At 37.2% G+C, this 60,948-nt stretch overlaps 1 protein-coding gene across 1 annotated transcript; it reads right to left on the bottom strand.

Moving 5' to 3' along the window:
- Positions 1-21,627: 21,627 nt before the first annotated feature.
- GMNC (geminin coiled-coil domain containing) lies at positions 21,628-31,935 on the bottom strand. The gene is made up of 5 exons (XM_012097050.5): positions 31,855-31,935; positions 30,114-30,288; positions 28,363-28,451; positions 27,366-27,482; positions 21,628-25,859 (listed from the first exon to the last, which is right to left on the bottom strand). Exons 1-5 carry the CDS (start codon positions 31,855-31,857, stop codon positions 25,242-25,244), a joined length of 1,002 nt encoding a protein of 333 aa, XP_011952440.2. The 5' UTR covers positions 31,858-31,935; the 3' UTR covers positions 21,628-25,241.
- Between the last annotated feature and the right edge of the window lie 29,013 nt (positions 31,936-60,948).

Here is a 60,948-nt window from a genome sequence, read left to right as displayed (position 1 = left end):
TTCCTTTTCTCCTTTGCCTTTAGCTTCTTTTCTTTTCTCAGCTATTTGTAAGGCCTCCTCAGACAATCATTTCGCCTTTTTGCATTTCTTTTTCTTTGGGATGGTCTTGATCACTGCCTCCTGTACAATGTCACTAACCTCTGTCCATAGTTCTTCAGGCACTCTGTTTATCAGATCTAATCCCTTGAATCTGTTTGTCACTTCCACTATGCGTTTATATACAAACACTATATATGTTTTTATAAGGAGTTCATAAGAATGATTAAAATGATGAATAACAGTATTGCTGTAAACCACATCTGGGAAACTGGATTTGCAGCTGTACTTTCATCAAGTAACAATTTCCAGAGTTGAAGTTTGTTCATCTCTAATTAGATGTTGTAACACTTAAATTGTTTTTATAGATCACTTTTTATTTTGCAACCTCTCAATTCTTGCAGCAACACTTTTTATACACGTTTTATCAATCCTATTTGCAGGTGTAGAAATTAAGATTCAGAGTGTTGCGTGCTCAAAGTTGTCTAAACAGAAAGAATTACACATCTTTATCCTCTCGTTCCAAATTGTATGTGCATTTCAGCACCTCGTACATCCTCTGAGTATCAAAATCATATTGTATATATTTGAAAGTGCTTGATAAATGGTAAGGTATTGCATACACATGAGGTACCATGTTGACCTCTAAAATAATTATTTCATTAATTAATGCATTTATTCTTTTGTTATTTTAACAAACCTTCTCTGAATTCCTTTTCAATGCTTCCCTCACTTCCCTAAGTACTATGGGAATATGAAGTGCTACTTTGCTATTTAGATTTAGAGATATATTTGGCATATATTTCTTCATTATATCATTTGCAAAACAATCTTTCCTTAACAATTACTTTTATAATTTTCTGCAGCACAGAAGGACATTAGCAATTCAAGAGACTGAGTTTTAGCCCGCAGAAGCCACTTAGTTATTGTCCTTGGATGTACCTCTGCATTTCACTGTTACATTTGATTGCACCTATTGGAATAAAAGTAGATCCCTGAATGCTGGTATATGCTGACCTAGTTAAGTATACATATAAAGGACAGCTTTTTCATTGGAATGGATTCAAGATAAGCAGGAAATATTTATGTTCCACTAAAGTATTGTTCCAAAAATGGCAGCAATGTCTCCCCAAAATAGAAAGAGTATCTGAGTTAGAGGCTTTGCTTTATTCCTCAGAACTGTAACTATAACTTTACCATCTAGCATATTTGAAATTTTAGAGTCTAATGAAGGTCTCCAGTGAAGATATACACCTTTGTATGGAAAAGAAAGCTTTTTCATCCAATAAAATCCAAGATAAAGTTAACTAACAAGCACATTGTTGATAAGTTGGCGTTTTGTAATGATTGTTACTGGTCTAACATTTGGACTAAACTCCAAAGTGTGTTTAATGGTTACAAATTATCTGAATTAGCTGTAAACTTTGAAATTAGAAAGCATTATTTTACTATCAAACAATTTCTCAGAAAAAATACATTAATTTCAATTATATGTGAAGTAGTTACTTCTAGGTTTTTGTTTATTTACTTTGTTTGCCAGTTTAATTTGTTAAGTACTTTCATAGATTATTTTTTCATTAAAGTACATTCTTGATACCTATTCAGGTAGACTAAATTATATGAAATGGCCAATATTAGACGATATCTGTCCTATAGAAATGGAAATTTCAAGTGAGCCAGCTTAATATATGACCCTGCTGATGGGAGTAAGCTTAATTGTGCCAGACTCCTCATATCCTTCAAGATTCTTTTTTCCCTTTAATGGAGCCATTTTAATGAAATTAATTAAGAGGTTTCAGAAACTCTCTTCCCTTTTCTTTATTTAATGAAATCAATGTCCTATTTTCAAGTGTCCTTATCAGACTTCTATAAGAATTAATCATGCAAAAACATTTTAGAGGGAGATTTATGCTGAGCAGACATTTTTTTTCCCTCAAAATGTAGAGATGAGGAAAGACAGAGAGAGAGAGGACTATACCCTAAATAATTAAACATGAAGATAAAATGCCAGGTTAGAAAAGAAAAAGACACATGTAAATACTTAAATTTCATTAAAATACAGTATTTTATCCACAGTGCTAACAGTAATGTGAAACCTACAAACTCTGATCATCATAAAGAGGCTTAGAGTCTGTCAGAAGAGGTTATCAGTTAGTAGCATTTCTTCTAGTATTTTTTTGTAAATGCCTAGTCACAATCAATTTTGCTTGTTTCATATCTAAAAGTTGTTTTGTCCATGTTTCTCGTCTCTGCAATAAGGCTTAGTTTTCTCTTGTGACTTCATGACTTCATGATCCTCTAACTTGGCCTTGGTAAATTACGTTCCAAAGAATTCCAATATTGAATTAGGAATTTCTCTGTTCTCCACCCACTGTATTTCTGGCAGCAAGGAGCTATTTGTTCATGAGCTAAAATAGAAGGTAATGAACCACTGTTGTAAAGGATGATCCATGACCAGACTGTTCTGATCTTTCATGATACTGTCTGCTGACCTACTTGGCAAGTTGGATTCAGTCTTCTTGTTCATGCATAACTGAGGTCACTTAAACATTAAAAGATATGAACTCCTCTTCCTCTCATCCTTTGACCTAGTTTCAGCCTCTTGTTTAAACTCGTGGGTCCAGAACTGTGGTGGATGTGTGAGTATTTGCATACGTGTAACTGTGTATGTGTGTGTACATGTGCTTACCCAAAGTGATGTGCATTTGAAGTGGTGATCTCTTGAAAAAATGAGGGCAAGTTGTATGTTTAGTATATCCATATTCAATAAGGGTAAGGACATATGTAAATGGGAAGCATCAAGTTAAAATAGAATTCAATTAAGTGTGCATTGATTCTTAATATGTAATTATCATTTATATACCTCCTTTCAATGCCTTGAATGCCTCACTTCTTTTCTTAAATAGGTATAAGAATGTATGGCAAAACCAATACAATATTAGCCTCCAGTTAAAATAAATAAATTTATATTAAAAATAAATAAATATGCATAAGAATACCTCAGGTACACATAGTTAAATGAATACTAAATGTGTTGGATCAAGGAGAGGCAGAATGTTTACAAGAATAAGTAGTACAGGACCCTGAAATATGGTATGAATACAATGTCAAAATGACTATTGGAAGTTAGAAGAAAATAATGTTCTGTGTGCTAAGTTGCTTCAGTTGTGTCCAACTGAGAAATCCTGTGGACTATCGCCCACCAGACTCCTCTGTCCATGGGATTTTCCAGGCAAGAATACGGGAGTGGATTGCCATGCCCCACTCCAGGTGATCTTCCCTACCCAGAGATCAAACCTGGGCTCCTTCCTTGCAGGCAGTTTCTTTACCAGCTGAGCCACCAGAGAAGTCCCAGAAGAAAATAACGGCCCCCCACCTAAGTGAAGTAGAAATAACAGAAATACTAAGACAGAAGATGAAAGAATGCTTAGACAAGTGGGCATGCTACGGTAAATTTATTAAATGAAGCCAGAAAGAACAATAGCTGATGACTCTGTTTACCAAAGTGATTAGCAGTGCTCCGATAAGAGATACCAGTATGTATAAAATAGATAACTAGTGAGAACCAGCTTTATAGCACAAGGAACTCTACCCAGTGCTCTGTGGTGACCTAACTAGGAAGGAAATTCCAAGAAGAGGGGTGTTATGTATGTGTATAGCTGATCCCTTTTGCAGTAGAGCAGAAACTAACCCCACATTGTAAAGCAACTATGCTCTAATAAAAATTAAACAAAAAAAGCAAAGCTCATTGATGGTTACCCTCTCCAGTCCAAAGTAGATGACAGGAGGTGATGCTAAGAATTGGGCTCACTGATAGTAATGGGAATAATGATTCTAAAATAAGAGATGCTGGATAACAGCAAGTTTGAAGTCGTTATGGTAATGACTATCAATGTCAGTGTGCAACCCCAAAACTATGGAAATGTTTCAAAGGACACAGTGTTCCTGTGGGAAAGATGGGTGATCAGCCAATAAGAGTACTAGCAGCCACTCCAATAAAATATTCCAATCCCTTGTTTAGTTTCCATATCTGAGCCAATTCTCAAATTCAATTAATTAATCCATTGATTAACGGAGAGACTGAGTCTCCATGAGGAATGACTTTGAACACCAAGGCATGTATAGAGTTATATTTCCTTAATCTTCCAGAGGACTTATGGCTTCTTAACCAGATAACCATAAATTCAGAGCATTCATGAAAATGTGAATACCCGGACATTTTGAACCCTGTGAAAGAATTTACACTTATATTAACACTTGAGGGTCTGAACCATTATTACAGTCCTATGGTTAAAGTTGGTGCATGTAAGGACCTGATAGGAAGTGGAATTCTAGCCCAAGTGCAGCTGGCATTGTGTTCACTGGGTCTGCAGACATTTCCTCTGGTTCTTGAACACATAATTGGAATGGACATATTTGGTTATGGAAGGAACCCCATGATGGTTTTTTAACCTTTGGGATCAGAGCTGTTGAAATGGGGAAAGTAAAGTGGAAACCCTTAAATCTATCTCCTAGCCTGGACAAGATGATACACCAAAAACTATGGGTGTGGGCATGAGGGTGAAGATCTTTCCATTTCAAGTTAATATTCACCAAAGAAAACCTAACTGTGGGAGAAGCCTAAAAGACACTGTAATGGAACACAGCGAGGTGACAAATGGAGCAGCCTTGATGGTGAAGATGAGGGCAGTGCATGCAGAGACCCACCAACATGGTCTTCAACAACCCACATCTGATCTAGCTCTAGCATAGTATCAATCTCCCATCAATGGAGACCAACACAGAGCTTCTGCCACATCTGTCAAGGAGATCAGCTAGTTATCTGGTTTCAAGATGAGCGTATTAGATCCCTTTCATCAGAAAAGGGTAGAAGTTCATTTTGACTGAGGTAGATACATGTTTAAGCTATAGGCCTGCATTCACTGCTCTCTTGGGCCAGTATCACTATCCAAAAACATATAGATTTTCTGATCTACCGCGTAGACTGGTTAGTTGGTTAGTGTTAGTTGCTCAGTTGTATCTGACTCTTTGTGACGCCATGGACTGTAGCCCACCAGGCACCTCTGTCTGTGGGATTCTCCAGGAAAGAATACTGGAGTAGGTTGCCATTTCCTTCTCCAGGGGATCTTCCTGACCCAGGAATCGAACCTGAGTCTCTTGCATTTCAGACAGATACTTTACCATCTGAGACATCTGAGAATACTGAAAATATAATTTCAGAGAGAGGAAACCAAACCAAAAGAGATATAGAAGTGAGCATATGACTCATGACATTCCTTCTCACCTGGAATCTGCCAACATAATTGAGTAATACAGATGAAGAACCAACCTGAAGATGGTAACCCACAAAGGTGATATGTTATCCTCTTGGATGTGGTTTACATCATAAATCAGTGATCTATTTTATGGTACTAGGCCTCCATTAAGTAAAATATGTAGTTCCCATATCAAGGAGGTAAGAATGGTCCATTTACCCTCACTCTCATTGATTCACTTGAAGAATTTGTGCTTTAATCTCCATTTTCTGGATGTCCTCTTCTTAGAGGAGGGACACCTCCATCAGAGAATACAGTAAGAGTCTCATAGAACCTTATGCTGTGGTTATTTAAAAGTCATTTGGGTTCTTTGTGCTAAGAGATTAACAGAAAAGAAAAAGAAACAATTGTTTGGGTAGTTTATCCTAGTTACCAGGAGGATACTTGGCTACCATTACAAAATGGTTATATGGAGGAAATGCTTGACATCTGTCTGACCGACTGGAATAACAGTACTCTCTTGCCCAATTTAATGGTAAATGGACAAAAGCATCAGCCAGAGCTATTTATGGCAGGAAGATCATGGTGACCAGCACATCAGATCACATATGAATGACAGTCTGAATCACTACAAGGTAAGTCACCTAGACAGGCAGAGGTGCTAGCAGAAGTTTAGGGTGCAGCAAGAATGGATAATAAGCCATAGAATGAGTATCGGTTGCAGTCCCAAGATGAACTTCTTTGTGAACACTAAATTTTTTAAATTCTTCTGAGTTTCAACAGGAAAAAAAAGATAAACCAGAATATTATAGGAGATATTTTCATATGAAATGAACTTATTGTTGATACAAGTGAATCTGAGCAGTGCAAGAGGTTCATCTTAAGGAACACTATAAGTGATCCAAAATCCCTTTCAGGGTTAAGGCACTCACTCCGCTAACTCTTCAAGGATGGACTTCAGCTGAAAGGAGCTGCCAAACCCAAGATTAATTCTGCTTTGAAGGTTGGGGTACAAAAACTAAGTTCCTTACTTCAATTTTGAAGGGCCAGCTCAGCTCCAGAGTTCCCCATGTGTTTGTCTGAGAGCTTTGTTTTAACTGAAACACTATTTATTTTTTTCTGTTTTCCCAAATGTGCATATAGTCCCTTACATGTTTGTTCCTCAGAATATACCTAAGAAATTCCCCTGCATGCAAATTTCTGTTTCGTAAAGAAAATGACTTATAATGCAAGGTCATAGAGACTATAAGTGACAAAGTGAATCAGAAGTCAGACTTCCAGACTGCCAATGCAGCGCTCATTCCTCTGCGTCTCATCGCTAGATCCTCTCAATAAGTTTTTTTTTAATTTATGCAAATCTTTAGTTATATATAAGTTATTTGTTTATACATCTGTGTCCCGACTAGGATAAAAGGTTTTGAGGACAAGAGAATGTATTATGTGTGCATTTATTTCCTAAATTGAGCAAATCTAGTGTCTCATTTTAACCACTCCATTAACTTTGTATTGGTTCAATGAATAACTTTTAAATAGTTACCTTGATAGATGAACATTTTCCAGTTTATTTGAAAATTATGTTTATAATAAATCATATTCAAATATCTTCTTTACAGGAATTTCAATATATTGAGTGGATTGTTAAAAATGCAATGTTGAATGGATCTCAGTCCAAGATGTGAGCATTCATGAGATAACAAAACAACACCAACAAAAACAAGAGCCTGATCACGTGTATGCTGCCTTTTCTGTAGGATTTTAAAATTTTATACACGTGACCAGGTTATGATTTATTAAGCACATAATGTCTATCAGCTTTTAGAAAATAGCTCCAGAATTCATTCTCTCCCTTCTGCCTTTCTTTCATCTGTGAAACTGAACAAGCTCATACCAATTAGGACAGTGGGAGGATGAGAGAGAGAGCAGTAAAGAATAAGAATTCATACCCAATTATAGATTTTCCCGCAGAATTAAATAAGATCAACAAAAACATTGCACATGATAAATACTTCAACTACAGGTTTTCACCAACACAGTATTCTTTTGATTGTCAAATAAAATCTTATTTTTGTTTCTCCTGGGGAAAAAATAATACAATATTGTCCTTTCTGGCTTTCCTTTCTATTGCTACTGCCAATGCTAGGATATCCACATAACCCCTTATTTCACTTCCTCCTTATTGCCTCCTATGTTTATTGATATCTTTATTTTCCTAAAATATAGTTATGAATGGATAATGCTTTTTCCCAAAAGCCTGCATGAACCCTTATTTTCTAAAAGATATTTCCTAAACCCCGTAAAATGTTTCTGGATAAACAGAAAGTTCTCTACGTATTTTTACCACCTAATTTCTCAGCTTTGTATACCATCACTCTACTTCATGCACCATAAATTCCTTCCTGAATGATTTTCTTCTCATTATTTCCTTTCCTGTCAAATGATCTTCCAGCTTCCATTAGTCAAATGCCACTTCATCAATCCTCAGTCCTTATTCATACTCTTGCAATAACTGTCTGTCTTAATACGGAATTAAACTCTTTCTATATTCAGTCTCCTCATCACTATTGTCTTAGGTAATGTACCATTTAAAAACATGTATATTATGCTTATTTGTTTTGTCTTATCTCTCATACTCATTGCTTTTGCTTTTCCCTCAAAGCATAGACTAGGATAGAGTGGCTAGTAAGTGATTTCTGCTAGGTGAATGAGATGCAGATGAATGCTGACAATATAATACCTGAATAACCAGCCATGGAACTAACTTGTCTCCCTTTAGACATAAGTGTCAAGTGTATTTAGTGACACTTAAATGGTAAACTGTATAAATAATGAGAAGAGAGTTTACAAATAGAAGAGTTCTCAACAGAAATTGAAAGGAAGGAAATTCCAGAGAAAGGAAAGATATTGACACAGAAGTGAATTTTTTCCACTTGCCAAAATTTCATACCCAAGTTCTATGATAAAAGCAAGAAATTACAACATAACATGTCACAAATTCACTGTTTTATTTAATAATGACATTAAGATTAGAATAATTCTAATTTATATCCTAAAAATATCTATCTGTAATTTATGTTGTGTATTTGTTTGTGTTATGGTCTCTTAAATATGTCATATAAGTTTGCTTGCTTTCCATATGTTCAATATTTTAAAGTGAGCTATAGTGTGGCTTTGAACTGTGGTGTTGGAGAAGACTCTTGAGAGTCCCTTGGACTGCAAGGAGATCCAACCAGTCCATTCTGAAGGAGATCAGTCCTGGGATTTCTTTGGAGGGAATGATGCTGAAGTTGAAACTCCAGTACTTTGGCCACCTCATGCGAAGAGTTGACTCATTGGAAAAGACTCTGATGCTGGGAGGGATTGGGGGCAGGAGGAGAAGGGGACGACAGAGGATGAGATGGCTTGATGGCATCACTGACGTGATGAAAATGAGTCTGAGTGAACTCCGGGAGGTGGTGATGGACAGGCAGGCCTGGCATGCTGTGATTCATGGGGTCGCAGAGTTGGACATGACTGAGCGACTGAACTGAACTGAACTTAACTGAGTAGTGTGGCTTTAATCTTAATCTTTACTACAACAATGCAAATCAGCCATAATTACACATACATTCCCTCCCTCCCTATCCTCCCTTCCTGCCTCTATCCCATCCCTCCAGGTCATCACAGAGCTCCACACTGTGATCCCTTTGCCACACAGCAACTTCTCACCAACTAACCATTTTACACCTGATACAATATATATGCTGATGCTACTTTCTCCATTTGTCCCTCTCTCTCCCTCCTCCACTGTGTCTACAAGTCTGTTTTCTACATCTCCATTCCTTCTTTGCAAATAATTTCATCAATATCATTTTTGTAGATTCCATATATATGCATTAATATACTATATTAGCTTTTCTCTTTCTGACTTACTTTACTCTGTATAACAAGTTCTAGCTTCTTAGTAGTTGAGATGCAATTTCAAGGGCAGATTTCAGCACCTTGGTCAGAGCAATGAGATTGAGAACATTTTTAATACATTTGCACACCTTGGATACAGCAGAGCAACCATTGTTTCTCTATACTAACAAATATATATTCAAAAGTAATTGGCAAACAGATGCAATAACCAGTTATAATCACTTTCTAAGTATCCATTAAAGTCTTCAACAAGCTTTACCTTAATAATCATCCTTTTAAAAGAAATCATGTCACCCTCAAGTTGAAGAAAATATAAAGGTCATATTATCCAAATTCCTACCTCCCTTTATATATGGAAAAAGATGTGTACTTAAGTTATTATTTAAGAATAGAAAATACATAATAAAGATAAAAGAAATGCAATGGTTTAATTTTTGTAAAAAATACACATTTGTGTGTAGAAGAAGGGACAAAAAATATGTATATAAACATGTACGTTGGTTTCAGAGTTACGGTTGTTCTTTCTGCTTATCTTTGTTTTCTAATATTTCTCACATAAGCATGTGTGATTTAAAAAAAATGATTTGTAAAAATACATCATTAGCTTTCCCTCACAGTGCTAAAGTGAAGCAAGAGCCTTGATAGAAATCATAGATTTAAATACGTAACATACTTTGCTACTAAGTCACTTCAGTCGTGTCCGACTCTGTGTGACCCCATAGATGGCAGTCCACCAGGCTCCCCCGTCCCTGGGATTCTCCAATCAAGAACACTGGAGTGGGTTGCCATTTCCTTCTCCAATGCAGGAAAGTGAAAAGTGAAAGGGAAGTCGTTCAGTCATGTCCGACTCTTCGCGACCCCATGGACTGCTGCGTACCAAGCTCCTCTGTCCATGGGATTTTCCAGGCAAGAGTGCTGGAGTGGGGTGCCATTGCCTCCTCTGAACATACCTTATGGGTCCAATACATATTGATGGTTGAGGTGCTAATATAGGTAAAAAGACAAATCTGAGACCATAACTATGCTGTGAAGAAGACCCTAATTTGATTGACCATTCTTCCCACTCACAGAGTCTTTGTTCCTTTCTAAGTGATCTGCTTTCTCTTTGTACTTGTTACAGAAGTTACATAGGCTTCTCAGGTGGCTCAGGGTAAAAGAATCCACCTGCCAGTGCAGGAGACACAAGAGATGCTGTTTCGATGCCTGGATCAGGAAGATCCCCTGGAGGAGGAAATAGCAGCCCACTCCAGTATCCTTACCTAGAGAATCCCATGGACAGAGGAGCCTGGTGGGCTACAGTCCATGGGGTCGTGAAGAGTCCGACACGATGGAGTGGCTGAACATGCAGACACCCACAAAAGTCTCTGGCTTGGCTGCTGTTCAGTCACTCAGTGATGTCCGACTCTGCAGTCCCACGGATGCAGCACTCCAGGCTTCCCTGTCCACCACCAACTCCCCGAGGTTGCTCAAACTCATGTCCATTGAGTCAGTGATGCCCTCCAACCATCTCATCTTCTGTCATCCCCTTCTCCTCCTGCCTTCTATTTTTCTCACCATCAGGATCTTTTAAAATGAGTTGGCTCTTCACATCAGGTGGCCTCAGTAATGGAGCTTCAGATTCAGCATCAGTCCTTCAAATGAATATTCAGGGTTGATTTCATTTAGAACTGACTGGTTGGATCTCCTTGCAGTCCAAAGGACTCTCAAGAGTCTTTTCCAACATCACAGTTCAAAAGCATCAAAGCTTTGATGCTCAGCCTTCTCTATGGTCCATCTCTCACATTCATACATGACTACTGGAAAAATCATAGCTTTGACAATACTCACCTTTGTCGGCAAAGCAATGTCCCTGCTTTTTAATATGCTGTCTATGTTGGTCATACCTTTTCTTCCAAGGAGCAAGAATCTTTTAATTTCATGGTTGCAGTCATCGTCTGCAGTGATTTTGGAGCCCAAGAAAATAGAATCTGTCACTGTTTCCATTGTTTCCTCATCCATTTGCCATGAAGTGATGGGACTGGATGACATGATTTTAGTTTTCTGAATGAGGAGTTTTAAGCCAACTGTTTCACTCTCCTCTTTCACCTAAATCAAGAGGCTCTTTAGTTCCTCTTTACTTTCTGCCATAAGGCTTGTGCCATCACATATCTGAGGTTATTGACAATCATGGCAATCTTTATTCCAGCTTGTGCTTCATCCAGCTGCTCTGCATATAAGTTAAATAAGCAGGATGACAATATACAGCCTTGACCTACTCCTTTCTCAATTTGGAGCCAGTCCATTAATTGCTCCATGTCTGGTTCTAACTGTTATTTCTTGATCTGCATACAGGTTTCTTGGGAGGCAAGTAAAGTGGTCTGGTATTCACATCTGCTGAAGAATTTTCCATAGTTTTTGTGATCCACACAGTCAAAAGTTTTAGTATAGTCAATGAATCAGATGTTTTTCTACAATTCTTTTGCTTTTTCTATGATCCAATGGATGTTGGCAATTTGATCTCTGGTTCCTCTGCCATTTTTAAATCCAGCTTGTATACCTGGAAATTCTCAGTTGATGTACTGCTAAAGCCTAGCTTGGAGGACTTTGAGCATGACCTTGCTTAGCATATGAAATGAGTGCAATTGTGCAGTAATTTAAACATTCTTTGGGACTGAAACGAAAACTAACATTTTCCAGTCCTGTGGCCACTGCTGAGTTTTCCAAATTTGCTGGCATGTTGAGTGCAGCGCTTTAACATCATCATCTGTTAGGGTCTGAAATAGCTCAGCTGGAATAAACTCAGAGCTCATCACCTCTACTAACTTTGTTCATAGTGATGCTTCCTAAGGCCCACTTGACTTTGCACTCTAGGATATCTGGCTTTAGGTGAGTAATCACACCTTTGTGGTTATCTAGGTCATTAAGATCTTTTTTGTATAGTTCTTCTGTGTATTCTTGCCACCTCTTCTTAATATCTTTTGCCTTTTTTAGGTTCTTTATTGTGCCTATCTGTGCATGAAATATTCCCTTGATATCTCTAATTTTCTTGAAGAAATCTCTAGTCTTTCCCATTCTACTGTTTTCGTCTATTTCTTTGCACTGATCACTGAGGAAGGCTTTCTTATCTCTCCTTGCTGTTCTTTTGAACTCTGAATTCGAATGGGTATGTCTTTCCTTTTCTCCTTTGCCTTTCACTCTCTTCTTTTTTCAGCTATTTGTAAGATCTCCTCAGACAACTCTTTTGCCTTTTTGCAGTTCTTTTTCTTGTGGATGGTTTTGATCACCACCTCCTATCCAATGTTATGAACCTCTACCCATAGTTCTTCAGGCACTCTGGGTATCAGATCTAATCCCTGGAATCTATTTGTCAGTTCCACTGTATAATCATAAGGGATTTGATTTAGGTCATGCCTGAATGGCCTAGTGATTCTCCCTGTGTTCTTCAATTTAAGTCTGCATTTTGCAATAAGGAGTTCATGATGTGAGCCATGGGCAGCTCTGGTCTTGTTTTTGCTGACTGTATACAGCTTCTGCATCTTCAGCTACAAAGAATATAATCAATCTGAATCTGGTACCGACCATCTGGAGACATTCATGTGTAGACTCTGGCTTGGTAGGGTGTTAGAATTGTGACAGTAGTGATACAAAGGAAACAGTTGATAAAATTCAGGTTTGATATTGAAGATAATGTTTCTGAAGATAATAATATTGACTGGGAAATAAAATTACTTTCCAGGCATGGTTGTAATTAATAGGATTATTAATAGGCAAGTTGAAACAGAAAAAGAAGGGGGAAAGTAGAGGGAAAAGAAAAGCAGATGGTCAGGGATTTGTTACAATTTGTGACTTCTTAGAGATTAGAAGCATGGTAAAAGAGTCAGATGAATTACAATGACGTAAATAATAAAGGTTCTGACCTGCTTTTTATTTAAGATTCTGGATAAAAATTGAGTTCTAGGGTCCCTGCCACACAGCAAAGTAAGCTTAACTCCTTTCCTAGAAAAAATTTTATATTATACAACATTTTGTTTATCTACACACATGCACATGTGGATTCCTGACCATTCTATGTTATAGACTTTGGCTGATTTTCATTTTAATCAATTAATATAAGCAGTATCTAAAATATACTAAAGATTTTGATATTAATTTTAATAGTAGTATTGTTTTATTCAAAAGTGATGAAGAATTCAGTTCAGTTCAGTCGCTCAGTCGTGTCTGACTCTTTGCGACCCCATGAATTGCAGCACGCCAGGCCTCCCTGTCCATCACCAACTTCCGGAGTTCACTCAGACTCATGACCATCGCGTCAGTGATGCCATCCAGCCATCTCATCCTCTGTCGTCCCCTTCTCCTCCTGTCCCCAATCCCTCCCAGCATCAGAGTCTTTTCCAGTGAGTCAACTCTTTGCATGAGGTGGCCAAAGTACTGGAGTTTCGGCTTCAGGATCATTCCTTCCAAAGAAATCCCAGGACTGATCTCCTTCAGAATGGACTGGTTGGATCTCCTTGCAGTCCAAGGGACTCTCAAGAGTCTTCTCCAACACCACAGTTCAAAAGCATGAATTCTTCGGCGCTCAGCTTTCTTCACAGCCCGACTCTCACATCCACACATGACCACAGGAAAAACCATAGCCTTGTCTAGACAGACCTTAGTCAGTCAAGTAATGTCTCTGCTTTTGAATATGCTATCTAGGTTGGTCATAACTTTCCTTCCAAGGAGTAAGCGTCTTAATTTCATGGCTGTAATCACCATCTGCAGTGATTTTGGACCCCCAAAAAATAAAGTCTGATACTGTTTCCACTGTTTCCCCATCTATTTCCCATGAAGTGATGGGACCGGATGCCATGATCTTAGTTTTCTGAACGTTGAGCTTTAAGCCAACTTTTCACTCTCCACTTTTACTTTCATCAAGAGGCTTTTGACTTCCTCTTCACTTTCTGCCATAAGGGTGGTGTCATCTGCATATCTGAGGTATTGATATTTCTCCCGGCAAACTTGATTCCAGCTTGTGCTTCTTCCAGCCCATGCATAATTGGATGGTGAATAAAATGACCTCATTAACTAAGGATCTGGAATACTTATTTCCTATGGCTTAAAAATCATCTCATCTGGGAAGAAAATAGATCAAGTATTTGTTGCCTAAATGTTTAACTCTATCATATAACAGGTTTTTCATTTTTATTCCCTGGTAATTCATTACTTTGGGACAATGAGAATCTATCACATGTTCAGCACAACGAACTCCATTCATTATCTTTCATTGTCACTTCTTTTTAGCTTTTTGGCAAATTGTTTTGGTTAGGATATTAATAGAAACATAAATGAGAAGAAAACATGTCATCCAAATTTTCCATCCTCAACTGTCCCCTTCCAAAAAAAAGTTTGTATGTTTATCTCATTTCTGCTTTTTGCTTTGTTCATGTATACATTTTCATTAAATTGTTTCATCTAATGAAACTATAATTATGTTTTATTATAGTATTTTTATTATTTAATTTATATTTCTTAGTCATTTCCTTTGTATATAAATATTACATGCAAAATACATAAGCAAATATGCATATATGAAAATGCAGTGTGTTTTCAGGAAAACTTTTACAAGCTGTAATTTGAGGGTAACTAATAGCACAAGAAAAGTTATTGATTAATATTTTGCACAGAAGCAATGTTTTACACTCATCAAACTAAAAAATTAATCTGCAGGTGACAATAGAAACAGCTTTAGAGAAAAAAAATGATATTGCTTCAGATTTCTAGATGGGTTATCATATTTTATTAATATTTTAAGCAAATAGAGAAAACACATGGAGAAGGCAATGGCAACCCACTCTAGTACTCTTGCCTAGAAAATCCCATGGACAAAGGAGCCTGGTAGCCTGCAGTCCATGGGGTTGCTAAGAGTCGGGCACGACTGAGCGACTTCACTTTCACTTTTCACTTTCATGTATTGGAGAAAGAAATGGGAACCCACTCCAGTGTTCTTGCCTGGAGAATCCCAGGGATGGTGGAGCCTGGTGGGCTGCCATCTATGGGGTCGAACAGAGTTGGACACGACTGAAGTGACTTAGCAGAGAAAACACAAAAGGAAACTTCAAAATGTTCACATATATAAAGTGAATTTTAAAACACTTAAATCATTGTTTATTTTTGGATAGAAGTCAAAAACAACTGATTGTCTCAACTACCTGTATCTCCATAACTTTGTTTTTGAAGGGTCTGCCTGACTCTGTCTTGAGAAATTAAGAGCATTTTTTTTATAAAATTCTATAAAAATTGGACTTCTTTATGATTTACTACATCAACATCATGTAAATAGGCATGAAAATTATGATTAAAGAATTTTAAGGATGCAAATAACATATTTAAATTATTGCTTTTATTCTTTTGAATGCCATAGGTGGTACCCACTTCTATTATTAATAATACATCTGTAGAGTCAGTAGTAGGTCTCACTGTACAGAAATTTCTGCTAGATTACAAAAATATAGATTTTACTTCATAAAAAATCTGCTCTGAAGTCACTCGGCTAGTGATCACTCCCTGAAAAGACCTCACTCTTTTCCCTCTGGAGCTTCTCTTCTCTTTATTTTCCTCCTACATCTAGCTTTACTGACTCAATTCTAAATTTCCAGTGACTATCTCAACATGCCTCCCATGACCCCTTTTTTAGCTTCTCTCCACTAACCAATTTACAAACTCTTTTGAGACATAGGCCTTAGTCCCTGGAACATTAAATCGCACTTTGCACATAAGACGAAAACAGAGGGCATTTCCTGATTTGAATCAATGGAAATATGTAAAAGCAGCTTTAAGATGTAACATTTTATGCATTATGAAGTTTTTTTTTTTTTCACTCGAGAATTAAATTGGATCGACATTTACTCTGTGTGGACTCCCCTGGTGGCTCAGATGGTAAAGCATCTGCCTACAATGCAGGAGACCTGGGTTCGATCCCTGGGTCAGGAAGATCCTCTGGAGAAGGAAATGGCAACCCTCTCCAGTACTCTTGCCTGGAGAATCCTGTGGACAGAGGAACCTTGTGGGCTACAGTCTGTGGGGTCGCAAAGAGTCAGACATGACTGACTGACTTCACTTACTCTGTGTGAAGATTGTAAGAAATGACAGAATCCTCTTAACTTACACATGATTCTTAAAAATTAAAAGATGATGTCATAGACTTATGAGACAGGGAAAACACTATCTCCATATTATAGATGAATACACTGAGGCTGAAGAAGGCTAAATTAATTCCTGAGGTACTACAGTTGTGAGAGAAGAAGCTCCATTTGTTGACTAGAGTCCTTTGCTTTTCTATAATATCACTGAGATGTAGGAAAGAGGAAGGAAAGTCTTTTGTCTGTGTTCTGATCTACTGACGCAAATAAATGCTAATCATTAGCATAGATATTAAACAATCTTCCTGAAGCCCTTTCCAAGGCCAATGGAAGGATCTTCTTTACATTTGTTGGAGGGTTATTTTGGAGGTCCAGCCCTTACTCTTCCTTTGTTAATAACAGGACAGCTCACAAGAAATGTAATTTATTCTTTACAATTTCCAAAGAAAGTATATTCTACAAACCTACAGTCATCAAGACAGTATGGTACTGGCACAAAAACAGAAATACATACCAGTGGAACAAGATAGAAAGCCCAGAAATAAACGCATGCACCTATGAGTTCCTTGTTTTTGACAAAGGAGGCAAGAATACACAATGGGGCAAAAACAACCTCTTCAATAAGTGATGCTGGGGGAACTGGAGAGCTACATGTCAAAGAATGAAACTAGAACACTTCCTAAAACCATACACAAAGATAAACTCATAATGGATTAAAGACCTAAATGTAAGACCAGAAACTATAGAACTCTTAGAGGAAAACATAGGCAGAACACTCAACATAATTCAAAGCAAGATCCTCTAAGACCCATCTCCTAGAGTAATGGAAATAAAAACAAAAGTAAACAAGTGGGATCTGATTAAAGCTTTTGCACAGCAAAGGAAACTATAAGCAAGGTGAAAAGACAACCCTCAGAATGGGAAAAAAATAATAGCAAATGAAACAACTGACAAAGGATTAATTTCCAAAATATACAAGCAGCTCATACAACTTAATACCAGAAAAACAAACAACCCAATAAAAAGTGGGAAAAAGGCCTAAACAGACATTTCTCCAAAGAAGACATACAGATGGTTAACAAACACATGAAAAGATGCTCACAATTGCTTATTATTAGAGAAATGTGAATCAAAACTACAATGAGATATCACCTCACACCAGTCAGAATGGCCATCATAAAAAAGTCTACAACAAAAAATGCTGCAGAGGTTGTGGACAAAAGGGGGCCCTCTTGCACTGTTGGTGGGAATGTAAATTGATACAGCCACTATGGAAGATGGTATGGAGATTGCTTAAAAAACCAGGAATAAGACCACCATATGACCCAGCAATCCCACTCCTAGGCATATACCCTGAGGAAACCAAAAAGACAGATGTTCCCCATCTTGAAAAAGACACATGGACCCCATTGTTCATTGCAGCATTGTTTATAATAGTTAGAAGACAGATGTCCACTGACAGATGAGTGGATAAAGGAGATGTGTACATATACACAATGGGACATTACTCAGCCATAGAAAGGGACACATCTTAGTCAGTTCTGATGAGGTGGAGGAACCTAGAGCTTACTGTACAGAATGAAGTAAGTCAGAAAGAGAAAGATAAATATCGTATACTGAAAGTGAAGGAGGGGAGTGAAAAAGTTGGCTTAAAGCTCAACATTCAGAAAACTAAGATCAGGGCATCTGGTCCCATCACTTAATGGCAAATAGATGGGGAAACAGTGGAAACAGTGGCAGACTTTATTTTTGGGGGCTCCAAAATCACTGCAGATGGTGATTGCAGCCATGAAATTAAAAGACGCTTACTCCTTGGAAGAAAAGTTATGACCAACCTAGATAGCATATTCAAAAGCAGAGGCATTATTTTGCCAGCAAAGGTCCATCTAGTCAAGGCTATGGTTTTTCCAGTGGTCATGTATGGATGTGAGAGTTGGACTGTGAAGAAGGCTGAGCACCCAAGAATTTATGCTTTTGAACTGTGGTGTTGGAGAAGACTCTTAAGAGTCCCTTGGACTGCAAGGAGATCCAACCAGTTCATTTTAAAGGAGATCAGCCCTGGGTGTTCTTTAGAAGGAATGATGCTAAAGCTGAAACTCCAGTACTTTGGCCACCTCATGCGAAGAGTTGACTCATTGGAAAAGGCTCTGATGCTGGGAGGGATTGGGGGCAGGAGGAGAAGTGGATGATAGAGGATGAGATGGCTGGATTGCATCACTGACGCGATGGACATGAGTCTAAGTGAACTCCGGGAGTTGGTGATGGACAGGGAGGCCTGGTGTGCTGCGATTCATGGGGTCGCAAAGAGTCAGACATGACTGAGCGACTGAACTGAACTGAATGCATTTATACAGAATCTAGAAAGATGGTACCAAAGAATTTATTTGCAGGGCAGCAATGGAGAAACAGACAAAGAAAATAGATTTATGGACATGGGGAGAGGGCAGAAGAGAGTGAGATGTAGAAGATGTATGGAGAGAGTAACAAGAAAACTTACATCACCATATGTAAAATAGATAGCCAACAGGAATTTGCTGTATGGCTCAGGAAACTCAGGAAACTCAAACAGCAGGTCTGTATCAACTTAGAGGGGTGGGATGGGGAGGGAGATGGGAGAGAGGTTCAGAAAGGAGGGGATATGTGTATACCTATGGCTGATTCATGTTGAGCTTCGACAGAAAACGACAGAATTCTGTAAAGCAATTATCCTTCAATTAAAAAAAAACTTTTAAAATAATTTTAAATAAAAAAGCATATTAATTAAAAATATTGTAGAAATTTGGCGTGAGGACAGTAGGGTGGGCTAGCTGGACTACTTATGATCCTTAAAATCAAAAGAAGAAAAAGACTAAGTCTCTGGCCATATGCTGCCCTGCTCCCACAGGAAGCTGGGATTCCTGGGGTGCACCACACTCTCCCAGTGGATGCCGCAGGGACTGCACTGTGCAGACGCCGCTTTCAGATCCCAGCCTCATCCCACACTCCTCTGTGGGTTAGGGGCGAAAGCAGATCGAAAGGCGGCAAATCTCGGGAGACTAACATGAAAGGAGGGTGTGATTCAGCCTTTTGCCTGATTGTAATGAGGCATTTGGATTTCTCACTTCACATTCATTACGGGGCTTCTCCTGCTCTTGGTTTCAGAGTAACTAGAGAGCCCTGAGGGAACAGTGCCTTCAGAATGCTCCTAATTACAGATCTGAGATCTTGAGCCTCATCCCAGAAGGACCATCCATTGAGTACTAGGGACCCTCTGGAAGTAAGAAAGTTACTTTGAAACATCTTTTCTCTGCCTTATTATTTCAGATTATAAACCTGGAAAAGAGATGAGAAAGAAACATCTGCTTTGCCCCACCCCTGAAAAAGTATCATTTAACTCTTGATTTCCAGAAGGAGAGAATAGAATGTTCCCTGTGTCTTAGAAGAAGTGGTGTCAGCATTATAAATATGCTTTCTCAACTGTTTTGCTGTTCCTCAGAGTTTTACTTAAAAGGATTGACAGGAGAAAAGTGAAAGAAAGTGAAAGCCACTCAATCCTATACGACTCTTTGCCACCCCAAGAACTGTAGTCAGCCAGGCTCCTCTGTCCATAGAATTATCCAGATCAGGACACTAAAGTGGGTAGCCATTCCCTTCTCCAGGGGATCTTACTAACCTAGGAGTCGAACCCAGGTCTCCTGCATTGCAGGTGGATTCTTTACCAAGTGAGCCACCAGAGAAGTTATACTTAAAGGAGCAGGAATGCTGTTATTACTTCGACAGGAATAAAGTCTGTTTCCTGTACAAAGGGAGAAAGAAAGAGATTTCATGAACATTGCTTATAAACTGCTACTTTAAGCTTCTATATTGGTAGCACAGAGAGATCAGAGAGATTTATTTCTCTTATCTTCCTTTCATTTAAGAAGTACATTAATTTTTCTCACTTCTACTCTCAATCCCAAATTTCTACAGAGATTTCAATTTTTACACTTTCCTTTTTTTTTAATGATGGAAGATGAATTAAGTCTTTTGTGAATAATCCCTTTTAACATTGGGATTAAGACAGCTTGGACCACTGAAAGATCTCTGATGAAATAAGCAAAAATTTCTACTTCCAGGTCTCTAGCTCTGAGACCTATAATAGTCTGTAACAGATTGCAGACTGTAAATATACTTACTTGTCCCAAATATCAAGATTGTATAATATAGGGGGGAAAAAAAAAGTTATGTCTGAAGTCAGTGCCCAGGGTTTAGTTCAGGCCTAAATTTCTTGTTACAACTTGAACTATAAAACACTTAGAGCCAGTTTTCTCATTTGTAAAGTGGAAATCAGGATATTTCTAACAGCCTGTACGTATGACATGAATTTTCAAGTTTATTTAACATGAGATTTAGAGGTGGTTGTCTCCAAGAAAAACGAAAAAAATAAAAATCCCTGTAGAGAAACCAAGCAAAATGTGAATTACCCATTACTGGAAATCTGTGTAACAATGATTATGGACATGATACGTGAGTCTCAAATTATTTCTCTTGATATTAATTTTCTCCTGTGGGATAGATAGATATATTAATATCTCTTGATATTAATTTCCCCCTAGAATCCCAGGGACGGTGGAGCCTGATGGGCTGCCGTCTATGGGGTCGCACAGATTCGGGCACGACTGGAGCGACTTAGCAGCAGTAGCAGCAGGGCTTCTATAGTGATCTCAGGGGAAAATCTCCTCACAGTTTTTATGTGCAGACATCCAAATATTTTCATAATCTCCCTTGGTATGACTGAGACCAGTCCAGAACATTAACTGGGGTTTTATTCATTTTGGAAGGGAGGGGTTATGATGTGAACAATAAGGAGAATGCTACATAACTGTACAATGGTTCATGGGATATAACTAGCTGCTCTTCACATTCATATTGCCTATCATCCTTGTTTCTGCCAAACTTTTGTGTAGTGAGTACTATCTTAACTCCATTCCAGAATCCATTCCTAATCATGTTTTCCTTTAGATCCCAAACCAGATTCCTGACAATGTTTGTTGAGCACTTAGATACAGCCATATCTGAAGCACAAACTTTTACTTATGGAGGCTAATTATTCCCTTGCTTTGATTAAGCTTATTTAAGGTTTTTCTCTCATTTATAGCCATGTTAGTTGAGCACATATTTCATCCTTATATCTTCTGCAGAGTGTGGCACAGACTACATCTGTCAAATGAGTGACAATTATTAGTCTACCACTATTTGGAAATTAAAAAATATATTTTTCTATTGCCAAACTTATGGGCAGAAATGAGTACAGAAAACGTTCTTAGCCTGTTGCTCATTCACTGAAAAATTTTCTAAAATAAGACCAAAAATGTAGGATTCAATTTTTTGTCATTTATTTATTTATTAGATATAAATTCATTACAAAATTGACAGGTATAATTAAAAATATTTTAAATCATAAACATAAAAATCATTTAAAATATTAAGTGTTAAATTGTGTTTTACAGTTATAGAATATCCATTGTAACAATTATAACTGGATGTCTGGTTATGTTCATGTAACAACAAATGTAGACAAAAATATGACAAATATGTTATGAAATATACCATATATTTGTAACTTATAAACCAATTTTATTTGGTTTATTAATTTGTAAATTATGCATTTAATATTTATTTACCTTACGTGAATCTTTTGGTAAACTGAAACAAATGTAAATCACACATCTTGACTTACAGGCAAGAAATAAATGTATCAAAAAACTATTACAGATTAACTCTATACTTAATAGGTCAGTTATTGAATTGATTTATCAAATTTTGCTGTTTTCTTGAAACAGATCAGAAAAATTATTTTCATTAATTAACATGGTTTCTTTTCTTCAAAATTTTTAAAATTATAGTTTAACATCACTGTAATGTTAAACACTCCCATTCATTAAATGTCACCTGCATAAGTAAATTTTGCAATTGCCTTTATTTTCCAGATGCTAGTGAGATACAAGTATGATTTATTTTCAGATGACCAGAGGACACTGGAAATGTCATCAATATTAAAAACTGATATTGGATTCTAATTTTTATTGGAGGTTAGGTAAAGAGTGCTATACACAAAAAGCACTTGACCTTTTAGGCCACTTAACACCCAAAATGTATCCTAGATAAAGAATGAACTCTAAATGCTGAAAATATTGGTCTGGCCACATATATCGTACAAAACAGGTGCACATCAAATGAGTATGCTTAAAATCTAGGAGAAGAAAATGTTTAGAAAATGTTATGCACAATATAAAAATATTCATTGCAATCACAAAAGTGCTATTGAATTTTTATTTTGCACTTTATATTAGTAAAATATTAACTCTGGTTTGCTGGATGGGCATAGTGAAACCATAAAGTCAGAACATAGACTCAGGTGAGAAAAATTTTTAATTTTTTAAACATCAGCAAAATAATATTCTATGCATAATTCAATTGAATATCAAATACCTATAGATGTGATTGTGAGAATAAGTGGTAATTTTCTCCCAGATAAGCCAGAGCAAGTTATCATTTACCACAAATGTGCTGTAATTTCTTTAAACTGGACTGAGACCAAGTTTCATTTAAAAGCTATTACATTTTATGTGGTTTTGTTTTATGTACCAAATGTCTGAGACTGGATGCTTCCTCATAGTACCTAACACATGATACAACACATAAAAATGCAAAATAATTATTTGTTGACTAATCAATTTTGTTTTACTGCTTGATCATTTAGACTTTCAAAATATTTATGTTGCTTTGTTGATTCCTACTACTATAGTACAGTCAATTCTAATTCTTAAGTTTGTTGTTAAAAAGAGATAAATTTTACCCATACAGGGAACTGATTCCAGAATGTAAAAGGAACTTTTTTATTTTGGATTCTGTTTTTAGAAAATAGAATGTGTTCTATTTATTCTTAAATCATAAAATATTTAATATATTTGATTCCCCTTCACAGATTATACAGAAAACTGGGTGGTAGCAAAGCTTTATGACAAAGATTATTTGTTCACATCACAAAAATAAAGCAAAAACCAAACAGCAGCAACAAAAAATGAAAGATATCTCTTAGTTGCAAAGAATTCCAGATAGAATACTCATGCTCTTAGGCACTGACTGTACACGCAACTTAATGAAGGGCTTCCCTTGTGGCTCAGTTGATAAAGAATCTGCCTGCAATGTGGGAGACCTGGGTTCAATCCCTAGGTTGGGAAGATCCCCTGGAGAAGGAAAAGGCTACCCACTCCAGTATTCTGGCCAGGAGAATTCTGTGGACTGTATAGTCCATGGGATTGCAAAGAGTCGGACATGACTGAGCAACTTTCACTCTCTAGGCACTGACTGTGCAGACAACTTAATGAAGGGCAGAATAAAGAAAAAATGGGAAGGGCATTCAACATGGTGGGTTTTATTATCAACTGAAGCTTGGTCCCCCCAAAATAATGGGTGCACATCTTTGAAATGTAAAATATTCTAGAAAGGATAGGGAACTAGAGCTGGAAAGAAAAACTAGCATGAGCATGAAGAATATGTTTAATTTAGAGAGAGAAATCTTTTATATCAATATTTCCATTAAATCTATGCATACTTAATTGAAAAATAATGTCTATATTTTTTAGATTCATGTTCTCACACAATTAGATTGATTTAACCCCCAAATGGATTCATACCAGGAAGAGAATACTGTGATCAGAACAATGACTTCTAGTGTTAACTACAAAAGGCTCACATTAAAAAAAAACATATATAAAAAAGTTCATCCAACATATCTACAGTGCCAATCAAAACTAGAGAATAGTGCCCTGGGATGACAATGTTAGGATAAAGCTGATGGGACCCAGGCTCGATTTATAGAATGTTAGAGATTATTTAGTCTGACTTCTATATTCTATAGCTCAGAAAACTGAATGTTCATACCAGGGAAGTAGCTTTCTCAAGGTCACAGCAGATGAGTGGGTCTAAGTCTCATGAGGATACCCACCGCATCTAACTTGTTCACATTTTATCACTACCCCACAGCGCGATGCCTGGTACTAACACCAATAGTTGGTGTTCTACAAATATTTTGGGTGTATTGATGAATGGAAAAATGAACATATGAATGACTGAATGGATGAGTAATACAATGTCAGGGCTAGGCTAGACTATACTTGCAGGAATAGAAGTTTATCAGCATCTAAGCAGTTTAGGACAGTGACTTATTCTGTTACCACAAGTCCCTTAAAAAATGTTCTTGATTGAGTCATGTTGGTTACAGATACAATGCCAGGTGCCCACAGAAGCTGATACACTATGCAGGCAAGTAATTTTAAATATCTTTTATCTTTTATCAGTGTTATAGCAGAGTCATAGTATTTGAAGTAATATGTCAATTCCACCATGGGACACTCAATGAATTGTCTCATATAACGTTACTTATACCTATATTATGTCTTCAGGAACAACAATGGGCCAAGATACTCGTTTCAACCCCACCCTCAGATATTTGAACACCTAATAGCAGGTACTTTGAGCAATTAAAATGGTCATTTCAAAAGCAGTTTTTAGAAATGAAGAGGAACAGAAGAGAAATAAAACTGAGAAGGTGAAGGCTGTGAACATTTAAACTGCTTGATGAAAGAAGAAAAGCTGTTAGACTTGTTATAATTGGAACAGCACATTTAGATCTCAAAGGAATATTCAGGCAATTGGAAAATACCTTTTCAAGTAAAAGGCCAAGGGAGGAAGTCAACAGCAGGTGGGGGTGTGTAAACAAGTCAAATTTAGGTGAAAGAAGAGCAGGCATGTTTCATTATGGATTCTTGGAAGCCATTCCCTGCAGATTTAAGTGGGTAATTGAGAGTGACATTTAAAGTGGCAGGAGACTGTCTGGGCAATAGCTTGTGTTTTCCACATAGTCAGGTTCAAGTGCAAGAAGGGTCTTGTAAACAGAGTTCATGGCAGTCCTTTGTGATAGAAGAGGGGGTCACTAAGACTGCTTAGGGACCCAGGTAAACTTCCAGCCTCCCTCCTCATCTCGACGAACAAAGGCTTGTCCCTGGTGGAAGGAGTGAGTCTTCACATTACAGTGAGGGCTCAAGGATGTGGAAAAGGCCATCTCTGTCTTATTGGGTGACACATCAGAAGTATAGTAAGGAAGAGTTTGTAGTCCTTCTGGAGGATTTGAAAGCTGAGAAAGGAAGTGAAAATCTTCACTGTGGCTGGCAGTGCCTTGCAAGGGAGTAGTTCTATCACCTCCATAGTCAATTGGCAGATCTTCCCCAGGGACATTGGGATATTCAATTGCCTCATCCAGAAACTGGGGAAATGTGCTAGTGGTCTGTCTGGCATGAGACGAGAGGGCACTGTAGTTAGCTGATGAGGTGTCATCAATGGTGTTGAGGTCTTTTAACCCCAGTGTCTGAAGAACCCAGGGATCCACAGGGGGTCCATTTTGTCCACAGTTAGCAAATTCACTAGCAAGGCTTCTCTTGGCATTTTTATGATGGGGAATCTCAGGAGGAAAATATCTTTGCTCTTTGGGTTTCCTCTTCCCCTTTCTGAATTTTCTACATGCTTTGGAGAACTCATCTGATGACAGCAATTTCTGGGGAAATAGTATTTGAAAATACAATCAATCACCCAACATCATTTTCTTTATTATCGTCAAATATTTACTAGTTACATTAGTTCCCTAGAAAACTTGAATAAATTTTTATTTTCTCATACAAAGCAAAACTGATCAGATTAACCTGTCTTTAAGTTAAAATCTATGATGACATGTTACCACTTAGAAATTCCAATTCGTATTATCGTACTAGTCATTTAAAAGTTGAAGGGAGTATATGATGTCTTTAAAATTTCAGTTCAGGGAAGTAAAGATTATTGTTATTATGGCAATAATAACAACTATCATGTACTGAGGTACATGCATGATCTAATTTTATGTAGATGCTATTGAAATCTTCTTTAATGAGGAAAGAGGCAGAAGCACATTAGTGACTTGCTAAGGATTGCTCAACCTAGATTTAAACCGAAACCGTCTGAATCTAGATTGAACCACTGATTAAAATGCTACAGAATACTTTTTCTCTAATTTTACTCACTTTCATAGCACTTCCATGTGATATGTATCATACTATTCTAAGTCTTGCAAAATTGAGAACAACAGAGAAAAAAATGCCTAATTAATATCACTTACTGCTTTGATAACTGACCTTTTTTACATAATGGTGGCTAAAGATCGGAACCCGGGCTAATAACTGTGAGCTATACTCTCTATTCTTAACAAAGCAAACAGAATTCTAAAGAAACTAATAGAGTGGGTTTTCTTCTCTAAACTGTTATATCTGGTAAGAGTTGTAAGCAATATGATTGAATTAGATAAATAATGTATCTTGCCTAGAAGTAAGGTAAAGATTGACGATAAAACAATAATGGTAAGAGAACGGCAAAGAGGTAAAAAAAAAAAAAAAAAAAAACACGAAACCTCTCAAAAGGAAGAATAACAAAAAGGGACTAATGGCAAACTATCCATGAGTTAGAAACATTTTAATGGGTAAGAACATAATGTTCATTAAAAGGTAATGTTACTGGCTATGTCTAATCGTCAGTTAAGCGATTTCGGCTCCATTCGGCTCCAGCCATATTTATAACATTTAGAGCTGGAAAGATTCTTAAAAGATCGTTTTAGTCCATCCACTTACAAATGAACTAAATGAGGCCCCAAGTGAGAGACTGATTTACCTAAAGTCAAACAGACAGTTGAAAGAAACCCATGTCTCTCAGATCTAATTTCCACCTTAATGTTTCAACCATCTATCTTACGATTAATTTCTGTTGTCTCAGCAACCCCCTTGACTGGTTTTTGATTCTTTAGCAACTCCTTTTGTAACATTATGGCTAAAATCTGTAATCTAGATACTTCAGAGAAATGATACATAAACATTCTTCTGAAAGTGCTATTTTTCTTTCAGAAAAATACATCCATCCTATTGATGAATTTCAAGACATATTGTTTCATACACTTCTTACATGTAATCAAGGACTTTTACCCAAATGGTCTTCTTTCTCACGTCACTTCTCTGTCTGTATAAAGGGGATAGTCACATACCTTCGCTTTTTCCTCAAGACATTTAACTAGAGCAGAATTCAGATATTGTTTGAGATGATTATTCTCTTCATGTAACCTAGCAAGTTCTTCTTCCTTCTGTACCAGAGTATCTTGGAGCTGCAAAAAGCAGACAATGGTGACGGCTGCTCCACTATATTGACTTTGTAACCTTATAATAATACCACTGATCCTTAACCTACTTAAATTTGATTATTATTGTTTGTTTTATGAACACAATATCAGGGAGCCCTTGTCCTCCAAGGAGTGAATTCAATCTACACCCACCTACTACCTGATTGTTCGGCTTTGTGCTCTGAATTTTTTTTATTCTTTGTGAAGTGTTTGGAGAGATTATATGACTTTTAAAATCATAACCACAGGAGATCAAGAAGGTATGTAGGAAAACGAGCTGCATGCAACTGTTTAAATATAGAAAACAGTGTTTATAAAGGTTTTGCTGAGCTTCTTTCTTGCATGTTAAAAAAAGAAGAAAGAAAAAACAATATGGGTTGGATTCCCTCCATCTCAGATCAACCTGTTTGTATGTCCACAAGATCAAATTACTCTCAGAAATAACAACAAACAAAATATGGAAAATTAAGCAATCTTTATAAGAATTTTTATAATCATCATCTCTTCTCTAAGTGATGAGCTATTTATGACTCAAAAATACTATCACTCTCATTATATCATTTGATATATATATATATCTCATATATATCATATACCTTTCCACCAGCCCTCTGAGGTAGTCAGTATAAATATCTCCATTTCACAGATTAAAGTAAAAGAAGATTCAAGAGGTCAGCTAACATGTGAGAGTTTAGGGCTTGACTTGCAAGCCTTTCAAGAGGGTTTTGGTTTTGCTATTATTTTCTGTCGCATTGATCCCTTCACTTTGACTTCTCCATGAAAGCCATGTGACACTAAGGGATGGTGTTGAGAATGAACTACTTGGAACACGGCTGATCTCCATGTTCTGATTATCTATACGTACCTGCTTATTCCTGTAGAGCTGAGAGGAAAGCTGAGCCTCTTCCCATGAACACAAATTAGGAACAGGGAAATTCGAGTCACCTGATGGTTCTATGTGAAAACACAGAATGGATAACTGAGAAAATACAAACTCAGTTTTTGTGTAATAAAGAACTAACCAAAGGATTTCAGAAAGGCAATAAGTTCAATTACCTTTCTGAAGCTAGCCATTGCCTTCACACGGGAAAATGACATATTTGAAGTTTTTAGAAGGGGCAGGCATGCTATGAAAGACAAATATTTAAAGACTATCTGCAAGTGTCTCAGAGGTCAATTTTCAGGAGATAAGAGTTCCTGTCTGCATTACTAATTCATGCAAATGTTTATTTGCCCCACCCTCAATTAGGCCTGCATTGCAATTCTACTAGGTTTTCTAAGCTTTTATCTTATTTTCTAAGCTATAGTGCTTAGGTAATTACAGTGTTTGTCTCTAGAATCAAATCCTATTTTTGATGTAACCATTTTTTTTTTCCCCAGATGAAAATGTCTGCCTATCAGTGAAGTCTGATGGAGAGTATCTATTCAGAATTTTATGGAATAGCACTTTCTTTTTCAAAATAATTTGAACTTTTTTTTCCTGAAGAACTCAATGAAAATCGCAAAACTGTACTAAAACTCATATATGTCAAATGTCATTACCTGTATGTTTTATGTTTTTTCAAAGTTTTTGTTTTTTCATGTTTGACAGCAAATTATGCCTACCAATAAGACTGCTTGGGCATGCTAAGTTGATTTACTTTTATTTTTTTTTCCTGATTTAGAACAGTTTGGAAACTTGATCACCTCTAAGTCAACTAAAATATTACTGAAATACTATTTTTAAATTGGAATGATGGACAACAAGATAGGAATAAAATTTTATACACTCTTTGGTTTCATATTCCTGGGCATTCTGTTTTCTTTGTTTCTTGTGGTAGAAAGCTAAAATTAAATAATTCCCTTCCGGACATTAAGTGTGTTTCAAAAATTGGGGGCTTTTTGCTTGTATCTTTCTTCAAATCAAACAAATACATGTGGCAGAAATAGCACTACAGATAAAGAATTCTGAGGTGTCTTATAGTTATTCCAGAAACTTGAGTGTTAATACAGAAAATTTGTTTAATATTTATAGACACTGTTTACTAAGCCCCATGGCAAAACTAATGTGAAAACTAAGTTGAAGTCTTCTTTAGGCAAAATGGGACTTTTTTTTTTCCATTTATAAGGCACTATTCATAGAATTTCCTTTTTGAAATAAAAGATTAGTAATTTTGCTTGCTTCTCTCTCATTCCCAGGGAAATATTCCTTAATGAAAACAAAAAACAAACACACAAACAAAAAAAACAACCAGCACAACAAAAAGCTTCTAACTAGTTTCTTAATTCCCAAAGCATTCACTAATATTGTTTATATAACTTTGACATAGACCCAAACTTTCTCAATGACTTGGAAATCTCCAAGAACTGTAAAGTATACATATTATACTTTATGTATAGTATAGTATGGAAGGAATGCAGATTATCCAGTGGGCAAGGAGTAGAATCCCATTTTCACTCTTTGGCAAGTACAAAACAAGGAAGTTATTTGGGCTGCAAAATACAGGAGTCCTTGGGCTTTCTTAAACCTTGCCGATCATTCCTTCTTCTACAGAGTTCCAGCCCACAATGCCTTGCAACTATGAGTACTGGGAAAGGGCTTCCGATCTACCAGCAAAGCAGAAGAGCAGAACTTACCCTGTGCCTGTGGTGCCTGTTGGGGCTCTCTGTTGTCCAGGAAACCAGCAGCCCAGAAAGAGACCCAAGTCTCCGTGGAAACGTCAACACTAGATTCTGACGTTGTAGTGGAATACGGACAATTATAGCTCTGACCTCCTACAAAGTACTGGTCTTGGCAAGGCAGAACGGTGTTCTGTAAAATTCAGTATGTAGGTTGGTTGGGGGTGGGAGGGTTGTCCCAAGAGATGCGGTGATGGGCATTCAGAGGGGGAAAAGAGTGGGAGAAAGAAGCAGAAAATACATGCAGTGAATAAAACCCAGTAAAGATGCTAAGTATAGATCCCAGATTAATTTTGAGTGATCCAAATATAATTACTAAAAAGGAATCGGCTTCGTGGTTCAACCAGTCCTTCCCATAGGTCCTCTCAGCATAGAACAGGCTACTATTGGATGGACCAAATTTGTAAATATCCAGGAGTATTCTCTGTTGCTATGCCTCAGTCATCTAACAGGCTACCCAAGATCTAAGCAAAAGAAACTCTACTTAATGAATGAATCGTGTAAGAACTATTTGACTCTTTCTTGCAAATATCTTAGTTATATTTCTAATAACTTAAAAAAAGTTTGAATGCTAGCGCTGGGATGGACAGAACATACCATATACTCTAACTTTGAAATTTTAGTTTCTGAATCATAACCTTGCTCCATTCCTCACTTCCTCTTTCCTCTCTTCCTCTGACTTTAAATGCTACTGGATCCTCTTGAAATAGGTTAGTTAGGAAAGACAGCAAGCTCTATGTAGGTCCCTCCATCACCAGGTCTCAATGCCTTTCCAAAGTTATCTTGCACGACTAACTGTCTGGCATGTATTCTCTACTGTGTTCTGAGCCAGTGAACACCCTCCTGCCCCTGCCTCCTCAAACCTCAAACACACAGTCTTTCCAAATGTCCAGTCAGGAGCAGGTATGCAGCCTCCCTGGGTTAATTTGTACAACAGACCATTCCTAATTATTTGTCAATGTTTAATCAGGTAAAAGCCATTCATTTCATCAGAGACTAGCTTTGGACAAACTCTTTTTGACCACGACAAGTCTTTTGTTGACTTGTGAACTTTCTTGGGCATAGCATAAACAGAGAGAAAACAAATAAGAGGAAAAAAGAAAGTGAAGTCAATTAAGTTATACTTTGTTAACATTCCCAATAAGTTAAGTTTTGAAAAAGTCCAGTCTTGAAGCAAGTCCAGCGTGGGCATTGCAGACCAAAGAAATGCGGCCAAAGGTTTATCAAGTGCTATTTTCTTTCATTCTAAAGGCATGTTTGCAGGCTCTTTCCCTGAGGTTATTATTGGAATCAGAGCTGTGCTATTATGCAATTGATACCTGAGAAGAAAACAAACCCCAAATACCCCTAGCCTCAAGTTCAAGTGTTTGCAAATATGTGCATAATCGAGAGGAAGAGGTGGAATGAAAAGTGAGTGCAGCTGTAGAGGAAAAGTTGGGAGACAGTTCAGAATAGAAATAAAGAACAAAACGATGAGAGAGGCTGAGAATGAAGGAGCCGGAGAGGCAGACACAGAAAGCCAGGAGAAGATGGGGGAGAGGAAAAGGGAGATGGAGCAGCAAAGAAGACCTGTTTTAATTGGCAGGTAGCAGAGTAATCTTGTTTCCAAGGTGGAAGAAATTCTAAAGGCAAAGTTTTCTGGCTCTCAGAGCGCCCCCGGTTTCGCCAGGGAACTAGCTAATGCCAGCTCCTCACTTACCATCTTGCCCTGGAAGAAGGCGCTGAGGAAACTGAGCCCACTCAATTTTCGGATAAGCGGGTGGTAGCTTTAAATGGGACTGAGGGGAGGAGTTAGGAGAGGCGAGTTCTAATCTGCAGGAGCTCCCGGTGACGAGCGCCGCCCTCTGATTTGGTGCAAGGCTGTCAGGCTGGTGACGTGGGTCAGGAGACATCCAGCCAAAGCCAAAGTCACTGGCACTCTCGGCGACCTGCTCCCCAGACCCAGGATCAACGGCTCGGGGTTCCAGGCAGTGTGTTCACGGCGGGCCCGCGGCTCTTCGGGTGTGCAACGCGGCTTCAAAATCCGCGCGAATGCTGGCTCGCTGCGCGTCCCACTGGCCCGGCATCAGGACCCGCGGTGTCGGCGCCGCCCTGACCGACGGGGCGCACCAGCTCTTGCCTGCGAGAGTCTGCAGCTGGCGGGCTGGGCGGGGCGCACAGGTTGGCCCCAGAGCCAGAGAGTGTTGTCAAAAAAAACCCACACCAGCTTCTCAGGCATCAGAGCAGCACTTGGGGAAGCCTTCCAACCCCCAGGTGAATACTGCTCCTGGGTTTTCTCTGGCTTCTTGGTAAATATCAGCTTGCTTATTGATTGGCTTTTTCCTACTATTAAATATGTCTCATTTTCCCCAGCTTCTGAAGTGGGTGTGAAATGTGGAGGTGATCTCTATTCATTCTAGAAAGTAAGCTTCAGGGGAATAGCCATTTCTGACTATTTTGCTCACTGCTGTCTCCCAAACTCCCAGAACAATTTCTAACATGTACTAAGTGCTGAATAAAGAATGAATTAAACTATAAATTTAGAGTCTCAGCTGTGTCTCTGTGTTGGTTTTTCTTCACAACTATTCTATAGACTAAATTAATATAATAAAGAAAATTTAGTGTGCTAATATTTCTCAATTAGAGTGTTTTATTTCTGCCATTTTTCCTCTTGCATTTTGTTCTCATCATTCCCACAATGTTATATTCAAAGGAGAAAAAAAGAATAATGTCATTTTAAAAACTAACCATCTACCACTAAGCATCAACTCTTGTTTCATCTGCAATAACCCAGGAAGTCATTAGTCTTGTCCCTGTTTCAAAAGATAGTGAATGAAGCCCTGAAGTTAAATTTGACCAATGTTCACACAATTAAAAAGTGGCAGACTAGAGATTTGAACTTCTGGCATCAGCATCCATGCTAATTCTCATAATTATAGTTTGACTCTCTTTGATTTCTTTCTACTGTACATTAATGGCCATTTATGTAATGGGCATTTTTATGGACTGAATTGTGTTCCCTTCAATTTTATATGTGCTGAATCTCTAACCTTCAATGTATTTGAAGATAAAGCCTCTAATGAGATCATGAATGTTAAGAAGTCACGAGGGTGGCACTCTAATCTTATAGGTCCAGGGTCATAAGAAAAGGAAGAGACCCCAAAGATGGCATGCACAGAGAAATGGCCGTGAGAGGACACAGAGAAAAGGCAGCCATCTGCATGTCAAGGAATGAGGTCCCAGGAGAAATCAAGAAGCCCACTGACATCCTGATTTTTGGACTTGCAGCCTTTAGAATTGTGAGAAAATAAATTTCTGTTGTTCAACGCATCCAGTCTGTGGTTCTTGTTATGGAAACCCTAGCAGACTAACACAGACATAGTGAAGGAACTGAGAAAAGTTCTGATTCTGATTTGCAAAATCCTTTCTCTAAACCAGTTTTAACCTTTATTCATTCTGCCTTGTATTTACCATACAAGCATTTAGCAGTGACTAACATATAGCCGGGGTTTCCATGGTGGCTCAATGGTAAGGAATCCGCCTGCAACGCAGGAGATGTGGGTTCGATCCCTCAGTTGGGAAGATCCCCTGGAGAAGGGCATAGCAACCCACTCCAGCCTTGCCTGGAGAATCCCATGGACAGAGGAACTTGGCAGATTCAGTCCAAAGGGTTGCAAAGAGCAGGACACAACTGAAGCAACTTAGCACACACATGCACACTAAACATACAGCAGATACTCATTAAGTTCTGTGTCCAAAATTTAAAAAAAAAAAAAATGGAAGAAGTTGCCAGATTCAGTAGAGTCCCTTTCTGCTTTTCTAATACTGTTGATTCACAAGCCTTTTTAAGTGACTAGTACCAGGTTTGAGAATCACTCCCTGAAAGATATTGCCAGAGTCACTCAACAGGACTCATCTCAGACAGTGATGTGAGATGGTGGTCTCCTCTCGGCTCTTGCTGCATAAAGGGCAAGGATGTCCTTGCAATGTGACCTTAACATGAGGGGGAAAATAGACTAAAATGATCACCACTTAGGTGGTAAGAGTCAGGCACGACTGAGCTACTTCAGTTTCACTTTTCACTTTCATGCATTGGAGAAGGGAATGGCAACCCACTCCAGTATTCTTGCCTGGAGAATCCCAGGGACAGAGGAGCCTAGTGAGCTGCAGTCTATGGGGTCACACAGAGTCGGACACGACTGAAGCAACTTAGCAGCAGCAGCAGCAGCAGCTTAGATATAAGCCTTATTGTTTGTTTGTTAGATTATTTTTTCGAAAAAAAAAAAGAATAAATTCAGCAGTAATGGTAAATCCTTTGACCATTTTTTATTTACAAGTATGAAAGAAGAAGGGGCACCTTCCTTAGTGACTACAACCCATGTAGATTTTTTTTCTTCAATGGAAAATAAGATCAGTTGGACACGACTGAAGCAACTTAGCAGCAGCAGCAGCAGCAGCAGGTGGTAAGAATCAGTGATCTTGTTCATGGCAAAGAAGATCCTAATGAGCTTTGCAATGAGCACCAGGGACAAGAAAAAGGAGGGAGTTGTTTTGCTTTGGGAAACTATCATAAATAAGGCATGGAAGCCTTTGGAAGATACAATTTCTTGACTCCAAAAATGATACAAATAGGTAATTAAGCAAGCAAGCATGTGTGCGTGGTATAGCTCAACAGACTCCTCTGTCCATGGGATTCTTCAGGTAAGAATCCTGGAGTGGGTTGTCATACCCTTCTACAGGGGATATTCCCGACCCAGGAACTGAACCTGTGTCTCTTAAATCTCCTGCACTGGCAGATGGGCTCTTCATCACTGGCATCACCTGAGAAATCCTAAGCAAATATGGAATGATATGAAGGGCAGAGCTTTGTTTACATCCAAATATACTTGCATTCAAATTCCTGCTGTATCCTCTGAGACTGAGTCAGCTGAGGCTATATTACGGTCTCCAAATCCTCAGTTAGCTCCTCTGGTGAATTAAGAAAGTAACTACTTGAGAGGTTTGTTAAAAAGCTGATTACTAATGGCTTGAAAAATCCCTAATTCACTGCCTAAATCATGACTTGGAGCTATTATTAACTCTTTGAACACATAAGCTATAGTACCTTGACTACTAAAAATAAATAAAAATATGAACTAATTTGTAAAATTCTTGGGTCTTTTGAGTAGAAATTTTTTTTAAAGTTTTTGATGGATTTTCAGCACACAAATATTTCATAAATCCTTAACTACTTTAGCTTAATGGTGTGGGAGTGTATATGATGGCAGAGAATCTTTAAACAGTGAAGAGCTACTGACAGTTTAATATAAATCAGAAGATGAAGCTTTCCTGAAATCATCAACTACTAGAAAAAATTTCCCAATTCTTAAGTTCTGTTTAAGCACATATTTTTATTTAAGGTCTACTGCTTAGATATCGGAGAAGGCAATGGCACCCCACGCCAGTACTCTTGCCTGGAAGATCCCATGGACAGAGGAGCCTGGTGGGTTGCAGTCCATGGGGTCGCTAAGAGTTGGGCACGACTGAGCGACTTCACTTTCACTTTTATGCATTGGAGAAGGAAATGGCAAACCCACTCCAGTATTCTTGCCTGGAGAATCCCAGGGATGGGGGAGCCTGGTGAGCTGCTGTCTATGGGGTCGCACAGAGTTGGACATGACTGAAACGACTTAGCAGCACTAGCAGCAGCTTAGATATAAGCCTTATTGTTTGTTTGTTAGATTATTTTTTGAAAAAAAGAATCAGTTCAGCAGTAATGTGAAATCCTTTGGCCATTTTTTATTTACAAGTATGAAAGAAGAAGGGGCACCTTCCTTAGTGACTGCAACCCATGTAGATTTTTTTTCTTCAATGGAAAATAAGATCAATTTAAAACTGCCTTTTGTATAGTGGCTGAAGGGATGGTGTTAAAAGGAAGGTGGCTAATAACTGCCTCCTGCCAGGGTAAAAATATAACAAAATAGAAGGTAATTTGATCCACACACAACCAAGTCTTCAGGCAAAAACAAAAGTATGATCAGAGGTGGGCGCCAAGGAGATAAATAGATTGGCATATGGAATGTTCTTTTATTTCACCCCTGGAGGACTCTTTATTTGGCTACCTTATTAGTGAATTCAGACTAACACTTTACTTAATTCAGTAGCATATATAATAAAAGAACAATTTTAAAATTCTTTTTAAAACATAACCTTTCCCTATAGGTTTCATAGCTAAGTCTCCAGGGAATAGAAAGATACTGTGCCTGCTTTCACATATAGGTAAAAAAAAAAAAAAAAAAACCTTAGAGAAAATTCAATGCAGTAACTGATTTATAGTAGCAGATTTAACATTTGCATGTTTTATTTCAGCATGCCTGGAGAACCATGACCTATTTAGTTTTAGTGTTGAATATCACTCCTCCAGAGCGATACACAGAAATCAATCATGTCAACATGGACAGAATCTTGCCTTTCGTTCACCTACCACTTACCCAGCATAGCTTCTAGTAACCATCACATATGCAATAGCTTGCCTGTGTGTGTGCTCGGTCACTTGAGTCGATGTTTGACTCTTTGCGACCCCATGGACTGTAGTCTGCCAGGCCCCTCTGTCCATGGGATTCTCCAGGCAAGAATACTGGAATGGGCTACTGTGCCCTTCTCCAAGGTATCTTCCCCCACCCAAGGTAGAACCTGTGTCTACTGCATTGCAGGCACATTCCTTAACCACTGAGCCACCTGAGAAGCTCATGCATAACTTATGCCCTGGTGAAAGCTATCTCTACATGAACAAAGAGTATACAAGAGAAAGTCAACTGTTAGTATCAGGATACTAGCCAGAAAAGACAAATTATAGAGTGCAATGTTCTATACAGGCCTGACTCAGATTAGAGCTATATAGAATGAGGGGGCAGGAGAATAGAGACATATGACACTATCTTATTGGAAGTTTCAGCCAGAATTTATTATAATAGCTTTATAACCAGATTTAGAACTTTATTTATTGACTTATTGAATGATTGCTTAATTTTTCAGTTGTATTGGATTGTATTAAGAGCCATCATATACTATAATAATATTCACAAATCTTTCAAATATCAACTCTTTACTTCATAATGAAGGATACCTAGCAAGTGAATGCAAATCTGTATTCACTGTGTAAAGTGAAGCAAACCCCTTTTATACTCTGTAATGTTGCTTTTTCTGATTTTTCACCTAACATAGCATTTCAAAAAATAATATTTGTGAACAAATATCTCATTCCTCCCAGGCCCTGTCAAGTCACTATGACGCCTGGAGGCACTGCTGTTTCCCAAGGCTTTAACTCATCGTGCTTTGGTGTACTGTGCTCTTTGACAACCTCTCTCATCAAATTGGAATAAAACAATCTCAAAACTACTCTAAAAATACACGAGTAGTGAAAGCTATTTACATTAACAGAAAGATTAGAAATGTGGAATCCTAAACAACACAAAACAAATGCAACTCTACCCATGATTGCTTCACTCCAGTCACATTAGTCAATCATGGAAATAGCAAATTATTATGGTTATTATGTATCAGAGATATGCTGGTCCAATTCTAACCTGAAATAAAATGGATTTCTGCTTCAGGAACCTTAGTACTTTCATAAATTAGACTTCAGTATCTTTGCTGCTCCTTCAATCTCTCTTACAGAGTTTTGATCTTGAGGTTAGTGGCTGGATTGCTGACTAGGCATTAAAGAACTACAAGGTGCATTAGCATGGATTGTGGCATCTAATTTTATACCAATGAGAATAAAAATAAGGATATCACTGACTGGTTTCTTCAAAAAGTTTAGTTCAGAGTGTAATAGCAAAACAGGACAATCAGGACCAGACTCCTTCTGCCCTGGAATGAAGAATCTGAAATAATATGACACCTTTCATGAAAAGAAGACAAAAATATATGTTTAGATATAAAATATTAAGCTTAAGTGAAGTTATAATCCCATCTATCTTTGTAATCCATAAAACTCCAGAAAATGTTAGCTGAATTCTTTTTGACCCAATAATTTGTGGCAAAGTCACATTATTTACAATCAAAGAAATTTACTTTGAAATCTGTAATAATCAGATTTGGATGTCTCTAGTCAAATATTTTTCCACTTTTTAAAAATTATTAAATGAAAGCATAATGCCAACCTCTAGTTAGTGGAAGCATTTATACATTCAAAACCAATCTGAGGAAAATACAGAGAATAATGAAATCATTGTTGTTCGGTCGCTAAGTTGTATCCAACTCTGTGACCCCATGAACTGCAACACGCCAGGCATCCCTGTCCTTCACTATCTCCCAGAGTTTGCTCAAACTCATGTTCGTTGAGTTAGTGATGTAATTAATAATGCTAAATAACACTTAAATGAATAAGCAGAAGCATTAGACTAAGAATACGGTACCATGACAACAATAAAGTAAAACTCCAAAATCCTCTGTGAATGTATAAATAGAGGGTCATCATGTGCAAATAATCTGGTTTTGCTTCCTCCAAACAGAAACCTTTGTGCTGTCTGCCTCTGGAGCAGCAGTATTAGCCCTGCATGAACAAACTATAGCTAATAATCCTGAACACAATAAGTTTCCAAAGCTTCATTAAAAGGTGAGAGGGTATCATAACACAAACAAGTAAACTGACTAAGCTCTTAAAAAATATAGTTTATCATCCAAGAACACAACTGGTAAGAACTCAAGTTGCATATTGCAGAGCTTTTGTCTTTTTTAAAAAATTACTAGCAATCATTCTTTGAGTATTCTTTAGTATGTATATATTTACATGTATATAAATGTACATGTTTATATGTTTGCTCATATATATATATGTGTGTGTGTGTGTATATATATATATATATATATATATATATATATATGCATGTATCTGACAGAATCAATGAAGCCCATTGCCTTGAAATACTTACAGAGTGAAGTGAAAAAGGTGCTGGGAAACAAAGACTTGTATTCCTTTTCCACTTTTATATAAAGGGGCAGCTGTTCCCATGAGACAAGCTTTATTTGATTGGTGGGATTGGAGAAAGGAAAGGAAACGAATTACCCGCATTTATATCAGCATCTGCATAACACACTTTTTCTGCTTCCTCTGAGGAAAGGAAGAAGGGAGGGTTCCATCCCAACTGGAACTGTGTGTGGCTGGTCAGTGTCACCATGATAGGGCAAATAACTACTAGGAAGCCTATTAAAACTACAAATATTAAGTCATATTTGACAATCAGGCTTCTTTTCTTCAACTGATAAAGGTAACTTTTACTTCACATACCTGCCTTTTTGTGTCTATAGCTTGTTTTTAGTTTAAGAAAGAGAGAAAGGATCATTATTTACTGCCACACATACATAGGCCACACACACACAAATTCTATGCTTTTTAATAAAGCATAAGTAATCAGAAAAGAATTATATGAAATTGACCATATGTGTATATTTTAAGAACTTTAAAATATCCATATTGGGACTTCCCTGCTGGTCCAGGGATTAAGACTCTGAGCTCCCAATGCAGGGGGCCCAGGTTTGATCCCTGGTCAGGGAATTAGATCCCACATGCCGCAACTAAGACCTGGTGCAGCCAAATAAATGAATAAATATTAAAAAATAAAAATAAATAAAATATCCATATCTTTTAGATAAGCAGCACAAAATGATCAGTTTATAAAAATAACAAAGTTGAACAAAAATAATATACCACTTTGATTATCATATAATAAACACTGTAAAAAGTTCTAAATGTCCAATAAGAGACTCTTTCAATAAATTGCTTTTGAAAGGATCTTCAATAAATAGAGTCCATGTATGTTCATAGCATGGGCTATGTATTCATAGAAAATATTTTTGGAAAAGTGTTACAGACATGGACAAACAGCATTATGTTAACTATTAGGATAATACAAGTATATTCATGCAATTGAAAAAGTAAGGGGAAAATCACGAGTGACAATTTTTTTGTGGTGTAACATCATATTTAAAATGAAAGCAACTTTAATAGTAGTAATAGATAATATCTGTGAGTGTACTGATTAAAATAAGTATTTCACATGTTTTTATTTGAATCCAAATTTGTAGTATGAAGGAAGAAGTGGGGGCAGAAAGATTCTTTATTTCTTTTCTTTCCACAGCTTCAAAGCTATTTTAAAAACCGTACAAGTCTATAGAGAGGACAAAAATGCTTTACAACAAAATAGGCACTTTATTTATTTATACTGCGTTGCTCCAAATGCCAAAATTTACAAAGATTTAGTGAGGCTCTGATACTAAAATAAAACATCACAAAATACAAGAAGGTTTGGATCTTTCTTAAATATATAAAAGAAGAAAATAAATTATTATAATCTTTAAATGAAAACAAATATTAAAGGGATTAAATAGAACTAGTGCCAATAGGTGTAGTTAATAAGTTAGCAGATTTCAGTTTAAAAAAGAAAGACATTCCAACACTCAGTACTATGTAAAGATAGAACTAGATACTTTGTGAGCAGTGAGGTCTTGGTCATTAGAAAAATTCAAAGAAGGGTCAGATTACCAGTAATCTCAGATTTTTTTTTTAATTTTTCATTCATACCCTGGTAATACTAAGAAGATATGCTCCTTAAAATTATTTCCAATGATGAGAATTTATAATTTAAGAGTATTTTGAGATTAAGAATCTTTGTAATTAATTTCCATGCATATCTTTACAGGGATAGAGAATAGAGATTGAGTTTTGCTGCAATTTAGTTGAACTTCCATTGGGACCAAGGGTGATTTGGAATATGGCAAGAGACTGGCAGTGGGTGAAAATGTTGGTTGTAGGGAAGGGTCACTGCCAATCCCCATTCCTTAGCATCTTTTCCTTCAATCTCAGGGCCCCTACACATCCTGAGAACTAGTCATAGTAAGTGAAAGAAGCATACTTAGTGTGAGGATATATTGAGTCCATCTCAGGTTTTAAGAGTTTAAGTTTTAAGGAAAACTAAGAATTTGGAGTGCAGGACCTTAATGAGTCAGGTTATACTAAGCCATAACTTACCAGGGCTCAAGGGAAAATTAAAGGTTACCAGGCTGAGCTTTAATTTCCTAAAGGAAATCAGTCCTGGATATTCATTGAAAGGACTGATGCTGAAGCTGAAACTCCAAAACTTTGGCCCCCTGATGCGAAGAGTAGTCTCATTTGAAAAGACCCTGATGCTGGGAAAGATTGAAGGTAGGAGGAGAAGGGGACAACAGAGGATGAATTGGTTGGATGGCATCACTGTCTCAGTGGGCATGAGTTTGAGTAAATTCTGGGAGTTGGTGATGGACTGGGAGGCCTGGCGTGCTACAGTCCATGGGGTCACAAAGAGTCGGACACAACTGAGCAACTGAACTGAACTGAACTGAAGCTGAGCTTCCTTCTCACATTGCTGCTTTGATTTGGGAACTTAAGACTTTGAGAGACTAGGATGTTGAGAAAAATGAAATGCACACAGTTAAAGTAGGTATCAAAGATTAGAATCAAGATTGCTGGGAGAAATATCAATAACCTCAGATATGCAAATGACACCATACTTTTGGCAGATAGCAAAGAAGAACTAAAGATCCTCTTGATGAAAGTGAAAGAGGAGAGTGAAAAAGTTGGCTTAAAACTCAACATTCAGAAAAGTAGGATCATGGTATCTGGTCCCATCACTTGGAAACAATAGAAACAGTGACAGACTTTATTTCTGGGGGCTCCAAAATCACTGCAGATGGTGACTGCAGCCATGAAATTAAAAGACACTTACTCCTTGGAAAAAAAGTTATGATGAACCTAGACAGCATATGAAAAAGCAGAGACATTACTTTGCCAACAAAGGTCTGTCTAGTCAAAGCTATGGTTTTTCCAGTGGTCATGCATGGATGTGAGAGTTGGACTATAAAGAAAGCTGAGTGCTGAGGAATTGATGCTTCTGAACTGTGGTGTTGGAGAAGACTCTTCAGAGTCACTTGGACAGCAAGGAGCTCCAAATAGTCCATACTAAAGGAAATCAATCCTGACTATTTCTTGGAAGGACTGATGCTGAAGCTCAAACTCCAATACTTTGGCCACTTGATGCGAAGAACTGACTCATTTGAAAAGACCCTTATGCTGGGAAAGATTGAAGGTGGGAGGAGAAGGGGACGATAGAGGATGAGATGGTGGATGGCATCACCAACTCAATGGACATGAGTTTGAGTAAACTCTGAGAGTTGGTGATGAACAGGGAAGCCTCATGTGCTACAGTCCATGGGTTGTAAAGAGTCGAACATGACTGAGCAACTGAACTGAATTGAACTGAAAGTAGGTGATGATATTTTAATAAATTATAAAATTTAATAAATAAATAAAAGCCAATAAGAAGAAAATGGATCAAAAAGTGACAATCAGAAAAGAAGGAGAATGTGAAAATGGGTTTACTAAATCCTTTGGTTTCTGGAGGCTAAAGAAATCACACGTTAAGTAAGTATTTTACTTTTTGCTCTTGGTGAAACAAAAGATCACCTTTCATCTTTTGCTCTCCTTTATTTAGTCATTTTGCTGCAGATATCAGGTTCTATATTCATTTTTCATTGAAAATTTGAACTATATTCTAGCTGAAAATATATGTACAGAACAGAGAAAGTCCTACAAATTTCATGAGACTCAAGAATCATTCATTCTACATAAAGTCAGAGGCCAAAAGAGAAATGAGGTAGAAATTACAGGGACACAGATTTAGTTTCAGTAGTTGAAGATACTTTTTTTAAAACAGCTGTCAGAACAAAAATAATTTTCTTTTTTCCTTAAGCAATAGTGGGTGCTTCATCCCTGGAGGTATTCCATCAAAGGCAGAAAACAGAAGATTATTTAGTGAATGCAGTAGGCATTCATTCAAAAAGTAAGTGAGTTCTTCCATTTTCTTCTGTTTTATATATGTAATGGGGATAATAATCTCTGCCTTAATGATGTTTCTGCTCTAGGAGGTAAACACTGTGCATCAGTTCAGTTCAGTTCAGTTGCTCAGTCATGTCCGACTCTTTGCGACCCCATGATTCGCGGCACTCCAGGCCTCCCTGTCCATCACCAACTCCTGGAGTTCACTCAGACTCACGTCCATCAAGTCAGTGATGCCATCCAGCCATCTCATCCTCTGTCGTCCCCTTCTCCTCCTGCCCCCAATCCCTCCCAGCATCAGAGTCTTTTCCAATGAGTCAACTCTTCGTATGAGGTGGCCAAAGTACTGGAGTTTCAGCTTTAGCACCATTCCCTCCAAAGAACTGATCTCCAAAGGCTGATCTCCTTCAGAATGGACTGGTTGGATCTCCTTGCAGTCCAAGGGACTCTCAAGAGTCTTCTCCAACACCACAGTTCAGAAGCGTCAATTCTTGGGTGCTCAGCCTTCTTCACAGTCCAACTCTCACATCCATACATGACCACTGGAAAAACCATAGCCTTGACTAGACAGACCTTTGTTGGCAAAGTAATGTTTTTGCTTTTCAATATGCTGTCTAGGTTGGTCATAAAGTTTCTTCCAAGGATATATTTACCTAAATTGAAACTGTGGCTAAGTGCAATGAAAGGGGAATTACAGGGTGTGGGAATGTTGAACCTGTGTCCTAACTTATTTACCTGGAAGAAGAAAGCTGGTAGTAGACTGAGATGTCAAGATATATTTTCTTGAGGAAATGACATTTTAGCAAAGATTTGAAGGAAGAGTTGGAGTTGAACAGGTGGAGGAGAGGGAAATATAAAACAAGGAAGGTAAAAAGCACATGCCAAGGTACTGAAACACATATTCTGAACCAAAGTGGTGAGTAATGGGGCTGTGGAAGCATATGAGAAAAGGTTATGAAGGCGTCAAGCTCTATCTTAAGAGTAGTGGAAAGTTATTGAGGGTTTAACTAGATGAGTAAAGTGACATTTGTTTCCAAAACACCAGTTGTTGGTTACAATAAGGGTTTTCCAAATTCAGGATTGTATAAAATGGAGGCCCTTCCTCCAATCAGTTACACCTGGGCAATTCATGTCCCTATACCCTTGGGCAGAACAAGTTCTCCTGTAAAAACAAAACCAAAATATTATTTTTATTGATCTTGGGTTGTGCCTAAAACTTTAAATCTCTGGATTTATAATTTTTAAAATAGAAAGATGCTTTAGATATAATTGCATCTGTTCCCTTATCTCCTGAGGAACATCCAGAAGGGTTCTGGAGCTTCCCAAGACCACTTCTTAAGTGAAAAACTAGAACCAGAAACTGAATCTAAAAATTTCCACCCAATCTTGCTGCTAATCAATGTTGTTTTTTAATAAATGATTAGTGATTATAATAATTCTTCAATGTTTAAGAGGCAGTCACATTTTTCAATTTGATGTCTTGAGCTATGGAGCTTTTATTTTACAGTTTAGAATGGACAAAAAATTATTCTAATGGCCTTCTTCAGGTATTCTAAATATTGTGAGAAAAACATAGTCCTCTAAAATTAAATTACAGCTGTATTAGCCACATATACCATTTGTTTAAACATCATTATTCAGTTGTAATAAAAAAATGCTACCATATTCTTAATACTAATCCAAACTCTGGTTTCAGGAGGGCTTTTTAAGCATAAATGCAAACTTTTTACAGACCTACTCTATTATCAACTTTTAAATATGCAACAGTGTAATGAACTACAGTCACCATGCTATACATTACATCCCCATGATTTATTTGTTTTATCATTTGAAGTTTGTACCTTTTGAATACATTCAACCATTTTGCCCATTTCCCCACATCTATCTCTGGTAACTACCAATCTGTTCTCTGTATTTATTAATTTTCACTTTGTTGGTTGTTTTTAGATTCTACATAAAAGTGAGATTATACAGTATTTGACTTTCTCTTGCTGACATTTCATTGAATATGATGCCCTCAACGTTCCTCCATAATGTTGCGAATGGCAAGATTTCTTTCTTTTTTATGGCTGAAAAATATCCCATTATGTATATGCAGCTGTTGCTTAGTCGCTTCAGTCATGTCTGACTCTTTGTGACCCTATGAATGATAGCCCACCAGGCTCCTCTGTCCATTGGATTCTCCAGGCAAGACCACTGGAGTGGGTTGCCATTTCCTCCTCCAGGGGATCTACCACCCAAGGATCAAACCCACATCTCTTATGTCTCCTGATTGGCAAGCAGGTTCTTGACCACTAGCGCCATCTGAGAAGCCCCATTACGCAAGTATGTATATGAAATTACATAAAAGAGAACAGACATGCAATATTTCAAAGGTTTATTTTTCCTATTGTACACAGATATTCCTTAACTTAAAATGGTGTTACATCCTGATAAACGCTAGGTTGAAAATATTAAGCTGAAAATATATTTAACACACTTCACCTACCAAACATCATAGCTAGCCTGGTCTAACTTAAAAGTGCTCGGCACACTTATATTAGCTTACATGGGATTCTCCAGACAAGAACACTGAAGTGGGTTGCCATTTCCTCCTCCAGGGGATCATCTGGACCCAGAAATCAAACCAGCGTCTCTTGCATCTCCCGCATTGGCGGGCGTGTTCTTTGCCACTAGTGCCGCCTCACCCCTGTGTTTACCCTCACTGCCACTGGCCAGCATCAAAGAGAATATTGTACCATATATTGTCAGCCTGGGAAAAGACTGAAATTCAAGAGTCAAAGTATGGTTTCCACTAGTGTATATAATTTTCACACCACTGTAAGTGGGTCAAACTGCTGTAAGTCAGGGACTGTCTGTATTGTGTAATTGTGGTTTGTCATTGAAATTGTTGTAATTCATTAAATATTGTATTATTTTCTCATGTTTCCCCCACAATTCCCTGACTAAATCTGTTCTTTACATCAAAATAAATGTGTACATTGAGAGTTGGTTTAAGTTTCCCTCTTCCCTGTGTTGCTGTGTAAGTGTAGAGCCTATATGAAGGTAAAGGTTTTTATGGCACTAATTTTTACCCTCATTTGGTTCCTGTTTGATGTCCTTGCGTTTTCTTAATTTCTTCTGTCTCTCCTATTTTTTCTATGCCAACTTCATGGTTTTTTTTTTTCTATTCTTTTAAGGAGTTTAAGTGTTTAATGGAAAGAGGTGGAGAACAGTTAATAATAAAGAACATATACAAGTAAATAAGGAAACTCTAAACAATAGAAAAAATGTGCAATGGACTTTATTCATAGAAGATAATAGCAAATGCTTACTGACATGTAAAATTGCTAACTTTACCAAGAATGCTAAAATACCCACACACACTTATAGATAATTTTACAGAAGTAATTTTTTAAATGTGTATCTTTCATTGTTGTTGTGTGGCAAATTATAACTTTCAAAAGTGGACAATACAGTATTTCCATCTGTACATGTGCTTTTAGAACTATGCACTCCTGTCAGGAGGTGGTGTCTAGAGTCTAGTTTGCTTCCTCTTAAAACTGCTAGGTTCCTTGAACTACCTGAACCAGATAAACAACATAAGATAATATGGTTTCTGTGTGTGTGTGTGTGTGTGTGTGTGTCTGTTTCTATTTCTCTGTCTCTCTCTCCCTGGAACCTAGCCACACTGTTATGAGAAAGGTTGGGTGCCCGCAGGCCTGTTGACTATCTAGGGTCTCAGCCCACAGTCAACAACCAAACCAAACCATATTAAGTGAGAGGGTTTTCATGTGATTTCAGCTTGGCCTTCTAGCCTGACACTGGCTAGAGCAGAAACGAGCTCCTCTTATTCAGTTCTTCCTGAACCAAACTGCAGATTCATGAGCCAAATAAATATTGTCATTTCTTTAAGCCAGGATTTCTCAGCTTTGTCCTACTGATATGCTGGACAATTCTTTGCTGTGGAGAGCTGCCCTGTGCATCAGAAAGATCCTTAACATCATCCCTGTCAGCAGCAATCCCTTCTCAAGTCATGACAATCAAAACATGCCTCATGGTAGGCAAAATCATCCCCAGTTAAGAATCACTGCTTTAAGCCACTAAGTTTTGGGGTTGTTAAGAAGCCATAGTGATCAATTGTTTTTCTCCATCCTGGACACTGACTCCTGCCAACATATCCCACATAAGTAGTTTATCCATGCCCATGTTATTAAGTGTATGTAAACATGTATAGACAATACATCCACATATGCCATGTAGGACTATTTTTAACATTATTTTACATTTTGACATCATTTTACAGAAGAATGGGAAGAGATATAGATTCATCTATATATGTTTCTCATTCAATGATTCCTTGTAGAAAGTAAGTAAACTGATTTTAATAGAAACCAAGTAAAATAATTTTAAAAGGTTTATTGGCCATAACATAATACATTGGCTATGTAATATAGACAATAATTTCTCTCAGTGGAAATTTAATTATTTTCATATTTTGTTGCTATAAATATTGCATAATAAACTTTCTCAATGCATATATCTAGATGTAGTGGCAACTTATTTCTCAAAGATAGATTCCCAGGAGAGTATTTGCTGGGTCAAAGGTCTTATTACTTTAATAGATACTGCTAGACACTTCTTTTTCTATTGCCTACAATACTTCTCATTTTAACTAGCAGCATACAGCTAATTCTGTTTGCTGAGAATATTTCATCTTACTCAAAAGATTATATATATATGTACATATATATATATATATATATGTATTTCATGGGCTTCCCTGGTGGCTCCAGATATATATATATAATATTTAGATATCTATATCTATATATCTATATCTATATATATCATGGGCTTCCCTAGCGGCTCAGACAGTAAAGTCTCTGCCTGCAATGTAGGAGACCCAGGTTTGATCACAGGGTTGGAAAGATCCCCTGGAGAAGGAAATGGCAACCCACTCCAGTACTCTTGCTTGCAAAATTCCATGGATGGAGGAGCCTGGTAGGCTATAGTCCATGGGGTGGCAAAAAGTCAGACACAGCTGAGTGACTTCACTTTCACATATTTCATATACAATTTCATATATACTTCAAATATATACATATATATATATAATACAGCTCCTACTCCACTCTTAGTTTCTAAGCATTTTTAGCTCTGTGTCTGTGCTATTATCAATGAGGTTTTATTTTCCTCTTTCCACTTCTATATGCTTCAGAGCAAAAGAGAAAACTATTTTTTACATCTATTTATACTCACATTCCTTACAAACTCACATATTAATTTTAATAGATTTTTCTAGAACATCCAGGGATGGATACAATCATATCAGCGGAAAGAAGTGAAACTCTTTTTTTTTTTTTCCCCAGTATTAATAAGATTCATTTTCCCTTACTCTCTTGTTTTCTTTACATTCCAGAAAATATTGAAAACTAAAGACAAAAGCAAACCTCCTTATCTAGTCTAGACCTTAAATATAATTACTTTAAAGCTTTACTATTTATAACAATACGCTGTTTTACTTGAGTAGTCAAATATTAAGTTTAGTACTTTCTTTTCTTTCTGATTTTATTCTTCTTACTAGTATTAGACAACTAAATTTTATCGCAACTAAATAAAAAACTAAATTTTATCACATTTATTTTCATCTCTATAGATTTTCTAATAGTTTCCATATTACTATAATATACTTGAAGTATCTGCAATTTAAATATTTGATAGAAATCACCTATGAGTCTATCCAGCCTTTCAATATTTTTCAATTATAAGTAACTATGTAAAATTTTTCACTTATTTTTCATTCATTTGTAATAATTATATATTTTGCCCCCAAATCAATTTTTTAGGTTTTCGAAGCTGTTACCATAGAATTACATATCATAACATTTTATTATTCTTTTCATATCCTCTTCAGTTTAGTCTTGTTAGCTCTAATCTTATATATTTTACTCCCATTCTTTTGTCCTTAATCAAGTTTATGAGAGATTTATCATTTTTATTGGGCTTCCCTCGTGGGCTTAGATGGTAAAGTGTCTGCCTGCAATTTGGGAGACCCGGGTTCAATCCCCAGGTCGGGAAGATCCTCTGGAGAAGGAAATGGCAACCCACTCCAGTATTCTTGCCTGGAGAATCCCATGGACAGAAGAGTCTGGCAGGCTACAGTCCATGGTGTTGCAAGAGTTGGATAAGACTTAGCAAATAACTAAATCATCACCACCATCACTTTTATTAGACATCTATAAAAAGAAAAATTTTGATTTATCTTTTGTGCTTTTCCTTAGTTGCAATAAAGATTAAAACTGTGTCCACATCGCAAGGTAATTATGATGAGTATTAAATCAGTTAATGTTCAGGAAGTACTTAGCTTTACTCAAATTTCAAAAGAGATCTATTAAAGGTTTTTAATGAGATTGTAATTTTATTTTCATCAAGTTGCTGATATTCTAATATGTAACTCTTTATGTATTTAACTCCTGTATTGTTTGTGCTACAAAGATCTATGCCTGTGTATCTTATATTAATAAATGTGTCCTTTATTAATACATATCAATCTACCTTATACATTGTTTAGTGCTTTCAATCACAAGGTCTACTTTCTGACATTAATGTTGTATCTCTTTTCTGACTCTCAGTTGCATTCACTTTCAGATTTTCATTACTTTGTTTTCACTCTGACTCTTGTAAATATTTAGTGAGCGTATACTCTGTGCCTGTTCTAAGTGTTAATAGTCTGTATTATCTATGATTATAGTTAATATATAATAATCTATATTATCTAGTTTTGTCCTCATGACTAGAGGTAGACGTGATCCTCTAGGGTAGACATAATTATCATATCTAACTACTGAGGATTTCAGCCACTTATTCAATGTCACACAGGTACGTGGTAGAACCAGTGTGTTTCAAACCAGGTAGACTGAGTCTAGACAAAGCTGTGAAACTCTAAGTGATATAGACTGTCACCAGCTCAGTGATTTACCTCAAGAAAGCATTATGTTTCCTCATTTATTCTTTCCATTTCAGTGAGATAATACTTAAAAAGTATCTTCATTTCCCTCAAATTTATTCTCATTTGCCCCTCTTAGGAGATCTTTAAAATGCTTTTACACTCGATTTGCCTACTACCTATTCCTAGATTTTACTGAAATAATTTAGAATGTTTACTTCTGAACTATTATTCATACCAAAACTTTTTATTATTATGAATAAAGTGAGATATTATTTTTCCTAGTAAAAGTAAAATTACATGTTGTCAAAGCTATAGTCACACAGGTGTTAGCTGGTATAACATTTCTGTAAAGCACTTCTTGGTGATAAATGTAAAGAATATTTACATGTTAATAAATTTGCACTTATTTATTATAGTTTAAGAACATGTTATAAATAAATATTCAGAAAGTAAGATAAATTTAAATGAAAATATGAATATCACAACATTAATTGTGAAAATATAAAATTTACCCAAAGTTCAATCAAGAGCTAAAATGGTTTAAATTAATGCGTATCCTTACAAAGGCATTTTGACCTTTCATCAAAAATAATATACACAGAATTCAATAACACTAGAAAAACTTTAAATATGACATCAAAAGAAGGAATACAAACTATATAATCTGATAGTAATTATGCAGTATACATAAACATCAAACTAGTTTTATCTAAACTTAGGGATAATTGGTTATTTAAAAATTATTTTAGTTGTAAAATTTTATAATGGCTATATATCTTTTATTTTTTTAAAGAGTAATTACGTTCTTTACAATGAAATAGAATTTAATACTGATTCAGCTAAAACCATACTGCCCTCTATGGGATTTTGGCTGCTCCGCAACAACTGAGGGTATTTATTTATTTATTCCCAGAGATTTTCACAGTTGTATTTATTTGCATAAAAGAAACCCATGTGGAAAGCTATGTGTGAAAGAAATATATGTTAAAATTATAATACCAAGGTAGTCATGTGGGAAACCAAATCAATGTTATTCGCCTGATAAGACTGAGCTCACTACAATTTAATAAGGAATGTGTCCCTGGGAGAAATAAAAACCTAAAATTTACAGAAAAAAAAAGTATTGTGATTTAAACAAATTCAATTATTTAAAGCATTGATTCAAATGTGACTAACCAATAATTTTGAAAAAAAATAGAAAAGAAAAACATTAGTTGTAGACAATTTGGTATTCCCTTTGTAAAGGCTGTATGTGTTCTTTGCCCTATGCATAGCACTTGGTAGATACACAGAGAGATTCATTTAGTACCAGAGATGAATATTTGAGACACTATGGTTCATTTCTTTCATTTTATAGGGAGAGAAACACAGCAGCAGATGGATCATGGGACATTTCCAGGTTTACCCTGGAGAGACCCTGCTGCTGCTGCTGCTGCTGCTGCTAAGTCGCTTCAGTCGTGTCTGACTCTGCGCGACCCCATAGATGGCAGCCCACCAGGCTCCGTCGTCCCTGGGATTCTCCAGGCAAGAACACTGGAGTGGATTGCCATTTCCTTCTCCAGTGCATGACAGTGAAAAGTGAAAGTGAAGTCGCTCAGTCGTGTCCGAGTCTTCGCGACAACATGGACTGCAGCCTACCAGGCTCCTCCATCCATGGGATTTTCCAGGAAAGAGTACTGAAGTGGGGTGCCATTGACTTCTCCTAGCGGAGCTCTTTCTTGGGCACATTTCTGCATATACGTAGGCCAGTAGTCTTTCCATTACACAGAAATACCTCTTTTCTGTTTCTGGGCTATATAATACCTGCCCGTTTTTTCCTGTATCCTTATACAGGACTTTTTCTGGATCATCTTTCCTTCTTTGGCACTGAAGTTTTCCGTTCCTCTTCTGCTTTCCCTTCAGCAATGCCTCAAGCTTGCTTAGCAGTTAGATTCTCCAAATTCAAGAACCCACTGAAGGGTTCTATGGTATAAATATGATACTCGAATTTCTTTCTACGCAAAACTTAAGATACACAACCTAAAATATGTATGTATCTAGATACTGAATAAAGCCAACCTAGATAGAGAGAATTTGGACTTTGGATTCTTTAAGTCACATCTCTGTCTCCTATTAGAAATGAGATTAAGAGCAAGTCACTAAATTGCTGAGTCATTTTCTTCATAAATATATTACCACATACTTTGTATGATTGTGGTGAAGAATAAATGAAATAATGTTTTTAAAGATCCCAGTGAACAGGATCCTGGGCATTTAGTAGATAGTTAATACATAGTTTCCAAAATAATAAAATATTTAATGAGAATCCAAAATTCATCATACAGTAATCCTATCAAAATTGATTATTTCATAATAAAATATCTTCATCTATTTCTGTATGCTACTTTTGTACTTCTATTGGTGTCTTTTGATGTCCACAAATTCTGGATTTTAAAATAATTCAATTGGTCACTATCACCTTTATGTTAATTCTTTTTTGTCTTAATTTTTTTAATATTTGCCTACCCAAAAGGTCATAAAGATAGACTCCTATCTTTACTTCTAAAATATTTCCTGCTTTACTTTTGCATCTGCAATCTGATGTAATGTTTGTATTAGGTGAGGAAGAGTTTAAGATTCGTCCTTTTCCACATATCTAACTGAGCCAATATGTTTATTAAAAGTTGTTATTTTCCTCCACTGCCCTGCAGTGTTAGTGTTGCTATAAATCATAAATCAAGTGATCATATAGTTGGGTCTACATTGTACTTCCTGTTCTTCATTCGTGTCATCTTTCATTCCCTCCAGCACTACATTGTTTTAATCACTGTAATTTTTAAGTTCTTCAAACTTTGCAGCTTTGTTTAAGAGACCTATATATTTGAACTATATTTGTCCATTTGAATCTTCATTGTCAGTTTGTCATTTTTCACTAAAGCTGACTAGGGTTTTGTTTGGTATACATTGAATCTCTGTATCATTTTGAGAACTATTATCCTAACAATATTGAGCTTTATAAACATGAAAATTATATACTGAAATACAAAATTACCTTTGAAGATAGGAAGAATATAGGATTCAGCATCCAGAGAAAAGATAGAGATTAGAGTTTCAATAGGAAAAAGGACTAATTGGTGATAAAAAGATAGGGAAGAATATTGATGTGACCTACGTTCTAAGAGAAAATTGAGAAAGTACCTACTTGGTCATTTCTATTTTACCTCTAAAGGAGACAATCAATCCACTAAGAGACAGAAATGCAGGCTTGTGGAAAGCTACGAAGGTTCAAAACTGCCTCAAAGGGGAGAGATGAGGGAACTGATCATCAGATAAGTGTTCAAATGAAGAGAATAACTATGGAAGTGTAGTACCTAAATTATGTGATCAAACCATAAGAGGTAGAGACAAATAAAAAGAATGTTTGAATTGATCCATATTTGAGGGTTTGTTGAAAAGTTTTATAGGAACCTCAATGCAGTGACAGACAAAAGTTTTGGTAAAGAATCTGTGACTGCACTATATTCTTAGTACATTTACAAGCACTATATACCATTCAGTTCAGTTCAGTTCAGTTCAGTCGCTCAGTCGCGTCCGACTCTTTGCGACCCCATGAATCGCAGCACGCCAGGCCTCCCTGTCCATCACCAACTCCCGGAGTTCACTCTAACTCACGTGCATCGAGTCAGTGATGCCATCCAGCCATCTTATCCTCTGTTGTCCCCTTCTCCTCCTGCCCTCGTTCCCTCCCAGCATCAGAGATTTTTCCAATAGGTCAACTCTTCGCATGAGGTGGCCAAAGTACTGGAGTTTCAGCTTTAGCATCATTCCCTCCAAAGAACACCCAGGACTGATCTCCTTCAGAATGGACTGGTTGGATCTCCTTGCACTCCAAGGGACTCTAAAGAGTCTTCTTCAACACCACAGTTCAAAAGCATCAATTTTACCATTCAGGTATGACCTAAATCAAATCCCTTATGATTATACAGTGGAAGTGAGAAATAGATTTAAGGGACTACATCTGATAGATAGAGTGCCTGATGAACTATGGATGGAGGTTCATGACATTATACAGGAGACAGGGATCAAGACCATTCCCATGGAAAAGAAATGCAAAAAAGCAAAATGGCTGTCTGGGGAGGCCTTACAAATAGCTGTGAAAAGAAGAGAAGCAAGAAGCAAAGGAGAAAAGGAAAGATATAAGCATCTGAATGCAGAGTTCCAAAGAATAGCAAGGAGAGATAAGAGAGCCTTCCTTAGCAATCAATGCAAAGAAATAGAGGAAAAGAACAGAATGGGGAAGCCTAGAGAGCTCTTCAAGAAAATTAGAGATACCAAGGGAACATTTCATGCAAAGATGGGCTCGATAAAGGACAGAAATGGTCTGGACCTACAGAAGCAGAAGATATTAAGAAGAGGTGGCAAGAATACACAGAAGAACTGTACAAAAAATATCTTCATGACCCAGATAATCATGATGATGTGATCATTCACCTAGAGCCAGACATCTTGGAATGCAAAGTCAAGTGGGCTTTAGAAAGCATCACTAAGAACAAAGCTAGTGGAAGTGATGGAATTCCAGTAGAGCTGTTTCAAATTCTGAAAGATAATGCTATGAAAGTGCTGCACTCAGTATGCCAGCAAATTTGGAAAACTCAGCAGTGGCCACAGGACTGGAAAAGGTCAGTTGTCATTCCATTCCCAAAGAAAGACAATGCCAAAGAATGTTCAAACTATCGCACAATTGTACTCATCTCACACGCTAATAAAGTAATGCTCAAAATTCTCCAAGCCAGGCTTCAGCAGTACATGAACTGTGAACTTCCAGACGTTCAAGCTGGTTTTAGAAAAGGCAGAGGAACCAGAGATCAAATTGCCAATATCCACTGGATCATCAAAAAAGCAAGAGAGTTTCAGAAGAAACATCTATTTCTGCTTTATTGACTATGCCAAAGCCTTTGACTGTGTGGATCATAATAAATTGTGGAAAATTCTGAAAGAGATGGGAATACAGACCACCTGACCTGCCTCTTGAGAAATCTGTATGCAGGTCAGGAAGCAACAGTTAGAACTGGACATGGAACAACAGACTGGTTCCAAATAGGAAAAGGAGTATGTCAAGGCTGTATATTGTCACCCTGCTTATTTAACTTCTATGCAGAGTACATCATGAGAAATGCTGGGCGGGATGAAGCACAAGCTGGAATCAAGATTGCTGGGAGAAATATCAACAACCTCAGATAAGCAGATGACACCACCCTTATGGCAGAAAGTGAAAAGGAACTAAAGAGCTTCTTGATGAAAGTGAAAGAAGAAAGTGAAAAAGTTGGCTTAAAGCTCAACATTCAGAAAACGAAGATCATGGCATCTGGTCCCATCACTTTATGGGAAATAGATGGAGAAACAGTGGAAACAGTGTCAGACTTTAATTTTTTGGGCTCCAAAATCACTGCAGATGGTGATTGCAGCCATGAAATTAAAGATACTTACTCTTGGAAGGAAAGTTATGACCAACCTAGATAGCATATTCAAAAGCAGAGACATTACTTTGCCAACAAAGGTCCATTTAGTCAAGGCTATGGTTTTTCCTGTGGTCATGTATGGATGTGAGAGTTGGACTGTGAAGAAAGCTGAGTGCCGAAGAATTGATGCTTTTGAACTGTGGTGTTGAAGAACACTCTTGAGAGTCCTTTGGACTCCAAGGAGATCCAACCAGTCCGTTCTAGAGATCAGTCCTGGATGTTCTTTGGAAGGAATGATGCTAAAGCTGAAACTCCAGTACTTTGGCCACCTCATCGAAGGGTTGACTCATTGGAAAAGACTCTGATGCTGGGAGGGATTGGGGGCAGGAGGAGAAGGGGACGACCGAGGATGAGATGGCTGGATGGCATCACCGACTCGATGCACATGAATTTGGGTGAACTCTGGGAGTTCGTGATGGACAGGGAGGCCTGGAGTGCTGCAGTTCATGGGGTCGCAAAGAGTCAGACACGACTGAGCGACTGAACTGAACTGAACTGAACTGAACTGATATATTCTGTTTTTATAAAAAAAAAATCACCAGCAAGCCGATTCTTTACCACTGAGCCACCAGGCTAGCCCTTAACTCATGTATTAGCTTCCCTTAAGCCCTAGGAATATGTATTCAGGGATTACATGTCCAGAGCCTTCAAAATCAGCTTCCAAGTTGCTAAGATACAGAAAAGGCTGAAACCTGAAAGATACTAGACATAACATGTTCCCATCTTCCCTCCTGGGCTTTTGTGTTTTCCCCAGTAGACTATGAACAATTTGATGCATCTCTCTACCTCCACAATGGAGAAGGCAATGGCAACCCAGTCTAGTACTCTGCCTGGAAAATCCCATGGACAGAGGAGCCTGGTAGGCTGCAGTCCATGGGGTCGCTAAGAGTCGGATACAACTGAGCGACTTCACTTTCACTTTTCACTTTCATGCTTTGGAGAAGGAAATGGCAACCTATTCCAGTGTTCTTGCCTGGAGAATCCCAGGGACGGGGGTGCCTGGTGGGCTGCCATCTATGGGGTCTCACAGAGTTGGACACAACTGAAGCGACTTAGCGGCAGCAGCAGCTACCTCCACAGTACACTCTCACATTCAAAACTCACTAAAAAGGAGCAGCTGAAAATTTTCACAAACTAACTCTTAGCAACAGTATACAGAAAAGTCATACACTTAAGGGTAAAATAACCAGGCTATTGCAAATTGACATCCTTAGGGGTAGTCCTTGGGGTATTTCTCTACAGAGTTTTTGTCCCTTAGATATTCTGAAGGAAGGAGGGGAGGCCAAAAATTGCACATCCTGTTTAAGGATAATACACCATGACTGTTGTTAAATAACAACCCCACTGCCAGTCCATTTTTATAAGCTGGAGTGGAGCAGAAAATCAAGGTTTATTGCTTTGTTATGACATTTTCATGTTGTTCTTGTCAGTAAATTCTATTCATACTGATGACAATAAGCAAATAATTGCTGTGACCTTTTTTACCATAGTTCCCTAAACTTTTATGCTAACCATCTTTTTTTCCCCTTTAATCCCGGTGACCCTTCACTCATTTCTATAATCCTATCTTTAAAAAAAAAAACAAAACACATTCCTCCAAATTTCTTGCTTTTATCCTACCCTGGGCCCACTTGGCCCAAAACCGGGTACACAAGGTAGAGTAGTGTGTTGTGAACTGAGTCAGGAGATTTGGGTTGACATACTTGATATAACATTGACCTTCAGTGTGATCTTAGACAAAACACTCCCTCTCTGGACCTTTAGTTTTCCTGTTTGCAAACAGAATTAATATTGGAATTGATGATCTCCAATATCAGCCACTTTAGAAGAGAAACTAAAATTCTTGCATCTTTGTCTTTCTCAGATCTTTGCCAGTGAGCTGTTGCATTCTTCAGACACTAGAGGGGGCTTCCTGAAGACTTTTCCAGTATATCCTGATTTACATAAAGGACGAGGGCCTGTTAATGGTAATCCATGTTCTTGACTTCACTTTTTAATTCAAAGTAAATGTGAAAGAAATATATGTTGCAGCAATTATAACATTTTGTACAATATGAATTTCTAGCATGAGGCTAATTAAATTTACTTTAAATACCAACTAGATCTATAATTTCTATCCTCTATCATTAAATTTATGAAAATATTTAAACCAATGGAAGAGGAGTAAAATCATGAGTAGGATTCTGAAGGCCATTATTCATAACTAAGATATCTTTTTGTTTGATGGTATTTTAAAAGGAAAGTTATTATGACCATGTGTATTTTTTAAGAGTATGCTTTATTAAATAAATTTGATTTTCACTTAAAACTAAAAATACCAGGAACTCATTTCTTGAATTCCAAAGAAAGCAGGTTTGTGAAGTTTGTGAAGAACAGATAAAGATCTACCCATCATCTTAAGAATCATATAGGTTGAGATGAGATATTAATTTGCATCTGTATTATTTTTAATTAAGAAATCACTTAACATATCTTTAGATCAAGAAGATCTGACATTAATCTGATTCATTGGTTCTTTTGTAGACTATTTTTTTATTCTGTTGGGATCTGTTAGGCTATATCTCTGATATTCTTTTATATCAGTATGTTATTAGGTGTTGGGATTTTTTTTTTCCTTAAGGGTTGAAACTTTACAAAGCTTTTCAGTCTGAGAACTGACGGCATCATCATGAGGAATTTCAGTTATTGTCATTTGTTGCTTCCCTACATTGTTTTTCATCATTTCTGGTTTTCCTATTATGAGAGTATTAACAAGTCTCTGTTAATTTCCATTTCTTTATTGGGCTGCATCTATTCCCTACCCAATCCTTTCAGTTTTTTTTTTTTTTTTCACAGCTAATAGATTTTTGATAACCAGTATCACCAACTGATTCTTGCTTTCTGTTTTCCAACATCCTCCCTTACATATCTAAGAATATTTATATCTGTGTTTTAAATATTTGTTTTCTCTGTTCCATCAGCTCAATGCTCTCTAGTATCAGATATTCCATTTATTATCTTCCAGAATATTTATACTCCTCAGAAGTTGGAAGGAATTTTACCATGAGCTCATTATCATTCACATGAGATTATCAGTTTCCTTTTGTGACTACAATATTTCATGATTAGGATAGCTATGGCTGTGTTCTATTCGTTAAGTGTGACTCTGCATGTGTTCTTTTTTTTCTGATTTTTAAAAGTTTTGATGTGGGAACATAAAACAGAGCCCCACATTTTAATAATGTTTGTATAAAGATGACAAGTCAACTGAATTATTTGGTAGGTATGGAAATTATGTTATGATTTAAAGTTTTTTAATGGAATTATTGATGAATACAAATACGACAAAGATTTATAGATGGAAAGATGTATGTTTTGATCAATCAAAGTTAACATATTACATAGTGATAGTGTGAAAAAATATAGACTGGGTAAAATAATACTGAAAAGAAACTGAAAAGATTTGGATTTTAATCCTCAATTTACTTTTTATTAATAACTTGAAATTGGTTAAGTTCCAAGACCTTAGAACTTCAGTTTTTAGTTGTATAATAAATGAATAGTAATTCATTTCCTCTCTGAGTTTGTTAAAATATACAAAAATAATATGTCAACGAGGAAAAAGTATGTGTGTGCTGTACGCATTAATTTGGGTGTTCACCTGATAATCCCCAGTACAGGGTTGCTCTAGTAAAATATAATGGAAGAATGCATTTAGGTTTGGATATCTAAGTGAGCTCTAGAGAAGGAAATGGCAACCCACTCCAATATCCTTGCCTGGGAAATCCCATGGACAGAGGCACCTGGGAGGCTACAGGGTAGCAAAAGTCAAACACAGCTGAGTGACGAAACCACCACCACCACCATCTGAGTGAGCTACCTTTGAGTCTATTATAGAATGGCTAGTTTTGTAGTACTAGCTCCATTCATTTAGCTAGTTATGTAACTGTCTGTAGCTATTTTGGGCTTCCCAGTGATAAAGAGTTTGCCTCCACTACAGGAGATCCGGGTTCAATCCCTGGGTTGGGAGTATACCCTAAAGGCTGTATGGAAACCCCCTCCGGTATTCTTGCCTGGAGAATCCCATGGACATAAGGTTGCAAAGAGTTGGACACTACTGAAGCAATTTAGCGTGCGCACTAATACAAAAACACACGCAGACACCACAGCTATACCACCCCATCTTGCACAGACAGAACAGGGTTGCTCTGATGAAATAGAATGATTGCTTTGAATAAGTGCTTGACTGAACATAGGGCCTTCATTGGAAGGGTAGACATGATGGCTGTGTGAAAATGTGTGCTTTACACATAGGAGTAGAAAGCATGGGAGTCTAAGAAGTAAAAGAGGACTTCCCTGGCTATCTAGTGGTTAAGACTCCATGTTTCCACCGCAGGAGGCATGGGTTTGATCCTTGGTCAGGGAACTAAGATCCCACACACTATGTGGTGTGGCCAAAAAATAAAAACCAGTAGTATAAAAAATGTTTTTTAAAAAAAGAAGTAAAACAGCAGGGCATCTGCATGCTTCTTACAGAAATGAAGCCATACCTATCAGGAAAATAGAAGCATATCATTAACATTCAGAAGAGTCAGTGGCCAATCCTCTTCCTATGGGCAGAAACCAAAAAGGGAGTAAGAAAGAAGTTAGACCTGTAGACTGGGTCTGTTTCTATTATTAAAGCAGATATATGAAGAGTAGAGATTTCTCTTTTCCTTCAGTCGACAGTATCAATTAAATGACACAGTGTCAAAGGTGCTTGGCAAACTATAAATCACAAAATAAAATTGAAAGGATTAATATCTTTATGAAAGGGGGTATTTATTACTGAAATCATTTTGTGTTCCAGATGGAAACTGTCCATTTTTTCAAAGTTGCTTTGAATAAATACTTATCACTCTTGTTGGAACAAGGAGGGCTCTCACTATGAGGTAGTTTGTTAGGAGAACTTTTAGAAGACTTAGTTATCTGACAGCTCCATTCAATCCTGTCAATAAAATATGCACAATTCATCGGACTTCCTGAACTATTCAAATCCCTATTAATCATAATACTGATAAAGACCTCAGTTTGGAAATCACCAATTTGTACTCCAGTTTCTGTTATATTATGTATCAATATAGTTTTGGGGACTTCCTTAGTGGTCCAGTGATGATCACTCCATGCTTCCACTGCAGAGGGCACAAGTTCTATCCCTGGTTCAGGAATAAGATCCCACTGCCAAGCAGAGAGGCAAAACAAGCAAAAAATAAATAAATAAAAATAGTTTTCAATTGTTCTCAATTTTATTGTTAATGACATCTCTTTGCTCATCATTCCCTTCTTCTCAAAACACTCCATTTTCTTGTCCACTATGACATGTCTTCTTCACAAAACTCCACCTCCTACATCAGACATTGCAATTGCTCAACATTTCAGTCTTGCTACCTTTCAAAAATTATTCTATTACTTTTTCCTGGGCAAACTATTCTATTGCCATGTTTTCAAAGACTTTCCACAGTTATATGGCCTGAAATTTCTTGTGATTGCGTGGTTTGTGTATTTATTACATTC

The sequence above is a fragment of the Ovis aries genome, chromosome 1 (assembly GCF_016772045.2).
Source record: "Ovis aries strain OAR_USU_Benz2616 breed Rambouillet chromosome 1, ARS-UI_Ramb_v3.0, whole genome shotgun sequence".
Lineage (NCBI taxonomy): Eukaryota > Metazoa > Chordata > Mammalia > Artiodactyla > Bovidae > Ovis > Ovis aries.
The sequence above is the reverse complement of the archived record's forward strand: the minus strand, read 5'-3'. Positions and strand labels throughout refer to the sequence as shown.

Coding starts and splice junctions, on each gene's coding strand:
- GMNC (XM_012097050.5), bottom strand. Junction 28,452..30,113: donor ACAGGCACCACAGGCACAGG/GTAAGTTCTGCT, acceptor GTTTTCACATAG/AACCATCAGGTGACTCGAAT. Junction 25,860..27,365: donor GTCTTGAGGAAAAAGCGAAG/GTATGTGACTAT, acceptor CTATTTCCCCAG/AAATTGCTGTCATCAGATGA.